Consider the following 71,784-nt stretch of genomic DNA (forward strand, 5'->3'; position numbering starts at 1 on the left):
CTATTCTATATTTGCAGAATGTTTACAATAATAATATTTATGTAATCTATATTTATGGAATATTCCACTCCACAACAGGACACACAAGCTTTTCAAGTGTCCATGAACCGTACATCTGTTACAGCATATCCAGGGCCATAAAATAAACCTTAACAAATATAAAAGAAATAAAATCATACAGAGTATTTTCCCCAACTACAATGAAATAAAAATTCAAATAGCAGAAAAATCTCTAAACCCTTGAAAATGTAACAACATCCACATAAATAATTCCTGGGATCAAAAAGGAAATCTTAATGGGGAATAAAAGAGTATGTATTTAAGAAATGAAATGCAACATATCAACATTTATGACATACAACTACAGCAGTGCCTGGAGGTATTCCCCTTGTCCTCTGAATCTCCTAGCACCTTGCTGGATCCTTCAGCAAAAAACTAACACTGTTTTAACATTCCCTTTGTATCTTTTTTCTGCATCTTTCCTCTTCCTTGGATTGTAAGTGGACAATATCTTATTTATTTTTCTATGCCAGCATCTGGTTCCTAAAAATTATTTGAATGAGGCCCATGGCTCAGCATGTTAAGCTGCCACCTAAACCCTGGTATCCCATATGAGCACCAGTTCGAGTCCCAACTGCTCCACTTCCAATCCAGCTTCCTGATAATGTGCCTGGGAAAGTTGCAGATGATGGTTCAAGTACTTGGGCCCCTGCCACTCATGTGGGAAACCCAGATGGAATTCTGGGCTCCTGGCTTCAGCCTGGCCCAGCCCAGGCCATTATAGCACATTGGGGGAGTGAACAAGTGAATAGCAGATCTCTCTCTCCCTCTCTTCTGTAACTCTGTCTTTTAGATTTAAAAGATATATTTTATGTATTTGAAAGTCAGAGGTACAGAGAGAGGGAGACAGAGGGAGAGAGAGATCTTCCATGTGCTGATTCACTCCCCAAATGGCCTCAATGGCCAGGGCAGGGCCAGGCTGAAGGCAAGAGCTTCCTTCTGGTCTCCCACATGGTTGCAGGGACCCACTGCTTTCCCAGGTGCAGTAGCAGGCAGCTGGATCAGAAGCACAGCAGCCAGGACCCAAACCTGTGCTCCTATGGGATGCTGGGGTATCAGGCGGTTTTACCTACTTAGCCGCAATGCCAGCCCTTTTTTTTTTTTTTAAATTTTTTTTAAATAATTATTTTATGTATTTGAAAGTCAGAGTTACAGAGACACTAAATCTTCATCAAAGGAAAGTTACTTGAACAAATTAATGGCTGGACAGAGCAAGTTTCTAAGCTGGCTGGACTGGAGACCAAGCCAATGCCTGGGTGAGGTTGGAAGCTTCTAGTGACCCAGAGCGAGGTAAATCTTCACCCACTGAGGGCCATGGCGCAGGCACAATTCTGTTGGACAGTGGGAACTCAGCATTCCGGAAGTTGCTCTTTGGGACTTTGGTTGGTGCCTTTAGGAAATCTAAAGGTTGCCTCCTTTTCCTTTTCTTTTCACTGATCCTCATTCTACTTCCTGGAGACAGAAAATTTAAGCTTCATTGAGTTAAGCCAACATTAAATACCTAAAATGACAAACTAAAATAAAATGACCACAGAGTAGCAACAATAACATTATCACCTCACTTTTATTTTTCTTTTGTGATAATTAAAAAGCAAGAAATGTGCAGATACAGCGATCACCTCTCCCACCAGAAACCTCACCAGAGAGTCACACGCTGGAGGTCAGAGCCTCTGGGGGCTCAGTCTCAGAGTGAGAGGCAATTACCCTCCCCCTCTGGAGTTAGCAGGGCTGAGGGCTGACAGCCTCGGCGGCCTCACTCAGGGTGCCCAAGAACCAGCCTGATCGCAGTCTACTTTACAGCAAGTGCCACCTGTTGGATTCTGCATTAAGCAAGGGACAGACCAGTGGGACCTGTTTGTCAAGATCCTAAAACTAGAATTTTCCAGTTTATACATACTGCAGTGAGTATCAGCAGCATTAAATAGTGGCAAGAGTGACAGGATCAAAAGTCTGACTCTCGGCCTGCTGTAGTTATTAGTTATGTATGATGTGGTACCACAATGACTGGGCAAAGTCACATTTCTAGCTCAGAAGTGGGCTATCTCCTCCCTTAGCTTTCAGGAGTACCTTGGGTTCAAGTGAGGCACTCCAGACTCTGTTGAAGCTGGTTTTGTTTACATTAGGGAGTATTTAAACCTTGAGAAGGTTATGGATGAATGTACAGAAAATGACGATTCCAGAGCCGAAATGTTCCCAGCAGCTGCTGGGAGAGGTGAGAGTTGAAAGCTCAACAGGTGAGTCAGTCTCTCCTGCATTTGAATCTCCACCCTCTCTCTCTCTGCTTCTAATCCTTGTTGGGATGCTGATGCTCATACTCAGCAGTGCATCTGTGAGGCTAACTGTAGGCTTGAAGCATCTATAACTGTAGCTTATAGACTGATAATCACAGACCCTAGATGATCGCCAAGTCTGGCAGCCTAAACAGCTTTGCTCTGCCCAGTGCTGTGTGCCCCAGGGGTTCTTCCACAGATGCCTGCTTCTCAGGCACCCAGGCTGAACATTTGGGACTAATTTTCTTCATCTTCCTCTTCTCCTACCATCCCATTGATTTTACTTAGAAACTTTTTTATTTTTTTGAATCTGCACTCACCACACACCTACCATCAGTACTAGTTGCCTTTCTCATGAATCATTTCAAAAGCATCTAAACTAAAAAATAATAATAAAACAATTTAACTCTGGGTGAAAGAGTAAGAAACCCTTCTACATATTTAGCTATCCAGTCTTTGACATTTTTTAATTAGCATGAGCTGCTTGTGTAATCAGAAAAAAAAGGTTAATTGAAAAAGGACATAGGAAAGGGGCGCGCTATTCAAAAAGGACACTTTGATGTGATGGGACGGGGAGGGCTAGGCACATGGGAGAGCCAACACATTTCTGTACGATTCTCACATGTGACATGACCTGGGGCCACACTTTAGTTTCTGCAGTGACTACAGTGGCGCAACTGTCATCTATAAATAGTCAGAAAAACTCAGTCTGGATTCTTAAATAATATCCCCTGACAGACGAGACGGAAAAAAGCATATTCGCAGAGGTCTGAGATAAAGAAAGGGTGTGTGTGTGTGAAGGAATGGGGAAAAGAAAAGAATGAAATCCCTCGTAACGTGAATAATTTTTATGGAGACTCCTAGCAGGGCTAGGCCCGTGTAGTGGAAGCAGTCTCTTTCTCAAAATGAACTGTGTAGACTCACGGAGTTATGTCACTGAGGAGAGCCCAGGCCTTCCTGAACGCCCTCCCCTTTCGTGCATCACAGGTGCTATTTATGGAACCGCCTGGGTGAGTGGCCTGCTTCGGGGAGCCAGCCTCAAGGAGGCCTCGTGTGCTCTGTAACACGCTGTGCTAAGCCAACAGCTGCTCCCAGTTTTTAAGAAATGCTAACAGGGTAAGCTAACAGGGAGAGACCCATACAGAGACTCCTGGGAATAAGTTTTCATCTGGTCACTCACTTTCCATTAGACCAGGCTGGTAACGAGCCATGCCCGTTTTCTTGGGGCTGGGAGAACTTGAGTAGTAGTCTTTGGGTTGCAAGTCAGTCTCAAGAGGGTTCATCTCCCCTGCAATTAGTGCCAGGGGGGACTCTGAGATTAGGCTACAGGCTTGTGTTTGCCTCCACCGTCAGATGAGTTCCTGAGGTATGGAGAAGGTTCCTGAAGCCTTTATCAAGAAAACCTTTAGGCCGGCGCCGTGGCTTAACAGGCTAATCCTCCGCCTTGCGGCGCTGGCACACTGGGGTCTAGTCCCGGTTGGGGCGCCAGATTCTATCCCGGTTGCTCCTCTTCCAGGCCAGCTCTCTGCTATGGCCCAGGAAGGCAGTGGAAGATGGCCCAAGTGCTTGGGCCCTGCACCCGCATGGGAGACCAGGAGAAGCACCTGGCTCCTGGCTTCAGATCAGCACAATGCACCAGCTGCAGCAGCCATTGGAGGGTGAACCAACGGCAAAGGAAGACCTTTCTCTCTGTCTCTCTCTCTCTCATTATCCACTCTGCCTGTCAAAAAAAGAGAAAACCTTTATTAATGAGTACCTGCCTCAGCAAGAACACGTGGTTTATATTTGTAATGAACAAGGAACTAAGAAAACATGACATGTTCAATAAATGTCCATTGAATGACTAGCAGAACATGATGGTTAATTTATTTATTTAATTTTTATTTTTTGACAGGCAGAGTGGACAGTGAAAGAGAGAGAGACAGAGAGAAAGGTCTTCCTTTGCCGTTGGTTCACCCTCCAATGGCCGCCGCGGTAGTGCGCTGCGGCCGGCGCACCGCGCTGATCCGATGGCAGGAGCCAGGTGCTTCTCCTGGTCTCCCATGGGGTGCAGGGCCCAAGCACTTGGGCCATCCTCCACTGCACTCCCTGGCCACAGCAGAGAGCTGGCCTGGAAGAGGGGCAACCGGGACAGAATCCGGTGCTCCGACCGGGACTAGAACCCGGGGTGCCGGTGCCGCTAGGCGGAGGATTAGCCTATTGAGCCGCGGCGCCGGCCTAGAACATGATGGTTAAAAGCATGGTTAAAATATTGGTTCTTGAGGTGGCCACATAGGGCTTCAAGTCCTATTTTGCTGCTTTATCTTTGTAAGGTTTAAGTTTTCCAAGTACGAACACCTGGTTTCTGCTCCAGACTGTATTTTAATAACTGAGTGTGCAAGTCATTTAATTTCTCTAAGTCTCAGTTTTCTCATCCATAAAGTAGGATAATTATACCTGCCTTGTCTACGTTACAAAGTTGTCAGTGGGATCAAATGAGATAATGTCATAAAAGCTCTTTATAAATTAGAATATACTGTACAAATGCAAGCTATTATTATGGTTAATTCCAGTGACTAGTGAATAATAAACTGGTGGAACCAACAATCCCATTGTCACTAAGCTAAATCTTTCAGAGCAATTTCCCAATTCCACCCACTCTACCTTCTAGGCACTTCCACCTACCTCCTATGACTTCAGTAAGACAAGAGAGAGAGAGTACCATAATAATTTTCCTAATTAACTTTCTCAATCAGAGCTCTATGGCGCTGGGTCCAAAAGAAAAGAGAGATGTGTAGCAGAGTGTCACTGTTTCTTTTAGGTCAGCTCTTCATTCCTCCATGTATTTCCTATTTTGCTCATTTGTTTGCTCACAGTGTCCGAGTCTGAGGTGTCGGGTGGGCACGTAACAGCAAGTGAGCAGTCTGGACTCCATTTTGCCATGGTTGGCTAAGTGATCACACATGAGTTTCTCTCCAATTCTCACTTTTCCCCATCTGTAAATTAGGGATTAAAGTATGAGAGCCATTGGTCCATTCCAGTCTTTAGGGCCTAATTGTTCGTGAACTGGGATTCCTGATCCTTTTGTCCACTCCAGACAACTTTCTTATAGCTTGCATGTGCTATTTTCCTGAGATGAGATTAATAGGAAAATAAAAAGTCTTGAACACAGTAACCACAGAGGCATCTGCCAAGCTTTTTTTCCAAATCCTCTTCCCCTCTGTGTGGTTGGTTTGCTCTAGAGTGGATCAAAAAGGCTCTTTTCGAAAAAGGTAGATGGGGCCAGTGTTTTGGCGCAGTGGGTTAAGCTGTCACCTGCGATGCTGGCCTCCCCTAGTGGAGTGCCAGTGTGAGGCTCAGTTGATCCACTTCTGATCCAGCTCCCTGTAATGAGCCTTGGAAGGCAGCAGAAGATGGCCCATGTACTTGAGTTCCTGTCACCCACATGGGAGTCTTCCTCCTGGCTTCAGCCAGATCCAACCCTAGACATTGTGGCCACTGGGGAGCGAATCAGTGGATGGAATATCTCTCTCTGTCTCTCCTCTTCTCCTTCTGTCACTCTGCCTTTCAATTAAATAAACTTTTTTTTTAAAAGATTTTATTTATTTATTTGAGAGAGTTACAGACAGTGAGAAGGAGAAACAGAGAAAGGTCCTCCTTCCTTTGGTTCACTCCCCAAATGGCTGCTATGGCCGGAGCTGCGCTGATCAGAAGCCAGGAGCTTCCTCTGGTCTCCCACGTGGGTGCAGGGGCCCAAGGACTTGGGCCATCTTCTACTGCTTTCCCAGCCATAGCAGAGAGCTAGATAGAAAGTGGAGCAGCCGGGACTAGAACTGCCGCCCATATGGGATGCCGGTGCTTCTGGCCAGGGCATTAACCCACTGCACCACAGCACTGGCCCCAATTAAATAAACTCTTAAAGAAAAAAAGAAGAAGATGAAGAAGAAGAGGTAGAGATCAGAACTGGGAGACTGGAATTGATTTGGGTTGAGAAATTTGGTTGAATCCTCAGCCTCATTTGTATTTTCTGCAATTTCAGGCAGGCTAATTAGCTCAAGTCTCAGTTTCCTCATCTTTAAAATAGGGCTAATGTCTGCCCTACTTACTTAAAAGCTGTTAGAAGTAAAAGAAGGTGCTCACTGTGAAAGTGCTTTGTCATCATCACTGACTGTGATGATCACCGACTGCACAACACAAGATGATTCTGGAATCTGAGGGCACAACAGGGCATCTGGATCCATGCAGTCCATCCACTAAAACCCAAAAATATCATCACAATTACACAGAGCATAGAATGAAAGCCTCACTAGCTGCCTGCCTACCCTTCCCTTCTCCACAGCAAATTCTTCCCAGGACCTTTGTGCTGAGCTGGTTGTTGAGCACTGTCGTTCTCAGATGATTCAGACTTGCTTCCTTTAAAATGCCTCGGATGTCTAACACATAACTACCGCTGTATTTAGAAACCTCTAAGCAGAGCCATGGAATTTGGAACTGCTTCCCGCAGCCAAGCTCCATAGGTACAAGACACAACTGCCAGCTACCTTTCACTGCAAATCAGCTGGATCCGATTGCACTGACAGCAACAGGCCAAATATAGGCCAGCAGCGGGTGTTCACCTTGGCTCAGGTAAGCCAATTCACATGCTGGATAAGGACTAGCTAGAACAAGTCATTCTACCACTTAGTGTAATTACCCTTAATGGGTTTAGGGCTGTCTACTTGGAGAAAGAGAACAACTTGCAAGACCCTGTGAAAATATTTTCCTCTTCTGACTTACACTCTCTCCCCCTGGGTGACCTTAGCCACGCCCAACCTTTTCTAGTGACTTCTAAATCTCTGTCCCCAATGTAAAAGTTTCACCTGAAGTCTAAGCCACCATCTTTTGGCTGCAAGTCTCACTTAGATATAAAAAACTGGCACCTCAAAGTCAACAGGCTAATGTCCTCATCCACAAACCAGCGGCTCACCTATTTCTGGTACCTCCCTTCAATGATGCCTATCTCAATGAATGGCACTTCCTCCACCCAACTGTCTAAACAAATCATGGTCCTTGACATCTCTCTCCCACAACCAATCTTTCATCAAGCCCTAGCAATTCCACTTCCTAAATATCTCTGGAATTCATCTCCTTCTCTCCATCCCTGCTGCCACTAGTCAACTTCAGACTGTCATTATCTTTCGCCTGAACTATTGCAAGAGCTTCCCAACTGGTTTTCTTACTTCTATTTCTGCCCACCTCCCAATCCATCTTCCATAACAGGGGTGTTCTGAAGTCTGCAAGTCTGATCATGCCACACATGTGCCCTTGTTCAAATGTTTAAATAGCTTCCCAGTGCTCAGAGAGGAAGACTCAAGTTCCTTGACGTGGTCTTTGGGGCCTGTGTGATTGTCTAGCTTATCCCTCCACTCTTAGCTCTTACCACACCCTCATTTTTATCCAGGTTCTAATGACTGTGGCTCTCAGGCTCTCCACCATGGTTGAGAAAGTCATGTGGGAAGCTTTTAAAGCATCCCCAAGCCTGGGCTCTGTCCAAAACCAATGAAATGAAGCCTTCTGGCTTTGAACCACACCAGGCTCCTCCTAACTTCCTGCCCAGCACCACACACTCTCTCGTCTTTTATCCTTTGTGCATGTTCTTGGCTTTGTCTGAAACACTTCCATTGTACTCACCTCCCCTCTTACCACATGGCTGACTCACCTATCTTTCAAGCTTCGATTGGGGACCGCATTGTCCTCCAAGAAACCCTCTCCAACCCTAGTGCTCCAGCTCTGGGTTACACGTCTTCTCCTTAATTTTTTTAATATATATATGTGTACATATATATATATATTTAAAAATCAGAGTTAAAGAGAGAGAGGGAGAGACAGAGAGAGATCTTTCATCTGTTGGTTCACTCCCCAGATGGCTGCAAAAACCCAAGGGCCAGGAACTTCTTCCAGGCCTCGCTGGTGAGTTCAGGGGTGCAAGGACCTGGGCCATTTTGCACTGCTTTCCCACGAACATTAGCAAGGAGCTGGATCAGAAGTAGAGCAGCCGGGACTTGAACCAGCGCCCATTTGGGATGCCAGTGTTGCAGGCGGTGGCTTAACCCAGAGTGCCACAACACCAGCCCCAACATACCTTCTTTTCAGTGCTTCCAGACAGATCACCCTTCCCTCCTAGGCTAGTATTTATCACACTGTGTCATTCTTACCCCTGCATTCTGCTGGGCTTGAAGCTCTACAGGAGTGGGACTGGACCTGCCCAGACCTTTCCTGTGTCCTTGAGATCCTGCACACGTCTGGCATGTAGTCCACTATGTTTGTGGCAATCACTAGCTGGTTTCCTAAAGTCACCCGAGTTACCCCAGACTCACCAATCCTTCACTATAGCTGGGTCTCCAGTCATATTTATTTCCAAGCTCCCTTATTCATTCATTAGTAAATTCTCCCAACAAATATTTGAGACTACGGTAGGTGATGGGTACTAGTCACCCTGAAGTAATCTAGGCTTTCTCATGGGACCACTTCCCCGCAGTTGGACCCTGACACATCTCTGAAGAACAAGAAGGAGGGTCTCGGGATTTCAGCTTGCCTGGGTCACAGAGCCACACCAGAGGCCTGCAGCTTCCTCTGTTTGTGCTCACCCCAGCCCTCTTCCTCACAGGGAACCAGGCCAGGAATTAGTCATGATCATTTCCAAGGACTGCCTCTCCGGATGCCTGAGGCCTTGAATGAGAAAGTCTGTAACATTCAAAGGATGATGGCAAAATCTGAGTTAATGACCCAGGAGGGCAGAAACTGGCTTGGTAAGCATCCTATAAGCAAAAACACAGGTGAGTTCACTCCAAGCCACATTGCTCAGGGAGTCTCTGCCCCCTCAACAGCATTAGAGGCCTGCTTATGGACACCAGACAGTTAGAGCCCCAGTCCCTTGAACTGGCTGGTGTACAAATTTCCAGGGAACGTGGAAAGCTTTGAGCTTTTCTCTGCACTGAACTGCTCCCATCCGTCAAGCTCTGGGTCACCACCAAGAAGACCTGGCATGATTGCTACTTCCTGTTATAAAGTGAATTGAGGAAGATAAAATGAGCCAAATGTGAATGAAAGGAAAGGATGAAAAGTAAGTTCAAAGAGCCAAGCAAAGAAGAAACTTTAGTTATAATATTGATAGTCATACGACTTGCACTTGCTAATATTTATTGAGCATTTCTAACGTACCAGGCATTGTGTTGTTCTCATTTAGTGCTCACAAACACACACACACACACACACAACCTGAAACCCTTCTCACTAGTGTGTGACTGCAACCCTATATTCTTGGCCATGATGCCAAAGATGTGTGCAGGGAATGAAGTTGAGAGAAAGCTAACAGCTTGTGGATTTGGGAAGAGTTGAACCATTGAATTGCCTAGCTTTGTGGAGATGAGGAAAAGGCTTGGAAGATATGGAGGTTCTGAAGAGAACGGGGTGATCTCAAGGTGGAGATGGTTGAGGGGGAGCCCCAGAGTTTGATGAAGGCTAGAATGTGGCTATGTCCTCTCTGGGTGGTTGGAAGGGAGATGAGAAGGAAAGTAGATGATGACGTCATCAAAGATGGCAGGAGAAGAGCTTCAGTCTTCCCATCCACAACAGGAAATTGAGCCCACCTACAGCATTAGGCAGTGCTGTAGACTCTGTGGCTACAATGAGGCAGAGTGGACAGAGCACTGTGATTCTGGGGCTTACATCCTGTAGGAGAGACAAACAATAATCAATGAACGAGTACACGAGAAACATGTCAGAAAGTGCTCTCGCCTGATGGGGTGGGGATTTTGAATCAGGTGGTACAAAAAGACGTTCCTGAGAAGGTGACATTTAGGTAGGGTAGGAAAGGCAAGGAGTCAGCCATACAAAAATTGGGGTGGAGGTGGGTACTTCAAACACAGAGCAGCTGGTGCAGCAACCCTTGTGCAGACAAACCTGGCAGGAAGAAGGCGGCTAAGGGTAGTTGGAATACAACAGCCAGCCACAAGGCTGTGTGCAGTGAATTCTGAAAAGTAGGCAAGGACTTGATCGTGTGACACCTTATTGTCCAAAAGCCTTATTGACTTTTAATCTTGGGACAATGGAGTTTTAATGAGAGAAGTGATCTGATGTACGTGTTTGTAAAAATTATCTTTTATAAAGTTAAATGGAGTGGCTATGAATTAGAGAGGGGAACAGGGCCCCCCAGCAGAAACAAACCAGCTTTCCTAAGTGGTTATTGGGTTTGGTTTGGTCTGATTTTCTCTGATCTTGAAGCAGAATGCATTTCTAAAGGTCAACTCCCAAGGTCAAGAGTAATCTGAGGAGTCTGTCGGTTCCCTGTGGTTGTTTGTGAGGAAGTTGCTGAGAGGCACAGACCAAACCTCTTATTATGGAGGAGAGGGTGTGTATTGTTTTTCATTTCCACTGAAAAACAGAGGACAGAAGAAGCAGTCCGTGTTTTTTTTTAAATCTCTCCCTGCAAAGGATATACCACCCACTGTCCCCTCCTAAGGCACGTGGAACCCCTTGCCATGTATCTTTATCCTTCTAATTGTTTTACATATTAATCCTTGCCTGATTTTCTAAACTAATTTCCCAAACCTTCTGGCTTGGGAAGCCCCCTTTCCCATCGGAGGAACCTACTGACTGGCTTTGTTTCTCTCTCCTGCCCTGACTCCTAGAGCAATGGAGGTGGTGCCACACACCCTGTTCCCAGGTTGCACATTGCCCATCTGTGGCCTCTGGTCCTCCTCTTTCTCCTTTGGTGTCCATACTTCTCATTCTCACCCGATTTCATCTGAACACCACACTGCAGTAAAGGAGGAGGTGCCTGGGCTAGGGCTGCCCATGGATGTAGCTTTTACCCAGCCCGCTGTTGCCCTGGCTTCCCAACTCACCACAACGTTACCAGCAGAAAGTGTGGAGGATTCAGAGCAGGGAGCCACCTTCCCCTGACTTCACCTTCAATTCTGACTGTCATGACACTGCAGTAAAGGCCATCATGGCAGAGTGGCTTGTGCTGAGGGGGAATCACCACGTGTTGACTCCGCACTGGGCTCTCTCCAGGGCCATTCCATAAGATGCCTGTGTTCTTCCTACAGAGAAAGAATTATTGTCTCCATTTTGAGTATTTATTTGAAAAGCAAAGAAGCAGAGGAAGAGAGACAGAGTTACCCCATCCACTGGTTCATTCCCCAAATAGCCAAGAATAGTCATGGCTGGGCCAGGCTGAAACCAGGAGCTAAGAACTCAATGTAGGTCTTCCACATGAATTGTAGGTCCCAACTGCCTGATCTGTGACGACCGCCTTCCAAGATGCACATTGACACGAAGCTGAAATCAGGAGCCGACTGAAACTTAAGCCCAGGTACTCTGATAGGGGATGTGGATGTCCCAGGTGGCATCTTAGCTGCTACACCCAAGCCCAGTCACTGTCTGACTTTTTTTTAAAGAAGGCTATGCAGGGCTGAGCAATTCATCTGCCTAAAGTGTGGAGATGGAATTCTATTCCAAGTAGCCGGGCTCTGAAGCCTCAAGGAGCTTACCCATGACCATCCTGTCATAACCTTGACCCTCACATCTCCCCTACCATGAGTTAAGTCTCAAAGCAGCCTGACAATGATTGACTTTCAGGGTCATCATTCCAAAAAATTTTCCACCATGGATCCAGCTCTCCATACTACAGTTCTTTCTTGTTATTAACTCTGGAAACATGTGAAACATCTTTTTGATAACAATTCAAGGTCCCTAGTTTTTCCAGGATTATTTTTTCAATTAATGGACTTTAAGTGCCACATATGAAAGTGTTAATGTTTGGGTTTATAACGTGGTCAATACTTAGTTGTCCTTTGCAATTATTTTGCATTAAATATGGATTTGTTTGACCATCACAAAGGAGGAATACAAGAGGAAAAGTAGAGAATCAAAGCAGGAATGAGGAAGAAAAGAAACTTTTTAGGCTGTTTCTGGTTATCCAAGCTATAAAGTTCCCCATGCAGAGGATCTTGCTCCAGTCAAAAAGATCATCCCTCAGCTTGAATTGTTGTTGTTGTTGTTTTTTTAAGATTAATTTTGTTTTACTTGAAAGACAGAGACAGAGAGAGAGAGAGAGATCTTCCTTCCGCTGGTTCGCTCCCCAAATGACTGCAGTAGTTGGGGCTGGGCCAGGCTAAGCCAGAAGCCAAGAATTCCATCCAGGTCTCCCACGTGGATGCCAGGGGCCCAAGTACTTGGGTCATCTTCCACTGTTTTCCCAGGCGCATTAACAGGGAGCTGGATGGAAAACGGAGCAGCTGGGACCCAGTACTCTGATAAACGATGCTGGTGTCCCGGGTGATGGCTTAACCTGCTGTTTCACAACACTGGGCACAGATTTGAATTCTTCCATGGCTGAAGGCCAGCCAAACTTCCTGCCTGCTGTGTGTGGTCAGCATGCCGGAACTGAGACGGAGCTCGGTAGGGACCGGTGGACTGAATCAAGGGGTTCCGGATACACGGAGAGTGCCACTATTCGCCTAGTCCGGAGACACACCACTAAGTAGCTTACAATTCCCTTCCGAGGTGTGCGATCATCTCTAGTGGGACCCAGATTTTAGAAACTTGAAAACTGATGTTATGATTCAATGCAGTTCCTGAGGAAACACATGGAATTTTTTGGCCATGTATTCGCAGCTTTTTGATTCATTTGGCATATCTCCTTGCTAAATTTAAAAGCAAATGTCAAACATAATTATTCTATGTGTAGGAATTTACCTCCCAGGGATTCTGTCCCTCACCTGGAAAATGAAGGCATAGACCAAATGCTCCCCAACGGCCTTTCTAACACTTGGCTTCTCAGGTTTATGTATTCAGGGCATCATGTTTCACTTTTTGTTTACTATAAGCTGAAAAGAGTGGGAGGGGGTAATGTATAGCCCCCAATTTCTCAACCATGTTACAATTGACCTACAAATTGCTGTCTAAAGGCTTATGCTTCCTCGGACTAAATGAAAAGGATAGGTCAGCATTCTAAGATGCCCGGACGGCAGCCTTCTAGATAAACCCCACGTCTAGGCATTTGCAACAACTGCCCATGTTGCAGAAAAGAAGATAATTCCATGCTTTTTGAGTGTGTATATGAGAAGGAATGAAAATAAGGTACCGAAAAAACCAACTGTAGTATTCAAGCAGTTCTAACATTTGTGTTTTCATCCAGAGAACATATGCATGTGTTTTGTGTGTGTGTGTGTGTGTGTTTTCGTTTCGGTGTTGTTAAAGGGAGTCATTTTTAAATGACATTCGCTTGGGCCTCTTTTGTTTTAAAAGTCATGCCACATTGCAAATAAGCTCTCGAATGCTCACGCACGTGTGAGGTGATACAGTGACAAAGCCATGCAGTGGTTAAGAATTAGATCCCTGCTCTGCCACTTACCTCACTATGTAAACTTATGCAAGTCACTTAACCTCTCTGACTCCTCACCTACAAAATGAAGATATTAGTATTTCTTTCCTTCCTTTCTCTCTCTCCCTCCATCCCTTCCTTCCTTCTGTCCTTTGACAAATACTTTTCGCGCACCTGCAACATGCAACTCAAGGCTGTAAAATAAAAACAGAAGTGAACAAAGAAAGACAAATGTCATTTCCTTAGGTACCTAACAATCTGATTGAATGAAACATAACCAATGAATACCTGTGAGTGTGAAGTGACAAACGCAGTTGTCAAAGCAGGATAAGAGACGTGAGGGATGGAGGGATGGAGGGATGGAGGGAAGCTATCGAGAAGGAGTGGTCAATGAAGGCTCCTCTAAAGAGGTCAGTTGGAGCAGAGATGGGAACTAGATTCAGGGAAGAGGAGTCTGGGAAGGGGGAAGAGCAGGTGCAAACACTCTAAGGTGGGCGTATTCTTGGAAAGAATATTGGAGGGAGAGTGGAAAGTCCAAGGTGGTGGGAATGTTTCACCTATGTAAAGCCGACAGATTTTGCTCTAAATGATCCGGGAAGCCATGGGAGGATTCGAGCAGAAGGGTAGTAACATGATCTGCTGTATGTGGAACAGGATCTGCTCTCCAGGTTGTTTTCACATGTGGTTTGGCTGTGTGTTTAAGGACTGACTTTGCAGGAGTGTGGTGAGATTGGCATGAGTCTGTGAGGCACAGTGTGTGCGGTGTTTAGGTCAGTGTCTGGCAACAGATTGCACTCCGAGGTAGTCTTACAGTTATGTTACCTGTGAAGCTGATGAGAGAGCACCAGGGGCTCAAGGAGACCAGAAGAAGAAACAAACATTTCTTGAGTATTTACTCTGTGCCAGGCCTGCACACATTTTTAAACTGTGTCTCCTTTTCTTTTTTAAATTATACTATTTTCTTTTTTAAATTTTTTTTTTATTTTTGACAGGCAGAGTGGACAGTGAGAGCGAGACAGAGAGAAAGGTCTTCCTTTGCTGTTGGTTCACCCCTCAATGGCCAGCGCGACCGGCGCATCGCACTGATCCGATGGCAGGAGCCAGGTGCTTCTCCTGGTCTCCCATGGGGTACAGGGCCCAAGCACTTGGGCCATCCTCCACTGCACTCCAGGGCCACAGCAGAGAGCTGGCCTGGAAGAGGGGCAACTGGGACAGAATGCGGCGCCCCAACCGGGACTAGAACCCGGTGTGCCGGCTCCACAAGGCAGAGGATTAGCCTGTTGAGCCACGGCACCAGCCTAAATTATACTCTTTTCTAAAAAATATTTATTTATTTTATTTGAAAGGCAGAGTTGTGGAAGAAGAGAGAGACAGAGAGGTCTTCCATCCACTGGTTCACTCCCCAAATGGCTGCAACGGTCGGGGCTGGGCCAGACCAAAGTCAGGAGCCAAGAGCTTCTTTCAGGTCTCCCACATGGATGCAGGGGCTTAGGCACTTGGGCCATCTTCCACTGCTTCCCCAGGTGCATTAGCAGGGAGCTGGATTGGAAGTGGAGTAGCAGAGACTTGAACCAATGCCCATATGGGATGCCAGCATCACAGGTGGTAGCTTACCCTGATATGCCACAATGCTGGCTCCTGTGACTTATTTTCTTAAAAAAATTAATTTACTTGCTGCCTCCCAGGGTACACATCAGCAGGAAGCTGGAATTGGAGGCTGTGCTGGGACTTGAACAAAGGCATTCTGATACAGGATGCGGGCATCCCACACGGTGGCTCAGCTGCTGTGCTAAACACTTGCCCCAGGCCTGTATACATGAATATAGAACAAGGTAGTATGCTGAGCATGAGCTAATGGGTCTGACACCTGTATCAGTCATGTTATGATGCCCAAAACATCACAGCTTTGGCCTGAGGTCATTACTGAAGTGCACATCTTAACCTGGCTTGGTAACATCAGGGCCTGTTCACCTTGATGTGATTTCATGGGTCAGATGAACCAGTCTCCCAATCACACTGCAGTCTGGTCACCTTGGGGTCAAAGTCTGGCTGAACGACGAACAAGCTTTGTATTTTTGGACAAGGTACTGAACGTCTCTGTGCCTCAATGTCCCACCACTACCTTAGTGATGACTGTCCCTTAGGGTTTATGTGAGGTAAAACAAGGTAATACGGGTAATAAGGTAATTCCTTATTAGACATAAGTATGCATTTGCACAGTTAATTACCAGAGAGCTTTGGAGAATGGAACACAGGACCTGTGAGTTTCCAGGAGAAAACAAAAGGCAGAAATGTCACAGAGAATGTCAAGTGCCAAGCAGAAACCACAAGCACCTTGGGGAAAGTCTCTCTAATCTAGGGCAAAGGGACAGAGATAGAAATGGTGTTGGAAGGGATGGATGTTGTGGTGCAGCAGGGTAAGCTACTGCTTGGGACCCTGCTACCCATGAGGAAGACCCAGATGGAGTTCTAGGATCCTGGCTTGGACCTGGCTATTGCAGACATTTGGGAAGTGAACCAGTGGGTGGAAGAGCTCTTGCTCGCTCGCTCGCTCTCTTGCTCACTCTGCCTTTCAATTAGATGAATATAATCAAGCACTAAAACAAATGAAAGAGGAGAAATGGTGTTGAAAGAGTTACAAGGATGGGCCGGCACTGTGGCGTCGTAGATTAAGCCTCTGCCTTCAGCACCAGTATCCCATATGGGCACTGGTTCAAGACCTGGTTGCTCCATTTCTGATCCAGCTCCCTGCTAATGGCCTGGGAAAGCAGTAGAAGATGGCTCAAGTCCTTGGGCCCCTGCACCCATGTGGGAGACCCAGAAGAAGCTCCTGGCTCCTGGCTTCGGGTCGGCGTAGCTCCGGCTGTTGCAGCCATCTGGGGAGTGAACCAGCGGATGGAAGACCTCTCTTTCTCTCTGCCTCTCCTTCTCTCTGTGTAACTCTGCTTCTCAAATAAATAAACAAATCTTAAAAAAAAGAAAAAAGAGTTGCAAGGACAAGTAATACTGCCTGCTTCTCGCCGTTGCCAGAAATCCTTTCTCTCAAAATAGCATTTCCATGCTCAAGCACCTGAGTGTGCTACAGGCCTTTGATCCTCTGAAGAAACCCAAGTCTCCATCTCCGGTGCCTTGCTGCACCTTGCTTTAAGCCACGCTGATGAGTTCAGGAAAGAAAGGTTAAAAATAGAAGCACTGGTGCTCAGTGGGCCCTTGGAGCTCCTGAGTTCAATCATCTCACTGAACAGGTGAGGAACTCCTTGCCCTGGAGAAGTTCAAAGACGCATTCCTGGTTGCACTAACAGTTACTGTCATGCGGGGACCAAACCCAGCCTGCCTTATTTCCTTACCCAGTGTCAATTCTGCCTTGTTTTTCTACCTCTCCCCGAAAGATAAAGGTACAGGTAGAGATTTGCTTGTCAAAAAGTCACAAGAGAGTTTCTTTTAAATGGTCAGTTACCCTGGAGTAGAGCTGTCCATTAGAAATAGAATGTGAGCCGGCGCCGCGGCTCACTAGGCTAATCCTCTGCCTAGTGGCGCCGGCACACCGGGTTCTAGTCCCGGTCAGGGCACCGGATTCTGTCCCGGTTGCCCCTCTTCCAGGCCAGCTCTCTGCTGTGGCCTGGGAGTGCAGTGGAGGATGGCCCAACTGCTTGGGCCCTGCACCCCATGGGAGACCAGGAGAAGCACCTGGCTCCTGCCATCGGATCAGTGTGGTGCGCCGGCCGCAGCGCGCCTACCGCGGCGGCCATTGGAGGGTGAACCAATGGCAAAAAGGAAGACCTTTCTCTCTGTCTCTCTCTCTCACTGTCCACTCTGCCTGTCAAAAATACAAAAAAAAAAAAAAAAAAAAAAGAAATATAATGTGGGTCACATATGTAATTTAAAGTTTTCCAGTAGCTACACTTAAGTAAAAAGAAACAAGTGAAATTAATTTTAAGAATATGTTGTAATCCAGTATACCCAAAATATCATTTCAACATAAAAGTTATTGAGATATTTTAGAATCTTTTTTTGCACAGGAAGTCTTCAAAATCTAGTGCATATTTTATACATACAAAACATGATAATTTGGACTAGCCACATTTCCAGTGTTCAGTAGGCACAGGTGGTTAGTGACTACCATTTTGGATTCTATAGGGCATTAAGGTGATTTAATCTGGTTTAGAATGGTTTAATTATGCTTTCATAGCTTAATTTTTTTCAAGATTTATTTATTTGAAAGTAAGAGTTACACAGAGAGAAGGAGAGGTAGAGGTAGAGGTAGAGGTAGAGAGAGAGAGAGAGGTCTTCCATTTGCTGGTTCACTGCCCAGTTGACCGCAATGGCTAGAGCTGCACCCATCCAAAGCCAGGAGCCAGGAGTTTCTTCCGGGTCTCCCATGTGGGTGCAGGGGCCCAAGGACTTGGGCCATTTCCCACTGCTTTCCCAGGCCATAGCAGAGAGCTGGATTGGAAGTGCAGCAGCCGGGTCTCAAACCGGTGCCCATATGGGATGCTGGTACTTCAGGCGGTGGCCTAACCCATTATGCCACAGCGCTGGCCCCATCATAGCTTAATTTTTAAAAATTGCACTGAGTTCATTTTTGAAAACATCTGTATTACAAAAATGAGGAACAGGTATCTATGATTATGTTTCATTTATCATCTAGTCACTTCCTCATTTAATCGTTTAGCAAAAGATTTATTGAGTATTTTCCATGCACCAGGCATCACAGACAAAGAAGTGAATGTGACAGGTTACATCCTTACCCTCATGGAATTTCTATTCTAGGGAGAGAAACAGACAATCAGCAAGTAGAAGAATACAGAAGCAAGAGACTTTCAGTTAAGGATAAGAGCTGGGAGGTTCATAAAGAACCAAGCCGAATAATCAGAATGAATTGGGAAGAGGACGCCTCCCATGTGAGTTTGGGTGGTCAAAACTGAGCCTTGATGACAAGAAAGAATCAGCCACAAAAATTATTCAAGAAGAGTACATTCAAGATTGGGGACAGCTGGTCAAAAGATGCTAAGAAAAAATTTTTTTAAAATTTTTGACTTAATTTTTTGCCAGTTTTCACAGTGTAGGCAGAAGATTCAACAATCCAGCAAGACGTTTTGAAAGCTATGCTGCAGAGTGATGAACGGTGAGGAGCTAAAGGTGAAATGCACCAGACAAGGAGTGCGAAGGAACGGGCAAGGAAAACAGGTCAATCTGTGAAAGGGCAAAATCAGAAAATTTGTAAAGTGGGAAACGCAACTTGGAGATACCAGTGAGGAAACTGGTAGGAAACTGCTAACTAATTAGGAAGCACTAGAAAATAATACCAACTCTCTGCAATTATGACAACAAAATTGAGCCGACTAAATCAGTAAAACCATTTGAGAAAGCAGTATGCTGGCACAGACTAAGCCCCTTTAAAATGCTTCCTTTTGATCTAAAAGACTTCCTTTTCATTTCTAGATCGTTATGTACCAGTTTATAGGTTTTTTAAAAGATTTTATTGATTTATTTGAAAAATTAATTTTATACATAGTGTTCATTGAACTTATTGTAGTAGCCCCAAACTGGAAACACTAAATATTTTCAAGTCAATGGATATTTCCATTATTGGCACACATTTTAAAATATTTTGTGGGTGGGCATCTGGCCTAGTGGTTAAGATGTTGCTTGGGTTGCTTGCATCTTGATATTAGAAGGCCTGGTTTGAGTTCTGGCTCTGCCACCAATTCCAGCTGCCTGCTACTGCACACCCCGGGAGGCACCCAGTGATGGCTTGAGTAGTTGGGATACCACCACCGGCATGGGAAACTCGAATTGAGCTCCCAGCTCCTGGCTTCAGTCTGGCCCACCTTTAGATGTGGGCATTTGGGAAGGGAACCGGCAGATGGGCAATCATCTGTTTCTCTGATTTTCAAATAAATAAAAATAGATATAAAAAAGACATTTGTACCCACATGGAAAACACTGACATTAGACTCTTTCTAGTGTCAAATGTGAAATTAATTCTGAGTGGACCATAGATCCAAATGTAAACACTGAAACTATAGACTTCTTAGAAGAAAATACAGGAGTAGATGCTTATGATCTTGGGTAGGCAGAACTTTCTTAGATATTGCACCAAAAGTATCAGCAACAGAAAAAAAAATAGACAGATTGGATTTTCTCAAAATTAAAAAAGTGATACTTCAAAGAACACCATCAAAACAGTGAAAAGACAACTTACAGAATGGGAGGAAATACTTACAAGCCACTTACTGACAAGGGACTTACATATAAAAAGTGTTTAAAAATAATTTCAACTCATCAAATGAAAAGACAAATAATCTAATTCAAACATGGGCCAGGTTCTGAATGGGCATTTCATCAAAGCAGATATGAGAAAGGCCAATAAGGAGGACCAGTGTTGTGGCACAGCAGGCTAAGCTGCTGCTTGGCCCCTGGCATCCCATATCCATGTGCAGTTCTGCTTCGGTTCAGCCTCCTGCTGATGCGTCTGTTTGGCAGAGGGAGTTCCTGGAACCTGGCTTCAGCCTGGTCTGGACCTTGCTGTTGCGACCATTTTGGGGAGTGAACCAGCAGATGAAAGAACGCTGTCTCCCCCTCTTTCTGTGTTGTTCTGCCTTTCAAATAAATAAATAAATCTTTTTTTTAAAATGGCCAATAATATAAAATTGATTGAAAATTGATCTTTGCAAAAAAGTAAGAGTAGGAAACAGAGAGGGAGGATGAAGAAGGGTAGGAGTATGGGTGGGAGGGAGGTAGGGGGAAGAATCACCAAGTTCCTACATTTGTATGTATTATATCCATGAAGTTTGCATTCCTTAAATAAAATTTTAAAAATGCAAAAAAATAGCCAATAAGTACATAAAAACATGCTCAATATCACTAGCCATTTGGAAAATGCAACTCAAAGCCACAATGAAATGTCATTTCACACCCACTAGCATGGTTACACTTAAAAAGACAGCTGATAGTAAGTGCTAAGAAGGATGTGGGGAAATTGGAACTCTCATATGCTGCTGGTAGAAATAGAAAACGCTGCAGCCACTTTGGAAAACAGTTTGGCAGATGCACAAAAGGTTAAACAGAGAGTCACCATATGACTTAGATAAATACCCAAGAGAAATGAAAACATATACTTGTACACAAATGTTCACAGCAGCATTAATCATAATAGTTTTAAAAAGTGGAAAAAACTCAAGTGTTTATCAGTATACCAATGGACAAATAAAAATGTCTGTCGATATAATAGAATATTATTCGTCTGGAAGAAGGAATGAAGCATTGGTCCATGTATGGATAAGCCTTGAAAAAGTTATGCTAAGTGAAAGAAACAAGACACAAAAGATCACACATTATGTGATTTCAATTATATGAAGTGTCCAATGTCGGCAAAATCCATGAGACAGAAAGCAGATTAGTGTCTGCTGAGGGCTGGGGAAAGGGATGGGGAGTGACTGCTAATGGGTACAAGGTTTCTTTGTGGAATAATGAAAATGTTCAAAAATTGATCACAGAGATGGCTGCACAGCCTTGAGTACAAAGATACTTCAAAATGTTCCAGGAGAGTGGGTGTTTGGGGAATGAACCTGTGGATGGAAGATCTCTGTCCGTATGTCTCTCTGACTTTTAAATAATTTTGTGTGTGGTTCAGGGAAAACGGGATGAAGAAGATAGTTTTATTTTCGTGCAAAAACAAATTGAAATCTATGCACACTTGCATCTCAATAAGACTATTAAAAATTCCATTTGTGGGGCCTGGCGCTGTGGCATAGCCCATAAAGCTGCTGCCTGCGGTGCAGAATCACATATGGGTGCCAGTTCAGGTCCCGGCTGCTCCACTTCCGATCCAGCTCTCTGCTATGGCCTGGGAAAGCGGTAGAAGATGGCTCAAGTCCTTGGGCCCCTGCACCCACGTGGGAGACCCAGAAGAAGCCCCTGTGGTTCCTGGCCTTGGATCTGCTCATCTCTGGCCATTGTGGCCAATTGGGGAGTGAACCAGCGGATGGAAGACCTCTCTCTCTTTCTGCCTCTCCTTCTCTCTCTGTGTAACTTTGACTTTCTAATAAATAAATAAGTCTTTAAAAAATTAAATTTGTGAGGGACAGCATGTGGTGCAGCCAGGTAAGCCACTGTTTGCCACACCAGTGTCCCCTGTCAGAGTCCTGATTGGAGTCCTGGTTGCCCCACTTTTGATCCTGCTCCCTGCTAACACACCTGAGAAAGCAATGGAAGATGGTCCAAGTACTTTAGTCCTGCCATTCCTGTGGAAGGCCAGGATGGAGGTCCAGGCTCCTGGCTTTGTCTTGGTGTGGGCCTGGCCAGTGCAACCATCTGGGGAGTGAACCAGCAGGTAGCACATCTCTCTCTCTTTCTGTCTCTCCCTCTCTCTGTCACTCTGCCTTTCAAATAAATAAACAAATCTTTTAAAAAGTTCATTTGTGTTAAGGACATACAAACGGAAGAAATGTTAATATTCATGAATGATTCAGAATTGTGTAGTACAGCTATATATTTATTTAGAAAAGAGGTAAAAAGCTTTGGCATAAATTCTGGCAAAACATTCACTGCAATGTTAGTGAAGATTGCTTTTGTGTGGTAGACTATGGTTGATACATATATATTTTTTTCCCTTTGATGAGCAAGTTTTCCTTTGATAGTGATGGAAACATTTTTTTTTCCTTAGGGAAAGAAATTTGGAAACCTTATTTCCAAAGTAATTCTTGGCTGTAATCCTTACTAAATATGGTCAAACAGGAGGCAGCCAAAGAGAACTTCAACTGCAGTTCTGCAGCAAACAGTGTGACGGAGACCAGAAATGACGTTTTGCACACTCCTTCCTACCTCCTGCTCCTCCACCCCTCAGACCCATAAAAGAAAATGATTCAGAAAGTCCTGAGCAAGTGCAATCTGGAAATGTGTTGCATTTACGTCTGGCAGCTGCACGGCCCAGAGGCGAGGGACAGACAGCTGCCACAGGGGTCCTAACAGTGAGAGTGGAATGACTGAGGCACGTAGCTTCCAGGGTGGCCTGAATCCTGGCCCACGCCTGATTCCAGGAGAAGTGTTACTTTCTTTCCATGACCACACACTATGTGCAGGCAGCTTTCCATGTCCATGGAATCCATTTGTGAGGATTCAACCCAACAGGGACCAAAAATATAATTCGGTCTACAATGATTGTATCTATACTGAATGAGTGCACATTTTTTCCCTTGTCATTTCCTAAACAATGCAGTATAACAAATGTTGGCACGGTGTTTACATTCTACTAAGTGTTGTAAGTAATTTAGAGGTGATTCCAAGTTTACCAGAGGATGTACGAATACTATAGCACTTTATACAAAGGACTTGAGCATCTGGATTGGAACCAATCCCCCACAGATACAGAGGAAGACTGAACTTCTCTCTTCTGGGAAGACTAACTTTTCTGTCTTGCCTGCCCAGTGGAGGAGAAGTGCTGGGCTTGTGCACCTGCTGTTTCTCTCCAGGCCAGCAGTTGTCCATCTATCTTAGAGGAACAGCTTTGATAAAGTCCTTGGCTCTGTTTGGATATCTCCTTTCCCTTGCTCTCTCAAACAAACTTGATTTGAACTGGTTGGATTCATCAGACACTTCCTTTGAGGAGCATGTGTTCCTTTGAGAGAGAGAGAGAGAGTGGGTGGCCTGGAGACAGCACTCTCTAGCACAGATGACAGGAGGGGACACAGAGAGGCCTGGGGGCCAGTGCTCAGAGGGGTGGCACCAGGGCCTGGGCGGCTGGGCTTGGAGCAGAGAAAATGTCAAGAGATTCTCAAGGTTGTTTCAGTGAGCTGCTCACACAGAAGTCAGAGGGAAAAGGGAGCCAATGTGAGGGAGTTGCAAGGAAGCAAATTGCCTTAGCATCAGAGAGAAACTGCAGCAGCTAGCGCTTTCGGACACAGCTGTCTCCATAACTGAGGTGGTGAGTCCCACCCACGGAGGGCTGCACACCAAGCTTGTTTTGGGTGTGATCAACCGAAGAGTGCGAAACACTTTTCAACAGTTGGGTGGTCCTTATCATGTAGCAGCTACAGTCCTAAGAGCTTTATATAGACTCATTCCGGGGGTAGTCACAACAACCTTCAGAAGTAACTGTTTCATTATCTCCAATTTACAGATGAGGAAAACTAAGTCCTGGAGAGGTTCAGTAACTTGCCCAAGGCCACCGTGTGACTCAAATCCAGGTAGTCTGGCCCCAAAATCCATGCTCTTAACATCTTAATAGCCCCAAAGATATGACCGTAGGCTCCTGCACATCACATCCTAGGGTTTTACCCTCTGACCCAGAGATGTGCCATCTTTTCCAGGAGTCCGGATGGAATGCACTCCTATGCCTTCAACCAGGCAGCAAAGACACAGGCCGCTGCCGTGCACTGTGGCTCCCCTCTCAGTGATGTCTCTACTGCCAGCACTATGCAAGGAGCCTTGCTGGTGCCTCTGCCAATGACACTCATTGTGAGGACTCCCACGTCTGTGCACAGGGGCCTCCTTGCCATGTGCGCCTAGCTGAGGCCTCCGGGTGCCCGTGTGTTGCTGGGGTCTGAGTGGAGCCATGTTTTGTCATCTGAGTCCGGAGATACTCTTGGGCAGAGTCTGCCATCTCTCAACATTAGGCTTTTTTTCTTAAGCTACTGGTCCTCATCTCCCTGGTGACAGAGTTGCAAAGACAATCTCCCAGCTGGAGTTGGGTCATGTGACATGTTATCCCCCTCTGCTACCTGGACAGTCAAAATAACTTAAAAAACGAAAACAAGGGTTCAGTGTTGTGGTACAGTGGGCTAAGCTGCCACCTGCGATAATGGAGCCCCATATTGGAACACCAGTTCAAGTCTCAGTTGACCCACTTCTGATCCAGCTCCCTGCTAATGAGCCTGAGAAAGCAGCAGAAGATGGCCCAAGTCCTTGTACCCCTGCCACCCACATTGGAGACACGGATGGAGTTCCTGGCTTCTGACTGACCCAGCCCCAGCCATTGTAGCCATCTGTCTCTCCCTCTCTGCTGCTTTCTCCTTCAAATAAATAAAATAAACCTTTTTTTTTTTTTAATGTAAAGGCAAAAACAGAAACCAAACTCCTCTCTTGTCCCCCAGATACAAAAACAAAGCCTCCATGTAGCAGGCAAGGAGACCCTGTGAAGAAAAGTTGCTTTGCGGGGCAAGTGGTGCAGAGAGTTAAAGCCCCAGCCTACAGTGCCGGCATCTCAAATGCGTGATGGTTCAAGTCCTGTCTGCTCCACTTCCTATCCAGCTCCCTGCTAATGTGCCTGGGAAAGCAGCGGAAGATGGCCCAAGTGCTTGGGTCCCTGAATCCGTGTGGGAGACCTAGAAGAAGCTCCTGGCTCCTAGCTTTGGATCAGCCCAGCTCTGGCTGTTGTAGCCATTTAGGGAGTGAACCAGCAGGTGGAAGATCCCCCCTCTCTCTGTCTCTCTCTCTCACTGTAACTCTTTCAATTAAATAAAATAAATCTTGGGGGTGGGGGTTAGAAAGTTTGCCTCACTTTTCTCCAGCCCTGACCTGCAGCAAAGGATCTGCACCACCTGGAAGCAGGACCAGGAGGCCTGGTGGTCAGAGACACTGGGGAGACAGGTGCTATGGCAGGCTGCAGGCCGCAGAGAAGAGTAAGGGCTCTTCAATGCCAAAATGTTAGAGTCCCATGTCCTAGATGGTTCGATAGGAGTGGGAACGGCTCAGGGGCGGTTTGCTAAAGCAGCTGGGGTTTGTTTCGGGAACAGTAGGTAAAGGTCTTAGTTTTTGTTTTTGCTTTAATCAATGTCTGGAGTCTACCTCATTTATCAAAGATAAAGAGTGAGGGAACTAGAGAGCAACTAATGACTATCCAATCAGCTCTTCCTTGAGGGAGAATTCCAGAATCATGTTTCCTGTGTTTGTACCCTAGGCTCTCATCTCCTTCTGAACAACAAAGGAAGTGTGAATTCTTTAACCCTTTAATGTCTCCAGATTAACCAAGGGGTTTTCGTCTTGTAAGATTAATGTTTGAGTGTTGTTTGGGACATTCATTCTCTGAGGGATCTACAATCATGCAGGACTAAAATAGAGGAGGGAGGGGGACAAAACTGAGGCGCACCTCCCATGCTGGTGAAGAAAAAATGGGGTAGCCGGCCTCAAAATTGCCGCCAGTCATCTTTGCCTGGCCTCTATGTATCCATGTCTTGCATTGTGTCTGTCCACACATGGAACCCATGCTTATCTGGATGACCAATATAATATGGCAAAGGTGACAGGGTGTGACTTCCTAGGCTAGGTCAGAGCTTCCACCTTTTTTTTTTTTTTTTTTTTTTTTTTTTTTTGACAGGCAGAGTGGATAGTGAGAGAGAGAGAGACAGAGAGAAAGGTCTTCCTTTTTGCCGTTGGTTCACCCTCCAATGGCCGCTGCGGCAGCGCATCTCACTGATCGGAAGCCAGGAGCCAGGTACTTCTCCTGCTCTCCCATGCGGGTGCAGGGCCCAAGGACTTGGGCCATCCTCCACTGCCTTCCCGGGCCATAGCAGAGAGCTGGCCTGGAAGAGGGGCAACCGGGATAGAATCTGGTGCCCCAACCGGGACTAGAACCCGGTGTGCCGGCGCCGCAAGGTGGAGGATAACCTGTTAAGCCACGGCGCCGGCCTCCACCTCTTTTCTTTTAGTTTAATTTTATTTATTTGAAAAGCAGAGTTACAGAGAAAGAGGGACAGAGAAAGAGAGATCTTCCACCCACTGGTTCACTCCTTAAATGACTACAATGGCTATGGCTGGTCTGGGCCAAAGCCAGGAGCCTAGAACTCCATTTGGGTCTCCCATGTGGGTGGCTGGGGTCTCGGGCCACCTTCTGCAGCTTTCCCAGGTGCATGAGCTGGAAGCTGGATCAGAAGTGGAGCAGCTGAGTCTTGAATTGGAGTGCATATGGGATGCTGGCATTGCAGGCGCAGCTTCATCCAACGCATCACAGCACCAGCCCTGGGACTTCCACCTGGATCAACTTTTCTGGGGGAAGCCAGCCAGCCAGCCACGGTATTGTGAAGGTCACTCAAGTAGCCCTGTGCAAATGCCCATGGAGGTAGGAATTGAGGCCTCCTGCCAACTGCCAGCACCAGCTTGTCAGCCACAGGAGAGAGCCACCTTGAGACTATATGCTCCAGCCCAGCTGAGTCTTTAATGACGGCAGCCTCAGCTGGTGTCCTGACTACAGCCTCGTGAGAGAGCCTGAGCTGGAACAGCACAGTCAGGTGCACCCTGAGCCAGAAGCCGGGAGACACACTTTTGATCTAAGCGTCTAAGGCTTGAGATCATGTAATGAGCAACTGATAACCAACGCAGAAGCAGGTCAGCTCACGTGAGGGGCTCCCTAGCGTGGACACCCACCCCTGTGCACTGCACCCTTGGGATACCGGAAAGGCAGCTGCCTTGTCCGCTCGGCACGTGGGGACCCCTAGGCCAAATATGGCCTTCTGTGGGCTATACCTGGCCACACCGTTGTTTGCCTATTGTCTACGGCTGATTCCCCACTACAGTGCAAGAGCTGAGGAGTTGTGAGAGGAGCGAGAGGGCACCAAGCGAAAACGTCTACCTCTTAGCCCTGTACAAAAAGAGCTTACTGACCTCTCCCTGGGAGGAATTGCAGTCTCCTGGAGAATGTCTCTCACCTCCCCCACACAAGAGCTCCCGTGCCTTCATCTGCCTTCCCTGCCCACTGCATCGGGCTAACCCCTCCGCACCCTTCAGATCTCGGTGTGGTTCAAGGTCATCCTTGCTCTCCTTCTTCGGGGTTGGCGTATCCATCACCGTTCCGCGTCCCCCTAACTAAGCAGACTCTGAGAGCGAGGTTTTCACACCTCTTCACAGCTCTAACCAATCATGCGGTGGGGTTTTCTTTAGTGCCATTCTTCCTCATTGGCCTATGAGCTATTTAGTGTCTTAATGTCTTTCTCTCTCATCGGACTGTGAGTTCTTCAAGGGTACAAACTGTATTATTCATTTTAGAAGCTCATAATAATATAGTTGGCCTTTTGTAGCTATGGGTTCCAAATTACAGATTTAACAAGCCAAGGGTAGAAGATGTGGGAAAAAATATGTCTATGTTGGACATGTGCAGACTTTTTTCCTGGTCATTGTTCCCTAAACAACACAGCATAACAACTATGAATGCAGCATCGACATTGTGTGATCATTATGCCTCTTCTAGAGCTGGCTTAAGCATATGGGAGGCTGTGGGTAGGTTATTTACAAACACTACACTATTTAATGGAAGGGATTCAAGTATCTACAGATTTTGGTATCTGCAAGAAATCCTGAAACCAATTCCCAAATGGATCCCGAGGGATAATTGCATACTTGGATTACAGATCACAAAGGATTCTTGAATGCTTCTTATTTGTCATACAATTTACCGACCCAGGGGTACACCCAGAGAAAGACTGAGTGCTGCCCTTCAGGTTGCTCTAAGATGGAAATGAAAAGCAAACTGGTCTTAGGACACAATACGATGGAGGTCGTGCATGACTCATTGTGAACATATTTGCTGAAATCACAAAACCAGCTGCAAAAAAAAAAAAAAAAAAAAGGCTTTCACCAGTTTCAGAGAATCACCTGTATGTCAGTCAGAGCCCCAAGTACCACCATGTGTTGCAAGTTACTTAATTTTTACATAGCCCTATAAGGCAGATACTGCGATTATTTTGTTTCAATAGAAGGATTTAGAGAGCCTCTGAGGTCAGGTAACTTACTGAGGGTCACAGAGCTAGAAAACGTTGTAGAAATTTCAGAGCAACCATGCAGCTGCCAGGGAAGTCCAAGGCTCAGGAAGGACACAAGTGGAGGAATTGAGGTAATGCTCTTCTTTTCTCCTGGAACACTCCGTGGATGGTCTCTGTCGAGCTGGAAATTCCTGCTCCAGAGGCTTTCTGATGCCTCGGAGTGCGCCTGGCATCTTATGTCTAGGGATTGCTTTCTGGGAGATTCTGCGGTTCTGAGGATGAGGTGAGCCTGGTTTCATCATTTGCCACTTTGAAGTCATCTTGCATTGTCAATTTTGCTTTCTTGGGGCTCTGCTAGGGGAAGAACGCATTCAACAGGGAAGTTGCTCCCCTGCCCCCAACTGCACTTCAGTGTTTTTCTTGCCAAGGTCAACGGGACTACGGGTTGTCCGCAGCTGGGACGGCAGCATGGGGCCCTGGTGCCTTCTCTCTGCCATCAGCTGTCTCCAGCTGTGACGGTGGCTGTGAAGTAGACTGTTCTAACCGTGGGTGTCATCTCATGGATTGGTTTAAAGAGATTTCGTACACAGTAGTTAAAGATGCTGGAGCAAGCTCACAAAAATCCATTGCTTCCTGCAGGGCGAATCACGTCATTCCATTCTGTGTTCCTCTCTAGGAATGATGACTTTGGGGCTCCAAAGCTTGTTCCTTTTCATAAAACATCAGTGGGTTCAGAGCCATTCATCTGCTCGGTACGGATTTCTGCCTGGGGTGGCCTTCCTCTCAAAAGACACAGGTGCTTTGTGGAAAAGACAGCGACTGGGGTGCGAGCAAGCACCTGCTGAGGGCAATGATTGATGCTGCAAGCAGGCGTGTTTCTTGCCTTAGCTTGGCAATTTCCTTCACAGGCACAGGTCGGGGTGAAGCAGGGAGGAGGGGGAGGGGGCGGTGTCCAAGTGGTCCAGAGAGGGAAAGGCCAGTGTATCCATTTGTGATTCTCAACATTTCCCACCCCTGCTAATTGAAGCAAGTGTGTGACAGGCCTTGCTTTCCATTGGGGCCTGGAGTTTCAAACAGCAAAGAAGACAGAGACTTTTTCTGCCTTCCTTGACTGAAAAACAAATAATATAATGTGATGACAAATTATAGTAAGCGCTGCTAAGAATAAAATAAAGTAAAAATTAGGCTATTATGCCTAGTAATCAATAGCAGAGGATGGGATAGGACATTTATTTGGGGGGAACTAAGCAGACAAGGCCTCTCTGAGGACGTAAAGCATTGAATCTGAAGGACATGGCCTGTAAGGCTACAGCAGCCAAGGGATGCGTGAAGCCTTGACTGCTGAACTCAGCTCGGGCAAACGAAGTCAGCCCACCTGCTCTCAGGGAGCACCCAGGTCCCCTCCTCGACAGCTTTCCTCCGCAGTGTCCTCCGTCCCGGGCACAGTGCCCACCGGCGCCTCCCTTTGTTTCATCCAAACTCCATCTTGATGAGAGCACAAGGAGCAGCCCAGCTGGGATCTAGTTTGTCTGGGGCCTCATCCATGCTTTAGCCGTAGGTGGACTCACCAAACAGTTCAGGGGAGATGAATATTATGGGAAAAAAATGCATGGATTTAAACACCTCTTTTCACCAAAATAAGTTTGGTTTTTACTTCTGTTTTCCCCACATACTTTTTGTAGTATCTTTGTATCTCTGAGACAGAGTAGCAGACAGGCATCAGAAAAGGAGGATGGGTGGTGAAGACGCTGCTTGGGATGCCCACATTGCACATCCGAGTGCTTCTGCGCTTCTGGCCCAGCTTCCCGCTAAGGCACATCCTGGGAGGTAGCAGTGATGGCTCGAGCCCACTGTGGGAGACCCACACTGAGTTCTCGGGTCCTGACTCCTGCCTGGACAAATCCCAGCTGTTGCAGGCATTTGGGGAGTGAGCCAGCAGATGGAAGATCCCTCTCCCTCTCTCTATGCCTTTCAAAAAATAAGTTGTTTTTTTCTTTTTATTTAAAAGAAGACTGGTGCTGTGATATGGTATGTTAAGCCTTCACCTGTGGTGCCAGCATCTTATATGGGTGACGATTTGAATACTGGCTGCCTCTCTTCTAATCCAGCTCCCTGCTAATGGCCTGGGAAAGCAGAGGAAGATGGCCCAAGTCTTAGTGCCCCTGTACCCATGTGGGAGACCTGTATGAAGCTCCTAGCTCCTGGCTTCAGGTTGGCCCAGCTCCGACCATTGCACCAACTGGGGAGTGAACCAGCAGATGGAAGACCTCTCTCTCTCCATCTTGCTGTCAGTAATTCTGCCTCTCAAATAAATAAATCACTTAAAAAAAAAAAAAAGAAAGAAAGAAAGGAGAACATTTTGAGACTGGAGATCTTTTTTTAAAAAAAAAGATTTTATTTATTTATTTGAAAGTCAGTGTTACACAGAGAGGAGAGGCAGAGAGAGAGAGATGAGAGAGGTCTTCCATCTGATGGTTCACTCCCCAGTTGGCCTCAATGACCAGAGCTGTGCCGATCTGAAGCCAGGAGCCAAGAACTTCTTCTGGGTCGCCTACGCAGGTGCAGGGACCCAAAGACTTGGGCCATCTTCTACTGCTTTCTCAGGCCATAGCAGAGAGCTGGATCAGAAGTGGAGCAGCCGGGTCTTGAACTGGTGCCCATATGGGATGCTGGCGCTTCAGGCCAGGCCATTAACCCACTGCGCCACAGTGCAGGCCCCATGGAGATCTTTTATTTTAGTGTGAGCAGGCATTGGCAAAGCTTACTGTTATGAATGAAGTAGGTTCTCTGGAGCCAGAGTGAATGCTCGTAAGCTGTGGCTATGTCCCCTGGGATCTGTAACTTTGGGCAGGTTAGCTGCTCTGAGCCTCACTTCCTCATCTGCAAAATGGGGCTTCTTTTTTAAACATTTATCTTACAGAACTGTTAAAGAATTTAATTAGTTAATGTTAGTTAAGTGCTTAGAGCAGTATGGCGCATACACAGTCAACAACCATGTTGTTATTCTACCTAAGCTGCTGCAGCACACCGACAGCTTGGATGGCTGTGACGGTGGTATTATGCATTCCCGAAGTAGCGTTGCTCTGCCTGGAGTTAATGATAGCCTTGATTCTATCATTCATTCTAGAAACCATTTGTACACCAGGCACTGCCTTGGATACTTACTTATATCATTTCCTTTGAACCTGCAGCAACCTTAAGAAGCAAATGTTATTGTCCCCATTTTATAGATGCAGAAACTGAGGCTTGAGGATGCTGCGTAACTTCTCCGACACCAGGAAGCTGCTTTTATTGCTACACCCTGACTCAGTAGGTCTGGCCCAGACTCAGATGATCCCTAAGGCTCCCCCTGGCTGCCAAATCTGTGACGATGAGAGAGTCCCTATGCGCCAGCTACACAGTTTAGTCAAGAAAGGCGTGAAAATAAATATAAAAGCATGGTTTTTAAAAATAGATTTATTTGGCCGGCGCCGTGGCTTAACAGGCTAATCCTCCGCCTTGTGGCGCCGGCACACCGGGTTCTAGTCCTGGTTGGGGCGCCGGATTCTATCCCGGTTGCCCCTCTTCCAGGCCAGCTCTCTGCTATGGCCCGGGAAGGCAGTGGAGGATGGCCCAAGTCCTTGGGACCCCCTCGCAAGGGAGACCAGGAGAAGCACCTGGCTCCTGCCTTCGGATCAGCTCAATGAGCCGGCCGCAGCAGCCATTGGAGGGTGAACCAACGGCAAAAAGGAAGACCTTTCTGTCTCTCTCTCTCTCACTATCCACTCTGCCTGTCAAAAAAAAAAAAAATAGATTTATTTTACTTTATTTAACAGGCAGAGTGACAGAGACAGAAAGTTCTTCCATCTGCATCTGCTGGTTCACTCCCCAGATGACCACAATGGCTAGGGCTTCTGCTGAAGCCAGGAGCCTGGAACTTCATCCAGGCCTCCCATGTAAGTGGCTGGGCCCTTGTACTTGAGCCACTGTTTGAGCCACTCCTTTCCCAGGTGCATTAGCAGGGGGCTGAATTGGAAGTGGAGCTGCTAGGGCTCAAACTATTACTCTAGTATGGGGTGCCAGTGTCACAGGCCAGCCTCTAAAAATGTGGTTTTTTTAATCAGTGAATTAATAAAGTATCCATTGTTACATAATCAATTATCCCCAAACTTTGTGGCTTCCATGCACAACCATTTTTATCTTACAGTCCCTGTGGGTCAGGAACTCAGCAGAGCTTGACTGACTGGCTTTGGCTCAGGGTGTCTCGCGGAGTCAAGCTGGTGCCAGGGCTGTGATCATCCGAAGGCTTCACCGGGGATGAGGGATTCCCCTGGAAGACGACTCATTCAGTGGCTGTGGGCAGGAGAGAGGGCAATGCCTTTGATGACCTAGTCTCCAGAGCTTCACATGTTCATTTCTGCTTTGCCTGTGTCTTAGAAAAGAGTCACTGAGTTCGGTCCACACGCAAGAAAAAGAGAAATAGGATGTCCTACTTGCAGAAACGAGTGTCAAAGAATTTGTGGGGGGGTAGGCATTATGGGGCAGTGGGTTAAGCTGCCGCTTGAGATGCCTGCAGCCTATAGTGGAGGATCTGGGTTCAGGTCCTGCCTCTGCTTCCCATCCAGCTTTCTGCAAACGCACACCCTGGGAGGCAGTGGACGATGCTCCAAGTGCTTAGTCCCTGCCACCCATGTGGGAGACCCAGACGGAGTTCCAGGCCCTTGGCTGTGACCTGGCCAGCCCTGGCTACTGTGGGCATTTAGGGAATGAACCAGCAGGTGCAGGATCTGTCTGTGTGTGTCTGTGTCCCTCTGTTGTTCTGCTGTTCAAATGAATAAATACATTTTAAAAAGATAATTTGTGGATGTAAAACAGCACAGGGGTGCTACCCATGCCTCTTGTGGTATGGAGCAGTATTACTCTCTGAAGAACTCAATCAAGATCACTCAATAGTTCCAAGTTACACTGAGCGATGAAAGTTCTCGACAAAGGGTCATGTTTCTGCTGTGTCCTGATAAACTTGCAGGGTGAGGCTGGGCACTTGGTGCATGGCCAAGGAAACTGGAATGCTGGGTATGAGTCTGAGCTCCACCCTTGATTACAGCGTCTTGCTAATGCACACTCTGGGAGGCAGCAGGTGATGGCTCAGGTATCTGAGCCCCTGACAACTACTGAGATGAAGTTTTCAGCTCCTGGCCCAGCCTTGGCTGTTGCAGGCATTTGGGAAGTAAAGCAGCAGATAGGGGGATTTCTCTCTCTCTCTCTCTCAAACCTTAAACACACACACACACACACACTAAGTAAATAAAAATTAAGAAAATAAAGACAGCTTATTTTTCAAAATTCAGCATGGTTTTTATGACTTTTAGCTCAATAAACAGTCTATATCAGAATATAGTCAAGCTGGAAAGAACCACCTGGGTTATCCAGTAATTAGATTTTAGCCTCTTCTCCTTTGCTGTAAAGATGAGCAACTTGAGAACCAAGGGAAAAAAGGAACATTTGCTAAGAACACACGCTCCATGTTCCCGACACTGTGCTAAATGCCTTGGCTGCACTGTTTTATTGGATTGCCCTAGCCTACTTCTAATCATCCTTGCTTTACTGATGAGGAAAACAAGGATCAGAGAAGCAGCTGGTGTTTTCCAGATCAGAGAGCTGCTGAGTTTTGAAGGCACTGCTGAAATCCCTATCTTTCAGGTACCAGCCAGAACCACGTTCCTTACCTCCCCAGGATGTGAGAGCAGAGTTGGCCAAGACCTTGATATCATATCCCTGGGGATCAAGGTGAAGGTGAAGGTTTTCTGTCTGCACATTCAGGCTTCTGTAGGTCTCACCCACTTTCTTCTTCCCTGGCCTATGTTCAACTTGAGATTCTCCTCTAGTAACCACACAAGAACATTTGAAGTTACAGAAGACAGCACTCCACTGCGTGTCACCTCACCCTCAAACAGGGTTTGTGCATTTTAATGTGTGCAGATGCTGCTGAGTTATGATGGGTAGGTCCCACTGCGGGATGGCTTCATGGGTATCTTGGGCCTTTTGCAGATTCCTCCCATGTCAGAGAAGTTTATGAGCAGGACCTCATTTCAGGGAATCATGATTAGAGATAGTCTTCCCTGGGGCTGTTGGCCACGTATTGTGCGAAGTCTTTCCATACAGACTCTAAATTTAAAAGTCACCTTAACAGACATTATAGTAATAAAATCAGTTAGGATTCTTGGTGACACATGCCAAAATGGCATGACCTAAAGGGGCATTCATTGCAAAGTCCAAGTGGAGTTGATTTCAGGTGTAGCCTGATGCAGAAAGTAAAATCTTCCAGAAGGATTGGAATTCTCTTTCATCGCTCAACCCAGCTTAGTCTGTACCGACTTCATCCTCAGACTGTCTGACTAGGTCCCTGGACCTGACCCTGGCACAGGAGGAATGCAGTGTTCTCACTGGCCGGGCCTGGATCACATGATCTTCCTGGACAAGGGCATGGGGGAGAGTAGAGGCTGCCATAGGAAAGTCAGAGACTCACTGGCTGCAAGAAGGAAGAGACGTTGCCAATCAATGCCAACCATAAACCCTTGGGCTCGTTCTCTGCACACAACTCTGTGCTGAGCCTGCTACATACATGATCCCAAGTAATCTTCATAAACAACCCCATGAGATGTGTATTAATATGACTCCCATACAGTGGATGAGGAAACGAGGCTCAGAGAGTTAAGTACCATGCTCAAGGTCATACAGACGGTGAGGGGCAGAGCTGGGTTTGAACTGGTTCCATCTGCTCTAACAGCTATTCTTGTTCCATTACATGATGCTGCCTGGGGCATCAGCTTCCTATAAATCATACAGAATGGAAACATCAGGCCTTTTTTTTTAAAAAAAAAAAAGTTTATTTATTTATTTGAAAGGCAGAGTTATAGAAAGGGAAAAGCAGAGGGAGGGAGGGAGGGAGAGAGAGACAGAGAGAAGGAAAGGTCTTCCTTCCATTTGTTCACCCCCCAAATGGCTACTATGGCCGGCGCTGTGCTGAATCCGAAGCCAGGAGCCAGGTGCTTCCTCCTGGTCTCCCATGCGGGTGCAAGGCCCAAGGACTTGGGCCATCCTCCACTGCCTTCCCCGGGCCACAGCAGAGAGCTGGACTGGAAGAGGAGCAACTGGGAGTAGGACCCGGTGCCTATATGGGATGCCAGCGACGCAGACGTACGATTAACCAAGTGAACTATGGCGCTGGCCCGAGATTTATTTATTTATTTATTTGAAAGAATTACTAATAAAGGGGGAGAGCCAGATAGAGGGGAAGAGAGAGAGAGAGAGAGGTCTTCCCTCCACTGGTTCACTCCCCCAGATGGCCACATCAGCCAGGACTGGGCCAGGCTAAAGCCAAGAGTTTCATCCAGGTCTCCCACACGGGTAGCAGGGACTCAACTACTTGGGTCATTTTCCACTGCTTTTCCCAGGTGTACTAGCAGGGAGCTGGATTGGAAGTAGAGCATCTGGGACACGAACTGTTGTACCTATGGAATGCCAGTGTCTCTGCCAGTGGCTTAATCCTCTACATCATGACACCAGCCCTCTTTTTAATTTTTTTCATTAAAAATTTATTTAAGAGGTGCACACACGTGTGCGTGCACACACAGAGCTCTAATCTGCTGGTTTGCTCCCCAAATGTCTGTAAGAGCCAGGGCTGACCCAGGGCTGAAGCCAAGAGCTGGACACTCAATACAGGTCTCTCACATGGGTGACAGGGACCCAACATCTTGAGCCATCACTTGCTGCCTCCCAAGGTCTGCATTAACAGGAAGCTGGAATCAGGAGCCAGAGTGGGGAATCAAGCCCAGGCTCACTAATTGGGATGTGGGGGTTTTACAAGCCAGGCCAAAGGCTCACTAGCTAGCTTACTCTTTTCTGAGACCCCAGATGGGTGGCCCGAAGGCCATTTCTACTCTCAGAATTATATTTAAAATTAGTCACCTAAAAATCTCCATCATTTGGCTTTTCCCCAAAAGATAGGGAAAACAATTGCAAAAACATGGACTTTAAAAGCTGTATTTGAAAGACTCAAGAGAAGGTAATGTAAAGGGGGAAACGGAGATGCAGCCAACAGGAAGACCACAGGAAAGACCAAAGGAAGGAGAAATATGAGAAGACGACAAGTAGGTAAGAAGCAATTTAAAGACAAAGAACCTGGTTCCCATCTTTAGAATCAGAGAATGGGAGAAACCTTAACCTCAGAGGAAGATTTTAGTCTTTGAGCAAAGTTAGTGCAGGAGGATTTAAAGAACTACATTGAAAAACTGAAACGTGGGCTGGGCATTTGGCCTAGTGGTTAAGATGCAGTTAATGATGCCTTTGTTCCACATCAGAAGACCTGAGTTCAGCATCCAGCTCCTCCTGACTTTAGCTTTCCAAAAATAAAGGTCCTGGGAGGCAGCAGCGATGCCTCAGATAGTTGTGTTCCTGCGGTCAGTGTGGGAGACGTGGATTGTGTTCTTGGCTTCTGACTTCAGCCAGCCCACCCCAGCCCTGGTGGTGGTGAGCATCTGGGGAGTGAACCAGTTAGGTGAGAGCTCTCTGTCTGTCTCTCTGCCTCTCAAATAAATTGAAAGGCATAAAGAAAAGCTGAAGTATGAAAAACACATGAAGATTTCGACAAAGAAGGTCTTGAGAGTCACAGATATAAATGTCTGCATCATGATGGACCTGTTTCTGCAACTGCAGGGTCAGGAGGATGGGGTGAGGAACGGCACAACTTTTTTTTTTTTCTTTAAGATTTATTTATTTATTTGAAAGGCAGAGTTACACAGAGGCAGAAGCAGAGAGAGAGAGAATTCTTCCATCCGCTGGTTCACTCCCCAGTTGGTGCAATGGTCGGAGCTGGGCCAACCTGAAGCCAGGAGCCAGGAGCTTCTTCCAGGTCTCCCACACAGGTGCAGGGGTCCAAGCATTTGGGCCATCTTCCTCTGCTTTCCCAGGCCATAGCAGAGAGCTGGATTGGAAGTGGAGCAACTGGACTCGAACTGGTGCCCATATGGGATGCCGGCACTGCAGACGGTGGCTTTACCCGCTTCGCCATAGTGCTGGCCCCTAAATCACATTTTTTAAAGATTTATTTGAAATGCAGAGAGATACAGAGACAGACGTACAGGAAAAGATCTTCAATTTCCTTGCGGTGCCGGCACACCGGGTTCTAGTCCCGGCCGGGGCGCCGGATTCTGTCCCGGTTGCCCCTCTTCCAGGCCAGCTCTCTGCTGTGGCCAGGGAGTGCAGTGGAGGATGGCCCAAGTGCTTGGGCCCTGCACCCCATGGGAGACCAGGAGAAGCACCTGGCTCCTGCCATAGGATCAGCGCAGTGCGCCGCCGGCCGCAGCGTGCCGGCCGCGGCGGCCATTGGAGGGTGAACCAATGGCAAAAGGAAGACCTTTCTCTCTGTCTCTCTCTCTCACTGTCCACTCTGCCTGTCAAAAAAAAAAAAAAAATATTTTCAAATTGTCGGTTCCCTCCTCAAATGCCTGCAACAGCCAGGACTGTGCCAGGCTGAAGCCAGGAGCCCAGAACTACACCCAAGTCTTCCATGAGTGGCACCAAAGTGCTTGGGCTATCAGCTCTGCCTCCCAGGGTGTGCATTAGCAGGAAGCTGGATTGGAAGCGGAGGACTCTGATACGGCATGCAGGCATCCCGAGAAGCACCTTGACCACTGTGGAAGGCAACACATCTCATTTGTGATGCTGAATGTGACATCAAATTGAAAGAGGATGGTTATTCTCTTCCTCGTGAGTTCAGAATTCCCAAAGCAGATAAATGTATATTTAGAACAAGGGAATAATACTAACCAGGTTGCCTTGTCTAAAAAAATAGTTTCAAAGGCCTAAAATGTTGAATAGAAGATAGAAAATGGCCTGAAAAAAAGACAGGAGAGGCCAGCATTGTGGTCCAGTGGGCTAAGCTGCTGCCAGCAACACCAGCATCCCATATGGACACAAGTTCAAATCCTGACTGTTCTACTTCCAATCCAGGTACCTACTAATGTGCCTGGGAAAAGCAGCAGAGGACGACTCAAGAAGTTGAGCCCCTGCCACCCATGAGGGAGACACAGATGCGGTTCCAGGCCGAAGGTTTCAGCCTGGCCCCACCCCGGCCCTGACTGACATTTGCAGAAAGAACCAGTAGATGAAAATCTCTGTGTGGGGGTGGGGGTGGGGGGGTCTCCTTCTCTCTCTGTAATTCTTTCAAATAAATAAATAAATCTTAAAGTGAAAAAGAGCCCTTTCCACTGGCTGGCATCCCGGAGCCCGCGGGATGGCTGTAGTTACCATTACACGGAAACCGGCAGGAGTTCCTCAGAGCTCTGGCAGCCTTCCTCAAAATGTCCCTGAAAGGGTGGACAGTGCCAAGCTGGCCAAGCACAGGAGCGCGCCCGCTACGATGAGAACTGGTTCCACACACGAGCTGCTTCCGCAGCGTGGCACCTGTACCTGGGGTTGGCCCCATGACCACGCTCTGCTGGGACAACAGAGGAATGGCGTCATGCCCAGCTACTTCAGCTGCGGCTCCAACAGCATGATCCGCCACATCCTGCAAGCCCTGGAGGGGCTGAAGGCGGACCAGGACCAGGAGCCACAAACTGACACCTGAGGGACAAAGAGAACTGGACAGACTCTGGACAGGTGGCTGCTGCCAACAAAAAACATTAGAAAATGGCCTCGTTCATAGAAAAAAAAAAAAAAGAGAGAGAGCAGGAATATGAATGTCAAAGAAAGGGAAATACATTGGCTGGTGCCGTGGCTTTAACAGGCTAATCATCCGCCTTGGGGCGCTGGATTCTATCCCGGTTGCCCCTCTTCCAGGCCAGCTCTCTGCTGTGGCCCGGGAAGGCAGTGGAGGATGGCCCAGGTCCTTGGGCCCTGCACCCGCATGGGAGACCAGGAGAGGCACCTGGTTCCTGGCTTCGGATCGGTGAGATGCGCCGGCCGCAGCGACCATTGGAGGGTGAACCAATGGCAAAAAGGAAGACCTTTCTCTGTCTCTCTCTCTCTCTCACTGTCCACTCTGCCTGTCGTCAAAAAAAAAAAAAAAAAAAAAGGAAATACATTGGGAAAAGTGACTTTACCTTGAAGGAAATGACTCTAGATGATAACTGTGGAGATATATATATACATACATATATATATATATATATATATATATATATGAAGAAATTTTTAAACTCAAAATCTTCTAAGGAGAAAAGGAATAATAATAAGTCATTATTAGGGGGAAACTTTAAATTTTAAGACGTTGAGGAACAGCTGAGATAGTGTCACTTCATAAATAATATCCAATAGGCCTTACTGTTAAAAGAGAAAGCAAAATTGGGAAAATCTGGTTTAATGGACCCCCCCCACCCCAGTCTACACGGCAGCCGTGCCTAAACTGAGCAGTGGTGCCCACAGTGAGGAGTTTGCGGTTCGGTGGGCCAGATACCTGCAGCTTCTTTCCTCCGGCCTTCTTCACTTGTTGAGCTCCCTGCCAGGCCTCGGTAGGCAGCTGAGCTTGCAAGCCTGACACCTAGACCCCCCTGATATTAAGGTCTCCTCCTGTGACCATTAACATTATCTTCCTGAACCAGGATCTGCTATTTCTGAGTATTTCCTATTTCATCATTCCTCATTGTCTATAGACTCACCACGGCTTGGTTCCAATCTAATTTTCCAGGCCTGCCTCCTGCCAACAAGCCCCCACACCCTCCACTTTGGCCACTCCCTGCTGGACTATGCTTGGTGCTCCCTCTCCCAGATCTCATTCTCCGGCCCTCTAAGTCCCATCTCTGTCCTCACTGTGTTTCCTCACATCTACTCTTTGCCCATGCAGCTTCTGATGTCCAGTTCAATTCCCACCTCCTCCAAGAAGTCTTGCTAAATCCCCCACGCTGTTACCTTGTTCCCACTTAATAGGCCATCAGCCCATTTTTCCTGACCTCCATTGTGAATGCCAGCGTAAATAATAGCAGACAGGAAGACTCTCTAAGGAAAGCACAAATTTGTTCAGGAAGGAGCAGGCACTTCAATGCGGATCACAGAGGCCGTAATGAACAGTGAACCATGGGTGTGGTCAGGGGGACAAGGTAAAGCATGGAGTGTTCCACAAGCTGTTCTGAAGCAATCATCCTTGGCAGCAAGGATCAACAGCAAGGGTGGTGGCCGGCCGAGACTCATCGGGCAGTCACCGGGCTGGCACGCTCACGGGAGTTTGTGTGTGCAGGGCTGTGGTTTTGGTAGTCTTCTGACAGTTCCTCTTATCAGGCAAATAAACATGAGCACCCTGCCTTTCTGGTCGTCCCTGGCTCCATTTTGCCAGGGTTTGACACAAGGGACTCCACTGTGGTGCTGACAACTTTCACATAAGGGGCTGGCGCTGAGGCGCAGCGGGTAAAGCCGCTGCCTGCAGTGCCGGCATCCCATACGGACACTGGTTCGAGCCCCGGCTGCTCCACTTCCAATCCAGCTCTCTGCTATGGCCTGGGAAAGCAGAGGAAGATGGCCCAAGTCCCTGGGCCCCTGCACCTGCATGGGAGACCTGGAGGAAGCTCCTGGCTCCTGGCTTTGGATCGGTGCAGCCTGGCCATTGCAGCCATCTGGGGAGTGAACCAGCGGATGAAGACCTCGCCCTCTCTCTGGCTCTACTTCTCTCTGTAACTCTGTCTTTCAAATAAATAAAATAAATATTAAAAAAAAATCTTCACATGGATGACATCATAACAGAATATCATTGTTTTTCATAATCAAGTCAGTATTTAATAAGCACTATTGTGTGCTGGGCACCTTTGAATGTCTTTTCCTCACAACAGCCTTTTGCAACTTTAGTTATTTGAAAGGCAGAGAGACAGAGAGATTTTCCAAGTACTGGTTCACTTCCTAGATAAATAAAAGTTTTATTTATTTATTTGAAAGACAGTGACACAGAAAGATGGAGAGAAATATTTTGCTGGTTTACTCCACCCAGTGCCTACATGAGCTGAGATTGAGCCAGGCAGAAACCAGGAGCCAAGTACCCCATCCAGGTCTCCCATGTGGGTGTTAGGAACCCAAGAGGGCAGAAGAGGGCCCAAGTATTTAGGCCCCTGCACCCAAATGGGAGACCTGAATGAAGCTCCTGGTTCCTGGCTTCAGTCTGGCCCAGCTCTGGCCATTGTGGCCATTTGGAGAGTGAATCGGTGGATGGAAGACCTCTATCTTTCTGTCTCTCCCTCTCTGTAACTTTGTCTTTCAAATAAATAAACCAATCCTTCAACAACAGAAGTCAGACACCTCCTTCAATGACTGGAAGTGGGTTTCCATCCTGTGCTGATGCAGGCCACACAGTATGAGCAACGCAGGCACGGCTCTGACCCTCCTGGAGCAGAGGGTCTGGCCGGGAAGGCAGACAAGCAGCCCAGGGACACGAGGGATGAGAGACAATTGTACAAGGACAAGGCCCAGATACCAGCTCTCGCTGCAACAAGCATACTGCCATGCAGTGGGCCAGCCTGAGGTTCAGAGCCTGGTTCCTCCACCCGTTAGGTGGGAGGCCCTGAGCACATCACTCAGGCTCTTCCAGCATCAGCTGCCCCATGTGAGAATGTGGACAGCACCAGTCCCCACCCATGGCGGCTGCGGAGGGGCTCAAGTGAACGCTGTAGATGGAAGCGCCTCCCACGCCTTGCAGGTAGCAGCAGTTCAAGAGGGGTTCTTTGTCTCTTCCAATGGGGGCCACAATCAGTCCTGGTCGAGTAAAACTGTGTCGTGGACCTCGACCACATCGGCATCTGGCAACACGACCAGACCCCGGGAGATGCTGATGTGCAGCACACGAAGTGTTTATTGTTGAGATTAGCAGGCCTCCCCAGGCATAGTGAAAGCCACTGCCTTCCCTCTTCCCCCCTTCCCACTCCTCACCCCTACAAGAACTCCTTTTAGGTATGTAGCAAACAGCTGTGGATTTTGGTGTCTCCCAGTGGTTCACCCTGCAAGGCAATATTACAAAATACCAGGATATTACAATATACCCATTGTTGAGCTTTGGAGGCCAATGTGTCCATATTCTTTGTAACTCCAACAGAATTTGTACCCACCAGGATCTTTATCTTACAAGGTTTAGGCCTAGTAATAGAGTCCCTTACACACTAATGCCATGGATTGAATGTTTACATGGGCCAGTCACTGCCTTGGGTGTCTAAGATCCATCCCGGCCCCCAGGGCATCCTGACCTTGGGAGGAGTTGGAGATAAGTGAGTTAGTGTCATCTGTGTTTCAGGGACTAGAGTGAGAGTTGTACAGGCCACAGCGTGGGTGCGCAGAAGCGAACTGAAGTGCTGGGAAGAACTGGAAGTGCATTTCCGGCTGGGTCAGGCTAAGGCCAGGCTTTGGTGTCTAGCCCTCGACCTACTGCCTGGTGACAGTGATTGTCACTTACTGAGCGCAAGGCATGAGATACTTAAGTTACTTCCTTTCCTCCTTGTGACAATTCCATGAGGAGCGTGTTACATGAGTGGGCACACACACAGTATGTAGAAGAGTGCCGACCTGGAGTGACAGCCGCATGCCTGTTATCGTTGGGATGTCATCCCCACTCTACAGTGGATGGAGCTGAAGTCAGAGGGTGCAAGCTCAGAGGTCCAGATGTCGAAGGCAAATCCCCTGGGAGGTCCACAAAGCAGTTTGGGTTTCCAGTGCTGTTGCAGTGACTGGGGGACAAGTGGTGACCCGCACAATGGCATATGACATAGCAGTCACAGCGACAGATTAGCGCGCACTTCGCCAGCGTGAGTAGGTGCACTTGGTCTGAGTATCAGCAGACAGCCACTCTGTGGGAATGTAGATCATGGCAAACAGAGTAGAAAGGCTAGCTTGGGGGGCTGGCACTGTGGCACAGTGGGTTAACGCCCTGGCCTGAAATGCCGGCATCCCATATGGGCACAGGTTTGAGACCCGGTGGCTCCACTTCTGATCTAGCTCTCTGCTATGGCCTGGGAAGGCAGTGGAGGATGGCCCAAGTCCTTGAGCCCCTGGACCTGTGTGGGAGACCTGGAAGAAGCTCCTGGGTCCTGGCTTCGGATCAGTGCAGCTCCAGCCATTGCGGCCATCTGGGGAGTGAACCAGCGGTTGGAAGACCTCTCTCTGTCTCTGCCTCTCTCTGTAACTCTGTCTTTCAAATAAATAAAATAAATCTTAAAAAAAAAAAAAAAAAGAACGAAAGCTCTTAAAAAAAAAAAAAAAGAAAGAAAGACAGACTAGCTTGGCATCTGTCTCTCCTCCCTCACACCTTCCTAAATTGCTGAGACTGGAGAGGTAAAATCTACCTTTCTTAGCTTCCTTTACTGGATCTGAGGGGTCTTCAGAGCCCACCATTCAGATGGACCCAGAGGAGACACTTGGCTTAGAACTGACTTAAGTGAGGATGAAGGTGGGGCCACCCGGGGTCACTGTGCTGGTGCTATAGGTCCGGCCACAGCAGAGCCAACACTGAAAATGGCTATTCCCTACCCCAGGATCTTGGTGGCGGTGGTGGGGGCTGGAGTCAGCAGGTGGAAGGCGAGCCTAGCCAGCTGGTCTGGGAGGTGTTCTCGATGCTACGGCTGGGGCCCAGCCTAGACTGCTCCCCCAGCCACTCCACCACTGTGGTTAACACCCAACTTCCTGTCCTGCTTTGCTGCTTCACACAGCTAGAGCTCTCTTTCTCATTTTTTTCAATATTATTTTTTAAAAGATTTATGTATTTATTTGAAAGGCTAGGTTACAGAGAGGCAGAGAGAGAGAGGGAGGTCTTCCATCCACTGGTTCACTCCCCAGATGGCCGCAACGGCTGGAGCTGTGCCGATCCGAAGCCAGGAGCCAGGAGCTTCTTCCAGGTCTCCCACGTGGGTGCAGGGACCCAAGGACTTGGGCCATCCTCCACTGCCTTCCCAGGCCATAGCAGAGAGCTGGATTGGAAGTGGAGCAACTACGACTCAAACCGGTTCTCATATGGGATGCTGGCACTGCAGGCTGTGGCTTTACCCGCTTTACCATGGTGCCAGCCCATCAATATTCTAATATGAAATCTTCTGATTTGTAAATATAGACTTGGCCAAGGTGCCTCTTCTTTCTTAGCCTTGGTTTCCTCACCTATAAAATGACAATATGGGGGCTGGTGCTGTGGTGTAGTGGGTTAAGCCTCCGCCTGCAGCTCTGGCATCCCATATAGGCACCAGTTTGAGTCCTGGCTGCTGTACATCTGATCCAGCTCCCTGCTAATGCACCTGGGAAAGCAGTGGAAGATGGCCCAAGTGCTTGGAGCCCTGCACCCATGTGGGAGACATGCATGAAGCTCCTGGCTCCTAGCTTTGACCTGGCCCAGCCCTGGCCATTATGGTCATTTGGAGAGTGAACCAGCAGATGGAAGATCTCTTTCTCTGTTTCTCCCTCTCTCTCTGTAATTCTGACTTTCAAATAAAAAAATCTTTTAAAAACTAAAATAAAATGACACGATGAAAGCACTTCCCACAGCACAGTGAGGAAGATGTTGTGACATTTCACTTGCAAGGTGCCTGTCCTAGACTGGCTGCTCAGCAACAGAACACTGTGTTGTGCTTTGTAGGAACTGGGTTCAAGTCATGGCAAGTTGCTTCTTAGCTGTGTGATCACTTAAAATGTGCTAAGGCCCTGGGAGAAATAGCTGATAAAATACCTACTACTGCGTGGTCATTTGGTTTGAGTATGTTTAGATGAGGATTATTCATGGAAAAAATAAAATTAAAGAAAAGTTTATGGGGGCTGACGCTGTGGCACAGCTAGTAAAGCTGCCGCCTGCAGTACCGACATCCCATATGGGCACTGGTTTGAGTCCTGGCTGCTCCACTTCCCATCCAGCTCTCTGCTGTGGCCCGGGAGGGCAGAGGAGGATGGCCCAAGTGCTTGGGCCCCTGTACCTGCATGGGAAACCCGGAAGAAGCTTCTGGCTCCTGGCTTCAGATCAGCACATTTCCAGCCATTGCAGCACCTACCAGCGAATGGAAGACCTCTCTGTCTCTCTCTCTCTGCCTCTGCCTCAAATCTGCCTTTCAAATGAGCAAATAAAATCTTAAAAAAACAAAAAGATAAATTTATGGAGCAAATGTCATATAGCAAGTGAAGCTATATATATATTGCAGGGAACTAGATCAGAAATGGAGCAGCCAGGACTCTAACTGGCTCTCCGATTTGGGATGCCAGTGTCCCAAGTAGTGGCTTCATCCACTTCACCACAACACTGGCCCTCCAAAATTAATTAATTAGTTAATTAATTATTTTATTTATTTACCTGAAAAGCAGAGGGTAAGAAAGAGAGAGAGAAAGAGAGAGAGAGAGAGAGAGGAAAAGAGAACGCACAAGGTTTTGGAAGGCCCCTCAAATAAAGATGCCCAAGCCAGTGCTTGTGTGGCTCACAGCAGTCTCTTACATGTTAATTCCCCTTCTGTCCTTTTCTCTCCAATTCTAGGTAGATGCTTAATGCATGCTTACAAAGAGGCCGATCAATCAGGATGCAGGTGCACTGTCAGGCATGCACTCCCTCACAGGAGATGGTCGGATTTGTCCCCATAATCCAGGAAATGAAGCTGTGGCTGCCGTTTCGCTGGGTGTGTCCGAGTGCTCTGGAAGCCATTCTGCTAACGCGTCTTTCCTGCCACTAACAGTTCTCTTCTGCCCTCGGAGCCATGGCCTTGCTCTGTTTCAGAAGATAGGCCCAGAGCTCCCAGCCTCTGAGGGCTGCTCAGTGAGATAGGAGACCTCAGACGCCCTCTGAGATCCCGGAGAGAGGGCCATTGAGGTGGAAAAGAGAGGAGGAGGGGAGACGCTGGCCACGTGGTGGGCTGGCTGGTTTGTGGAGAGAGCTGTGGGAGCCGGGTGTTGTCCATGGCAGGGTACAGTGAGGTGCAGAGCTGGAGGGTGGAGAGAGATGGGGAGAAGCAGTGATAAGGTGGGGAGGCCGTGCCCTCTCTCGCTGTGAGATAAACTTCCTGGCAAGAAGAGGAACCGGTGGGTTCCCCTGAGAAGCATTCGTAGAAGCCATCCATGAACGCTTTGTTGGGTGCTGCCCACTGTGAGCTCCCAAAAGCATCAGGGGGAAGAACGGCGTGTTGAGCTGTGCTGTTTTGATTCTCAGTCCCTCTCCCAGCCTAGCACATGTGACCGACATACACTCTGTAATTTATTGTTAGTGTTGGCAGGGCAGCCTGTAGAGAGGCCAGGCCATTTGGCAAACATCTGCTGAGTGCCCCTGTGTCCCTGCCAGGCACGCTGCTGGAGAGTCTGAGGATACAAAGACAAACAAAGCAGTCCTGATCCCAAGGAGCTTCTATTCCAAAGGCAGAGGGAGAGGCAGAGGCAGCCATTCAGCTAAAAGGAATTGGGTACCTACTAGGTACAGGGTAACTGTGGTGCTCAGGTACCTGCTAGGCTTTGGGGATTTAACAGGGAGTAAGACCTAGTTCCTGCCCTAAAAGATCTGATTGGCTGGTGTGGGTGGGGTAGGACAGGCTATTACAATAGGGTAGGCTTCAGGCTAGGGTGGGCAGAAGCTCAAGGTGCTATGGGAGATCTGGTGGGCCCCTTTAAACCAGAATGCAAGGGCAGAGCTGTCCTGGATGAAGTGTTAGGTTGTAAAGGGGCAAGTTGGAACTATTTGGGTAACAAGCAGAGGGTAGTAAGTGTGTGTGTGTGTGTGTGTTTCTGCCACTGAGGGTGAGGAGAGGCCCTTCTAGGCAAAGAAAGCTGAACTAGCACAAGAAAGGGGCCGGGGGCTGAGAGAGCAGGTCAAGTTCAGAACTGCACAAGGCCAGGAAGGAGTGGTGGGAAGTGAGGTTTGCAGCAAGTTAGGACAAGATCTTGCAAAAACTTGTTCATCATGCTAAGCAAAGGCTTGAACTTCACTCTGAAAGCAATGGGAAACCAGAGAGGTGTTTCAAGTTAGATTTGATTCATTAATTCCACAATTATTTATTGAGTGTTAACTATGTAGGTATTCACTATCAGAGGAGAATCTGGGAATTTGATGGTGAGAAACAGCTCTTAGCCAGCTGGAGTTCATGATGCAATACGAGAGAGATTAAACAAACTGATTTCTCTTAACAAGGAGAATGTATTAGTGTAATATTTACATAATTAAAAATTAATTTAAAAAGATCGTCGCATGCCAAACCATCACCCAAAATAAATACATAGTTATGAAGTGTGACAAGTGCTGTGAAGGGGACTTTAAGTCAGCTGGTGGCAAAGAGCCATCCCATTGGCTAATAAAAATAGTCACAGACATTTGGCAAGTGATCACGGATTCTCCCATCTCACCCTTCAAGGCCATCCGCTCCACACGGGAAAGCACGGTAGACTGCAAAGCCTGCACAACTCGGGGAGGCTGCATCCTGATTTCCATCTTGCAACATGGGGGACGTCTGGATCAGAGGTCTTCTTCCCACAAGAAGAGTCCAGACGTGAGACCCGGAGTAGCCATGGGCATGCCAGTGAAGTCTCGTGAAGCGAACACACAGTCTAGGCGGACATCTCGGCAAAGAGCTGAGAGCCTGGTCTACCTTCACACTGGAGTTTGGCAGCCAAAGGACCATGGTCTCTCCTCCTGCCTCCCTCTTCTTCTGGGATATTTGTGGGTGGGGAACTTTCTTGGTGTGGAATTCATGAAATTCCTCTGGGGGCTTTATCAGCACAGTATGATTGGACTCAATGGCCCCCTGGGGCAAGGTGGGGAAGATTGCTGTAAGCTATCCCCTGAGGGGGGCTGGGACCCAACTAACTTTTTTTTTTTTTTAAGATTCATTTACTTATTATTTGTAATGCAGAGTTACAGAGAGGCAGAGGCAGAGAGAGAAAGGTCTTCCATCCCTTGGTTCACTCCCCACATGGCCTCAAAGGCCAGATCTGGGCCAATCTGAAGCCAAGAGTCAGGAAGTTCTTCTTGATCTCCCATGCAGGTGCAGGGTCTGAAGCACTTGGGCCATCTCCCACCACTTGCCCAGGCCATAGCAATGAGCTGGATTGGAAGTGGAACAGCTGGGACTTGAACTGGCATCCACAGAGAATGCTGGCCATGCAGGCAGTGGCTTTACCCACTAAGCCACAGCCCTGGCCTCCCTAACTTTTGATATGCAAACTCAGGTCCCTTCCAAGCTGGCTTCTATCATTCTTCCCTCATCGGACCACACCAACTCCCATCTTTGTCCTTCAGTCCTTTTCAGACACATAGGCTAAGGTCTCGCTTCCTACCCACCATTAGCAAAGGTGACAGGTTGAAGAATGGCTCCCCCAGTTGCATGTGTCCTAATCCAGAGAATCTGTGGCTATGATGCCATCACATGTCAAAAAGGACTTCAAGGACAGGATGAAGGCGGGAACACTGGGACGGGGAGATTTCCCTGGGTTAGCGGAGGATGCCAGTGTCGCCACAGGCGAGCAGGTGAAGTCGGAAAGAGGGCTGTGAGAATGGAAGGAAGCAGAGGTCGGAGTGATGCTCTTTGGAGCTGGAAGAAGGGCCCAGAAGCGAGTGGCCCTAGAAGCTGGAAAAGGCAATGCAATGCTTCATGAGGGTCGGGACAGGGGCAAAGACATCAGCCTGTGCTTATAGCTCGAGTCTGAACCAGGCTGGTGACAGCAAGAAGCAAGAGTGGAGTCTGCCACCAGAAACACTCAGGTACGCCTTCTTGTTCACCAGCGATTCTCAACGTGTGACCCCAGGACCTTTGCAGTGTCCTCAGGACACTGTCACTAGACCCTCAAGATTAAAACTGTTTTTATTCTACTTTTCTCACAGTGCAGGGCAGAGTTTCTCAGAGACTACATGACATAAGAGATAGATAATGTGAAAGGAAAATTCAGGTCTCTTCTAGTAAGATAGACATAAAAGAGATTTAGAAAAAAAACGCTTTTTTTTTTTTTTTTTTTGCTTTGGGTTTCTTTTTCTCGCAAAAATGCCGTTTATGAAAATATATGACTTATTGTTGCTATTTTAAAATGAGTATATATTTTAAACACTTCTAACACTTAAAAAAACTTTTTTTTTAAAAAAAAATATTTATTTGAAAAGCAGAGTGGTAGAGAAAAAGGGAGTGACAGAGAGAGATCTTCTATCCATTGGTTCACTCCCCAAATGGTTGCAACAGCCAGGGCTGGGCAAGGCTAAAGCCAGGAGCCAGGAGCTCCATCCTGGTCTCTCTCATGAGTGGCAGGGGCGCTAGTACTTGGGCCATCCCAGGCCCAGTTAGCTTGAAGCTGGAACAGAAGCAGAAGGGTGAGGACTGGAACGGGTACTTGGCCGATATGGGATGCTGACGTTACAGTGGCTTAAGCCACTGCACCACAATGCCAGCCCTAATATGGCAAGTATTTATCGATCCAAGCAAAGGTTCTTTGAGATCCTCAATTTTATTTATTTATTTATTTTAGGAGTAGAAAGCAGTTGTGGGGCCAAAAGATGTGGTATCTGCGGTTGCACACAAATTTCTAGGCTTGTCTCTGGTTTCTTATTTGAGCTAAATCATTAGACCTTTTTCAAAGGGCCAGTCGCTTTCTAATAAGTGGAATGAGTGGGGCAAATGGAACCTTTCCAATTTCACAGGGGGAGCGCTGCAGGGTTAAGGGACACAAGTGCCCTCAGCCGATCAGAATCGAAATGGGCTGAAGGCCTTGTGTTTGCCCCCAGGCCCTGAGCTTCTCCCAGAGTGTCTCAGAAAGGGGTGGGTCTGTTGGACCCCAGCCTGGGGAGGCTCACTGCTCAGGCTGCTGCAGGGAAGGGCTGAGCCGGCCTTCTCCAGGCTGGTGCTTCCCCGCCTGTGCTTAGAGCTCCCTCTACAGGCAGAGAGTAGATTCTGCACCATTCCTGCTCGATTCCTACTGCTCCAGCTAAACTTTAGCTAGCCAGGAGCGGCTTGAAGTTCACGCTCTCTTGGAACAGGCAGTGGGCAGCAGCAAGAAGCTCCATTGTCACAGGAAGAAGGAAAAAAAGGGAAAAAAAAAGCAGAAAAGAAAAGTAACCTGTAGCAGTGGTGAAAGACCGACCTGAGTCTCGACGCAGGCTCAGTTCACAACAGAGGGTGAGATCATTGAACCTCTCTGGGTCTCCACGGTTTGGGAGGAAACAGGAAACAGTGATCTAGCCACAAAGACCCTTCCCTGTCTAGCAGCCTGTGATGCAAGCGCTAACTGTCCGCATGTCCCGTACCAGAAAGGGGCTTGGTTCAGGGATCTCCTCGCATTCACTGACTTGGCTCATTTGAATTAGATTTCAGGATGGCTCTCTCCAATTAGGGAACACACTGATTCTGCCCATGAGCAAAAGCATTTCTGAAGACCTTTATAGTTCATCCATTTGTTTATTTTTTTAAAAAAAGGATTTATTTATTTACTTGAGAGGCAGAGTTACAGACAGAGGAAGAGACACAGAGAGAGGTCTTCCAACTGCTGGTTCACTCCCCAAATGGCTGCAATGGCAGGAGTTAGATTGATCCAAAACCAGGAGCCAGGAGCTTCTTCTGGGTCTCCCACGTGGGTTCAGGGGCCCAAGCACTTGGGCCATCTTCTACTGCTTTCCCAGGCCATCAGCAGGGAGCTGGATTGGGAGTGGAGAAGCTGGAACTCGAACTGGCACCCCTGTGGGATGCCGGCACTACAGGCAGATGCTTAACCCACTATGCCCCAGCCCCGACCCCACTTCATTCATTTATTAAGAAAACATGTGGGGGCCGGCGCTGTGACATAGCGGGTAATATCTGCTACCTGCAGCGCTGGTTCAAGTTCCAGCTGCTCCACTTCCTGGGAAAGCAGTAGAAGATGGCCCAAGTCCTTGGGCCCCTGCACTCACATGGGAAGACTGGGAGGAAGCTGCTGGCTCCTGGCTTTGGATCAGCACAGCTTCAGCCGTTGTGGCCAGTTGGGGAGTAAACCAGCAAATGGAAGACCTCTCTCTCTCTCTCTCTCTCTCTCTCTCTCTCTCTCTCTGCCTCTCCTTCTCTTTCTGTGTAACTTTGACTTTCAAATAAATAAATAAATCTTTAAAAAAAAAAAAAAAGGAAAACATGTGGCCAGTGTTATGGCACAGCACGTTAAGCTGACACCTGCCATGCTGGCAAACTATATGAGCATCAGTTGGAGTTCAGCTGCTCTACTTCCAATGCAGCTCCCTGCTAATGTGCCTGAGAAAGCAGCAGAAGATGGTCCATGTGTTTGGGCCCCTGCTCCCACATGGGAAATCTAGATGGAGTTCCAGGCTCCTGCCTTTGTCCTGGCCCAGCCCTGGCTGCTGTGGCCATTTGGAGAGGAAACCAGTGGGTAGAAAAATCTCTTTCTCCTCCTCCCTTCACCCCTCTCTTCTTGTCTCCCCCTACTCTGAAATTTTGCCTTCCAAATCAATCAATCAATCTTTTGTAAAGAGAGTCACAGTAATGAGCTGGCATTGATTGAGTTATGCATTGAGCATTGACCGAGGACAGAATGTATGTCTTCTCGTTTGACTCCCACCACAATGCAGTGAGGAGGTACGACCATTTCTCGCACATTATAGAGGAGAAAACTGAGGCCCGGAGAGCCTAAGGGAATTGTCAGGATCACAGAGAAACCGTGTGGCAGAACTTGAACTCAAGACCCGGCCGTGGGGCTGCAGCAGTGGGCGTGGCCCCGACAACCAGAGTTTGCCTCTTTGAAGGGTTGCTGTGTCCTTGGACCTTGACCTGCAGGATCTCTGTTAATACACAGTGATCCCATAAAGCAGCTCCTAGTGTTTCACTCGTATGAGAAGAGGCTGATTCTCGGCTCACACAGCTGCCGAGTGGCGGAGCCGAGTTTTGATCTCCGAGACTTTGGAGCCTGGGCCCTCCAGAATGACTCACGCTGTTGGCGGGCCAGGCGATGAGACTGACCAACTGCGTCTTCACGGAGCTTACACGATAGTAGCTTCGTGGGCTAATAACGGCTGCTGATACTTACTGAGCTGTGTTCTAAGCCCTTACACGTATGAACTCCTTTAATTCTCACAACACACAATGAGAAAGATCTGATTAGTAGCCTATTTTGCAAATGAAGATATCAAGGTGGGGGAAGGGGAAGAGGAGCCATGTAAATTGCCCAAAGTTCCACATTTGGGATTCAAATGCAGTGAGCTCGCTCTAGTACCCATGTCTTCAACTACTACATCATCCAAAGAGCAGAAGGCTCCTATAGCAAGGGGTCACCGACCCAGGCTGGAGACAGCAGAGGGCATCGAGTCCCGCCTGCAGAGAGACCCCCAAGATGGGGAGGGAGTGGTCACGCTGACACCTGTTTCTCTCCAGGCCTGATGGTGCAGCTGCCTATGAGCCTATAGATGCTCTTCAAAGGTGTGACTTCTTAAACCTAAGGGTTAAATGTGGAATCAGCACATCTCCGCAGAGACTTTGCTCATTGCCTCTTCGTTGACAGTAATACCATCGTTCTCACGCTATCAGAACCCAGCCCCAACTGATAATTTGCTGGTGCCCTAGGACTGTGCTAAGAAAGATCCAGAAATGTTGCCCTGTGCAGCATCAGCAGGAAGAGTGACATGGTGGATGAAAACGCTGCATCATGGTAATCGGGGGCAATGACACCACGCACTACGGGTCTGCCCTCTCTTATGTGGGCGCCCTCCCGCGGGCCAGCAAGGTCTGGGGTCCTGAGAACATGTGCACTAGAGTTGAATGAGTAGCTCAGGAGGGGTCATGGATAAGAACCTGGCTGTTCTCGGGAACAGAAGGTAGGTGCTAAGTCAAACTGGCCAGGCTTAGAGAAAAGGAGACATTTGAATAAGAGCCATCTTCCTGGGGGCACTAAAGAGAAATTTCCTAGCTGGGGGGAGATGGCAGGGCCCCAAAAGAAAGCCAGGAAGCAGGTGATTTCTCAGTCACAAAGTTGTGGCAGAAAAAGCATAAGTGCCAGGATGGAACAGGGCAAGGACTGACCAGGTCCATCAGCCAGGATTTCTCCTGAGCTCTCTTCTCAAGAAATACAATATTTATTCATCTGTGAGGAAGGGGAGAGAGATGATAGAGATACAGGGAGTTATGGGAAGGAAGTGAGAGGGCTCTTGTCTGCTGGTTCATGTCCAAGTGCCCACTGTGTCCTTGAACCCTGGAAAAGCCAGGAGCCAAGAAATCAATCCAGGTCTCCCATGCAGGAGGAAGTAACCCAATCACTTAAGCCACCATCGTTGTATCACAAGGTCTGCTTTAAGTAGTAAGATTGAATCAGGAGCCAGAGCTGGATCCAAACCCCAGGTACTTTGTTATGCAACATGAGTATTTTTTTTAAGATTTATTTATTTACTTGAAAGGCAGAGAGGCAGAGGCAAAGAGGCAGAGAGAAAGAGAGAACTTCCATCTGCTGGTTCACTCTCTGAATGGCTGCAGTGGCTGGAGCTGGGCCAATCCCAAGCTAGGAGCCAGGAGCCAGGTCTCCCACGTGGGTGCAGGGCCCCAAGGACTTGGGCCATCTTCTACTGCTTTCCCAGGCCATAGCAAAGAGCTGGATTGGAAGTAGCAGAGAGCTGGATTGGAAATGGAGCATCCAGATCTTGAACTAGCGCCCCATGGGATGCCACAGTGCTGGCCATGTGACATGGGTATCTTAACCTGAGTCTTAACTGCTAGGCTAAATGCAAGCACTGCAAGTGTGTCTTTTAACTGGGTAAGATAGAATTTGGGGATACACTCCAGTATGAATGAGATCATCCAAGGACCGTGGATAAAAGAGAAGTCATTTGGGACTTAAGTTGAGAGTAGGAGTGACCATGTTGAGTTGAGTCTGAACACAACAGGGGAAGTGGAAGCAAAGACGGAGCTTGACTGTCTCATGGAAGCCACAGAGGGAAATGTCATGGGCTCTTAAAGGGGACTGAACATCACGTCAGGGATTCTTACAATCTCTTGCGTCTCTGCACATGTGGCCTTTGTTCTGCTTTCTCCCCAGCAGCTCTGTTGTTAGTCCATGTGTTGCAATGAGGCTGTCGCTGGCTCCCAGGCATTCATGCCACAGTTCCAGCCAGAGAAGTAAACTGGACTCTAAACCTCAGCTCCCAGTTTGCAGGGATACAGATTTGATTGGCCTGTCTTTGGGCAGCTGTCCACTCTGGTCAACCTGCTAAGGCCAAGAAGGAGAACACGCACACCTGTTGAAAGCTCACCCCACAAAGGTGAGAGGGAGCGAGTTCTGTTCCCAGGAAGACAGATTGAGAACTGATTTGTAGGGGCTGGTGTTGTGGCCTTGGGGGCTAAGCTGGCACCTGCCATGCCAGCATCCCATATTGAAATGTCAGATGGAGTCCTGACTATTCTGCTTCCTATCCAGCTGGCTGCCAGTGTACCTGGAGAAGGAGCGGAAGATGGCTCAAGCATGTGGGCCCCTGCCACTCTTGTGGGAGACCAGGATGGAGATTTTGGATCCTGGCTTTGGCCTGGACCAGATCTAGCTGTTGTAGCCATTTGGGGACTGAACCAGTGGATGGTCTCTCTCTCTCCTGCCACCACCTGCCACCGGTCACTCTGCTGTTCAAATAGAAATCAACCTATTTTTATTATAAAAATGGGTTTGTGGGTTTGTGAAAATATCTGGAATGATGTCCACCATAGTCTGAAAACAGAACACTGGGAACCCTGGCACTGATTAGATGTCAGAGCACTGGGGTCATGGAAGGAGATGGAGTGGAAATCGCCAAGCTGTTAGGCAGCAAGCGGAGGAGGGAATCTGGAGTCCTGGGAGAAGCAAACTTGTTTAAATTAGCCAGGGGGCGTAAAGGGGCAAATGTTACAGAGCAGTCAGGAAGGATGAACAGAGCCCGGGCTGTGACGTAGTAGGATAACCCACTGCCTGCAGCTCTGGCCTCCCATACGGGCACTGGTTTGAGTCCCAGCCATTCCACGTCTGATCCAGCTCTCTGCTGTGGCCTGGGAAAAGCAGCAGGAAGATGGTCCAAGTGCTTGGACTCTTGCACCTACGTGGGAGACCTGGAAGAAGCTCCTGGCTCTTGACTTTGGATCGGCCCAGCTCCAGCCATTGTGTCCATTTGAGGAGTGAACCAGCGAATGGAATCTCTCTCTCTTTCTCTGTCTCTCCCTCTCTCTGCCCAAAACTCTACATCTCAAATAAATAAAATAAAACCTTTAACAACAACAACAACAAAAATGAGCAGTGTCAGAGACCATTTAGTTACCGAAAGTCCCTGAAAACCTTTCAAAAATACTTTGCAGAATAAATTGGTGAAGAAATCAGATTTCTGTGGGTTGGAGAATATGGTTGGTTGCATTTATATAAGTAAATATAAGAATTTTAGTTTTTGTGGTACTGTCAACTTTGGAGAAACACTTCACCTGCATTGTATGGAGCTGGTATTATTCAGGATTTAGTTATTTAGCCCTGGAAACAGTAAACATTTCCTCCCACTCTTTACAGGGTGGCACTGTGAATTAAATAGACCTTATCTTCCCATCTAGATTATAGAAACAAACTCATATCCTCAAAATAATATTTTTAAAGGGGGAGGGAGAAGAAATCCAAAAGTCCAATAAACAAATGAAGATGTGCTCAACCTTCTTTGTAGCAACAGATATGCAATAGAAAACAGCAATGCATACTCATCATATTCACAAAAATTAAAGAGTCTGAAAATTCTAGGAATTGATGAAGTGTGGAACAATGAGAATAATTCTGAAAAACTGCTTGTAGGAGAACAAATTTGCAGTCAAAAAGTTACCAACTTATCTTTTTTTAAAAAAAAATTATTTATTTGAAGCCGGTGCCGCGGCTCACTAGGCTAATCCTCCGCCTTGCGGCGCCGGCACACCGGGTTCTAGTCCCGGTCGGGGCACCGATCCTGTCCCGGTTGCCCCTCTTCCAGGCCAGCTCTCTGCTGTGGCCAGGGAGTGCAGTGGAGGATGGCCCAAGTCCTTGGGTCCTGCACCCCATGGGAGACCAGGATAAGTACCTGGCTCCTGCCATCGGATCAGCGCGCTGCGCTGGCTGCAGCGCACCTACCGCGGCAGCCATTGGAGGGTGAACCAACGGCAAAAGGAAGACCTTTCTCTCTGTCTATCTCTCACTGTCCACTCTGCCTGTCAAAAAAAAAAAAATTTAAAAAAAATTATTTATTTGAAAGACAGAGTTACAGAGAGAAGTAGAGAAAGAGAGAGAAAGAGGTCTTCCATTTGCTGGTTCACTCTCCAAATGACCACAATGGACAGAGCTGAGCTGATCCGAAGCCAGGAGCCAGGAACTTCTTCCACATTTCCCACATGGGTGCTGCAGCCCAAGGACGTGGGCCATCCTCTGTTGCTTTCCCAGATGCATTAGCAGGGAGCTGGGACCTGAAGTGGAGCAGCTGCGACCTAAACCGGTAGCCATATGGGTTACTGGTACTGCAGGCTAGAGCTTAAACTTGCTGCACCACAGCACTAGCCCCCAACTTATCTTTTTTTTTTTTTAAATGATTTTTTTATTTGAAAGGCAGACTTACAGAGAGAGAAGGAGAGACAGAGAGAAGGAGAGAGATCATCCAACTGGTGATTCACTCCCTAAATGGTCACAACAACCTGCCCTGGGCCAGGCTGAAGCCAGGAGCTAGGAGCTTCTTCTGGGTCTCCCATGTGGGTACAGGGGCCCAGGGACTTGGACTATCCTCTGCTGATTTCCCAGGCACATTTGCAGGGAGCTATTTCAGAAATGGAGCAGCCAGGACTCAAACTGGTGCCTATATGGGATGCTGGTGCTGCAGGTAGTAGCTTAACCCACTGTGCCATAGCACTTACCCCAACCGATTTATTCAACAGGGTGCCGAATAGAACACATGGGGTCACTGTGCCCTGTTCAATAGTTTAATGAAATGACCTGTTTAGAAAACAGCTTGGAAAGTTTTAGTTATGTTGAAGACTCACATTATCTCATCATACAGTAGTTTCTCTCTTAGGGATGTAGATGGAGAGATTTGTGTATATGTGCATGGGACGTAAGTTCAACAATGTCCACAGCATGATTGTGCATAATGGACTGATTATGATGTGACTATTTCTGTTCCTTCTACCACCAGATTCATACATTGAAGCCCTCACCGTCAATGTGATGGTGGGACCTTTGGAGTTACCTTGGGTTAGATGAGGCCATGAGGATAGAGCACCATGATGGAATGAGTGCCTCGGTAAGAAGAGGGAGAGGCCTCTATTTAAGGACACATCTAGAAGACAGCATTGGAGCCAGCGTTGTGGCACGGCCAGTGACACGGGCATCCCATATCAGTGTGCAGATTTGAGTCCCAGCTGCTCTGCTTCCAATCCAGCGCCAACCACTGGGGTCATGTGTGGCATCAACTAGCAAATGGAATATCCCTTTCTCTGCCTTTCAAATAAAATTTTTTAGTCTTAATCTTAAATAAAAAGAAAAGGCAGTCATTTGCAAAACAGGACCAGGTCTCACCAGACACTGAAGCAGGCTGCCAGCACCTTGCTCTAGGGCCATCCCCATTACCGGATACAGGTGTCTCCAGCTGCAATTTAACCCACTGCACCACAGCAACTACCCAGGAAATACATTTCTGTTTCTTAAGCCATCTAGTCTGTAACCCAAGACCATCCAAAATAAAATGGCAAAACATAACTGCTGTGTATTCACAATGGGATACCAGATGGTGAAGAAAAAGGACACATCTACCATGGAAACATCTCACACATGTGATACCGAAGCAAAGAGGGAAGGCACGTAAGGATACAAGAGGATGTGTTCCGTCAAATGCAGTTCAAAAACAGGCAGAGCTAGAAGAAATGTTATACAAAGACTAGTGGAGAGCCGAGGGGGAGGATGAATAAAGGCAAGGGAAGGATCTTCAGAAAGTCAGGAATGGTGGCTGCTGCTGTTGGCGATGAGGCTGGGATTGGAGTGAAGCTTGCTGAGACCCCTCAGGGCTGGCAGCGTTCAGTTTCTTGACCTAGGACCGGTCACATGGACCTTTGCTGTATAGTTTGTCATTGAGATTGTACCTGAATATGTTGTTATGTGCTTTTCTGCATTTATGTTTTATTTTTAAAGGAAAGAATCAAAAGGGGAGTCCTGGATGAAGAGGGGATTTTTGAGTAAAGATGGTGTCTTGAGCATATATATGTTCTACTTCTTGCTTTTTCCTAGAACTTTCCTAAAAATGTTGTGCTTGTGTGTGCACAGTCATGAGTGTGTGTGCACGTTTCATAGACTAAAACAAGGCTAGAGGTGCAAGAGAGAACAAAACAGAGGAACGAGTGGTGAATGGCTCAACAGGGAAGCAGAACCCTAAATTGGCAATGCAGAATGCTGAGAACTAATTTTAATTTCACCACATAATCTTGAAATGCTCAGGGATTTGAGGTATCTGGCTGTTGGGAAATAGTGTTAAGTAGGTGCTAATGTAGGGAGGATTTGTTGACAGTTATTTAACACCCCAGGTTCCCTCCCTCCCCCGACATTGCAGGATGGCTGCTGCTTCCTTCTCCAAGTAGAAGGTTGGAGGCTGATTTTCTAGAAAAGGCAAAGCACAGGGTTTCGGGTCAGGGGACCCCAGGAGCAGGTGAGGATGGGGGCACCCACACAAGCACACACAGAAGCCCAGACCCCACGCTTTGCACCAGCTCCTGGAAAGCTGGTCACCAAGCCTTTACCATACATGTCTGGGCAATGGCAAGAATCTGTTCTGGGAAACATGACCAGCCCAAAGGACAAGCACCAAACGTGCTCTGATACCAGGAGCCTCCTCTCAGATGGCTGACAGATCACTTTATAGTGAAATCCAACATCGATGAAAGCCTCCCCCAGAACTTCCAATGCACTTTTTGTTCCTTTAATCTCTCAATCTCTCTCTCTTTTCCAAAGAGAGTGTGCACGCACACTAAGAAATGCCTTATTATGCAAGATTGCAAGCTAAGCACCAGTAGACACTGATGAACCCCACATGCCCATTGTCCAGCTCCAACAGTGGCCAGCTCTTGGCTGAGCAACCTTCTCTATACCATCATCTACTCTACAACCCTCACCACCAGCTACTTCAAACCCAATCCCAGCCTGCCTATGATTTCACCTGTAAGTGTTTCCCTGTGAATCTCTAGAAGACAAAGACTATCTAAATAAGTATAACTGCAGTAACAGTATCAACTTAAAAACAGTTTGGTGGGAGTTGCCAAATGATATTCTAATTCTGTCCTGCATCTTCCTTTAGTAGCTGAATTACTTAGTAGTCCTTACGGAGCTGTATCTTTCATAGATTCCTCAGACAAGGCTCCTGGAGATAATGCTTCCCAGGTTCTTGCTGGTTCACCGCTGCGTGTTTGCGGCTTGTATACTTGAAGATCAGTTCGGCTGGATCTCAAGTCTTGGCTCACACATTCTTTGAGTATCCTAAACACGTTACTCCGTTAGCTTGGAAGTTGAATATTACAATTTTCTTTCTTTCACAAAATATTTTTTGCCTGTTTGCATAAAATATTTTCTCCTTTCTCTCTAAAATCCAATAATTTCAGAATAGAAGTGTTGTGGGCTGATCTTTCCAATATGTGTAATGAGTTCAATGTGTAATTTTTCAAGGCAGCTGGACTGGCATATAATTCAATACGTATTTAATACAATTCATACAATTCATCCTTGTAGAATGTACAATCCAATGATTTTGATATATTCCCAGAGTTATGTAGCCATCACCACAATCAATTCTGGAGCATTTTCATCACCCAAGAAACTCCAGAACCAAAAGCAATCATTCCCAGCTTTTTTCCTGCCTCCTCCCTACCTTCTCCTCCTACCTTCTGGCCCCAGGTAATCACTTGCTTTCTCTACATATGCACCCACTCTGGGCTTTCCTCTCTGTCTATCTGCAACCATACATCTCATGACCCTTTGACCAACATCTCCCATCACCTTCCTCCCAATATCCCAAGCTTTCGGTAACAACCATGCTACTTGGTCCTTCTATGAGATCAGCTTTGTTGTATGTAGTTTTAAGGTCTTTTTAAAAATTCAAGAATGTTTTCTTGAGTTTTGCATTTAGTAGCTTTTTTGCTTCCATGCTTTGGTTTTCTACTTTGACATGCCTTACTATGTGTATACTGGAAAGTCTTTGCTATTTTATGTATTTATCAGTTTCTCCCAAATCCTTTTCATCTTTTTTTTTTCTTTTCTGGTTTTTAAAACATGTCCTATTTTTCATTTTCTATTTGTCTTAAGGAATTTTCCACTTGATTTATTAGTTTTGTGTTTCTTCTAGTTTGCTTTCATTTCTGAAATGATTTTTTAAATTTATGCTTGTTTTCATATTTTTGTCTTGTTTGAAGTATTAGTTTTCATCTGTTCTGTGGCTAATTTGCTGGTATGCATTGTCTGAAGTGGTATTATTTGCTGCTCATTCTCTCTCCTTTTTTTTTCTTCTGGTAACAGTGTTGTTGGTGTTTGATCACAATCCTATCCTGTTGCTCACTTTTCATTGAAACGAGTTTTCCTGTACTTTCAGGAGGAAATAGTGACAAAGGAGAGTTTTCTGGCTTCACAGATCTTGAGCTTCCTCTTCTGTTGATTTCATGAAGGAATGTTTAACCATGACCTCATGCTTCCCGAGCGCTTCCTCCTGGCTCCCTCCCTTACTCTTTGTTTTCACCTCTTCTGCCTCTTTTCCCCCCCTCTTGTTCCTATCTTGCTCAGTTTGCATTTTCCTCCTAGAAGTTTGTCCTCAAATAGGACTTTGTGGCAGAAGGCTGCTTTGGCCTGTTTGTTCTGAGAGTTCCTAGGGCCTAGATCCCCGACCCGACCGCTGTAGCAAGATCAGATTTTCTTGCAGGCTCTTTGTTCTCACCAAGCTTGAGAAGCCTTCCTTGGAACTCCAGCTTTGCTCTGGTCCCCCATGTGGCCCACAGCCTGTACTTTCCCTTTGGGTTCTTTGGTGACCAGCAGGCCTCTAGTTCTCGGGGGTGTCACTAGGCCCTGTACCTCCTCTCCTCTCCCTTCTCTAGTATTGGTAGCTCGTCCACTCCTATATTGGTAGCTCTCCTGCACTCCTATATTGGAGCTCCAGGAGAGGTGAGCGGCCAGGCTTTGCCATGGGTGTTGTCAGTGCCCTTTGGGTTTTGCTAACCTAGCTACTGTGAATGTTTAAGGTAGGATTCAGGGAAAACCGCACACTTGGTGAATTATTGAATTGCATACTGTATGTGGATGAATTTTATGACATATAATTTATAACTCAAAATGGTTAAAGCATTAACCAAGCTTTTGCCATTACCATTGGCATCTTCCCCAAATCCTCCTTGCACCTAGTCATGTCCATAGTTGAAGGTCACCAGGTGTCAAAGGGAAGTCTCCACCAGAGATCACCAGCCTTCCTCCACATCCCATCCTCCTGCCTGCCTGGGCACAGGGAAAGAGTCCCTGGCACTAAGGCTGAGCTGTAGCCAAAGTGACATGTGACCCGTCTGGGCTGAGGCATTTAAAAGTGGGCGTGCTTTCTGGACACTCCCTCGTCCTCTGCCACTGGAAACCTGCAACCTCGCCTGTTGTCACCTGACCAACAGGAAAGATAGAAATCAAAGCAAACAAAGAAAGGGCAACTTAGAGAAACCCAAACTTCCAGAGAGAAGAAAAATAAAACCATCAGGAGTCTCTTGCAAACTTTTCCATCTTTTCCCATTTGTTTTGTCTGAAACTTTGAATAGCCGTTTGCTTTGTAAAAGTTCATTAATGTAGGCCCTGCATAGACAATTTTTCTATCTTTTTTATTTTATTTATTTTATTTGAAAGATAGAGTTACAGACAATGAGAGAGACAGAGAGAAAGGTCTTCCATCCGTTGGTTCATTCCCCAAATGGCCGCAATGGCCAGAGCTGTGCCAGTCCGAAACCGGGAGCTTCTTCTGGTCTCCCACATGGGTGCAGGGGCCCAAGGACTTGGGCCATCTTCCACTGCTCTCCCAGGCCACAGCAGAGATCTGAACCAGAAGAGGAGCAGCTGGGACTAGAACCGGTGCCCATATGGGATGCCAGTGCTGCAGGTGGAGGATTAACCTACTGTGCCACCGCACCGGTCTCCTATTTTTTTTTAAGATTTATTTATTTATTTGAAAGGTAGAATAACAGACAGAGAGAAGGAGAAACAGAGAGAAAGGTCTTCCATTCACTCGTTCACTCCCTAAATGGCCACAACAACCAGAGCTGGGCCGATCCAAAGCTAGGAGCCAGAAGCTTCTTCTGGGTTTTACATGCAGGTGCAAGGGCCCAAAAACTTTGGGCCATGTTCTGCTTTCCCTGGCCATAGCAGAGAGCTGGGTTGTAAGAGGAGCAGCCAGGATACAAACTGGCACCAATATGGGATGCTGGCACTGCAGGTGGAGGCTTAGCCCTTTATGCCACAGTGCTGGCTCCAGTTTTTCTATCTTAAGAGCACTGCTCTGTGTGTGAGCCAGCATGACATGACTGGTCACCTCTTTCTACCCCACTGAGTAGTTCTGGACAGCAGGTAGATCCAATGACAACTCTACTGAGTTGCTTCACAGCCAAGACTTTAACTTTTATTAACCCTGGGTGGATGGTTGGAAGCAACACACATCCCTTTAGGTAAAACGGAGCCCACAGGTAAAGCAAAACAAGTTCCCAGGAGAGCAAACCGAGCCAGAGGACCAGGAATTACACAACAATGTGGACTGTGGTCCTAACAGTGGGGAAGGGCAGCCTAGATGCTGGTGAGGAGCAGTTACCTGGTGGGTAAGCCCTGGGGACTGGGGTATGACAGGGTAGGTTAGAATTCCCATTTTCATCAGTTAAAATGGTGTGGTTTAAGCAAGCTGCTTATCCTCCAACCCACATCTTAGTTTTGTTCTAAGGATTACATGAGATTATCCATGTGGAGGATGTAGTGCCGTGACAAATTTTAGCAAGCACTGGTCAAATTCTAGGCGTGTCTCCAAGATTGTGGGCTCACCTCTTGAAGCTCACGGCCGACAAAGAAAATGACCCATCCTTGCATTTGGCCTCTCCTTGGCTGAGGTCAGGGTTCTAGGGGGTGGGGTGGATTTGCTTCAGGTCCTTTGTAGTTTTAGGAGACTGGAGGGGCTCAGTTAGTACAAAATTCAGTTCCAAGGAAAGAACTGTAGGGGGCAGAATTGCAATGGAGAAAGGACTGGTTAGCCAGCTGTTCACCTCACTTTCAGTAGCTGTTTTCACTGAAAACGTGGATAAAAGCAAAAAATCTTGCACACTGTGACTGAGTGTTTGATAGAGACCCCTGCTGCCCGGTGGACACAGCTGTCCCGTGCTGTTGATACACGCCTTTTGTCTCCTGCCTGGGGAGCTGCTCTGGGGTGAGGCCGTCTGAGCTGCCAGTTTGGAAAGCAAACCAGAAAGGGCAGGGAAAACGACCTGAGGGCTTCTGTGGGCTGTGTACGTTTGCAAGCTGCTGGCTCTGCAGGTGGTTTTGATCTTCCAGGCTCAGGATTTTTGGGTGCTCTTTGCAAAGCCTTTTTCAGGACTTGTATAGATGATGAAACACCACAGCACAGAGGTGCAGAACAAAGGAACTTGGCTGAACACCCAGATGTCCATATTCCAGGTGCCCCCACCCCCACCCCAACGTATCCTTAACCATACTGGTCACTTGCCTGCCAAACCAGTTCCTCCTCCTGCTTCTCCAGCTCAGTGCATTGTCACCATTACCAGGGTGTCGCCCAGTCTCCTCCCTCTCCCTCTCTCACCCCAGACCAATCCTAAGATCTGGGTGACTCTATCCCAGAAGCATCCTGCTGCTCCACCACCAAGGGCGTGCTCAGTGTTCCTCCCACACTGACCTTGGCAAAGACCTTGGTAGGCAGACACCTGCCTCCAGTTACCTGCAACTCACCATCTCTCCACAGTATGTCAAAGCATCTTTCTTTCTTTCTTTTTTTTTAAATGCTTATTGATGAGGTTTATTCTTTTTTTTTTTTTTTGACAGGCAGAGTGGATAGTGAGAGAGAGAGTGCGGCTGGCGCATCGTGCTGATCCGAAGCCAGGAGCCAGGTGCTTCTCCTGGTCTCCCATGCGGGTGCAGGGCCCAAGGACTTGGGCCATCCTCCACTGCCTTCCCGGGCCATAGCAGAGAGCTGGCCTGGAAGAGGGGCAACCAGGATAGAATCCAGTGCCCCAACCAGGACTAGAACCCGATGTGCCGGCGCCACAAGGCGGAGGATTAGCCTGTTAAGCCACGGCGCCCGCCAAAGCATCTTTCTAAAACTAGCCACATACCCCAGCAAATTTTTGATGGCATTATTACTAAAGAAGGGAAGTATAGGTATTAGAAAATGTAGCTGTCTCTTTTTCTGCACGCAATATGAGCTGAAAAGATGACATCAAGCTCCCACTTCATCATCAAGTTTGCATGAAAAAATGCATGCAAAATGCCACTTCAATGCCATTTTCTTTCCCTTCTCCCTGGTAGGTCTTGTCTCAAGTGCAACTTCCCCCATTGGGCAACTGCCAGAGATCTTTGTTGAGTGACTGAAGGAGTTCCCTGCTGGAAATCCTTAGTACTTCCTATTTTGTTCAAAGATTTATTTATTTGAAATGCAGTGTCACAGACAGAGAGAGAGAGAGAGAGGAAAGAGAGAGAGAAAGAGAGAGAGAGAGATCTCCCATGCACTGGTTCATTCCCCCAAATGGCTGCAACAGCCAGGTTTTGTGCCAAGGTGAAATCAGAAGCCTGGAACTCCACTTGGGTCTCCCACATGGGTGGCAGGGACCCAAGTCCTTGGGTCATCATCTGCCACCTTCATGGGTACATTAGTAGGGAGCTGGATTGCCCTCTGATATGGGATGCTGGCATAGCAAGTGGGGGCTTAACCTGCTGGACCGTATTACTTCCTGTTTAGCAAATAAGAAATCAGAGGTTCAGAGAGTTTAAGTAACTTGCCCATTATGTCACACAGTAAGTGATGGAGTCAGTGTTAGCTCAGGCAATCCGACTCCCCAGGCCTCATGTTTAACCACTTGACCAAAGTAAGGATGAGTCACAAGGTCCTTGCATCTCAGGAACACTTGTGCTAGTAGGAGAGATGGAAGTAAACAGAGAACTCCCGTATAACATGCTGTTTACATTGATTAGGTGTGGCAGGTATTCTGGAACCCAGAAGAAGTAGGCCAGTTGTTTTCCTTACCTTCCCGTCACACCTCGCAGTCTGGCTTTTGCGCTGCATCAGCATAATCTTGACAATCGTCAGCACCAAATGCTTCCTTAAAAATAGAAAATTGGGCCAGTGCTGTGGCATATCAGATAAAGCCGCCACCTGCAGTGCCGGCATCCCATATGGGCACCAGTTTGGGTCCCGGCAGCTCCACTTCCTATCTAGCTTTTTGCTATGGCCTGGGACAGCAGCAGAAGATGCCCAAGTCCTTGGGCCCCTGCACCCACATGGGAAACCCAGAAGAAGCTCTTGGCTCCTGGATCTTGGTTTCAGATCAGCGCAGCTCCAGCCATTGTGGCCATTTGGGGAGTGAACCAGCAGATGGAAGACATCTCTCTCTAGCTCCCTCTGCCTCTCTGTAACTCTGCCTTTCAAATAAATAAATCTTTAAAAAAATTAGAAAAGACTGTATACTTGGAGTGTGGACCCAGTGGACTAGCCGTTGCCCATCTAACTCTGCTGTGTCCCCAGATCACACCTGCACACCGTGTAGGGGATTTGGATCCTGCCATTGGAATCCTAAAGACTGCGATGAGCCTTGCTCAGGTGCCATTGGTGAAGTCACAACGTGTTCTGCTCCTGTGGGCTTTCAGCAGAAAGTCCAGCAGCCCATGAACTACACGTGCATCAGCTCTTCTGCTCATAAGGCAGGGGTCTGTTACCCAGTGGGCCTGGCCTCATTTCCGTGCGGGTGTGCCTCTGCAACTGCTCCCTCCTTCCTCTCGTCCTCCTCCCTTCCATTCTTTTCTCTCCCTCTCTCTCTCTCTCTCTCTCTCACCTTCTCCTCTCCTTCCTCAAATAGCTAATCAGCATCTGAGTACTGAGATACAGGGGTCAATAAGGCATGGCCCCTGTCTCTAGAAGTCAAACATTCCTGCTGCAGCAAGGAAGAACTTGGACTTCAGGGCCTGAGAGTGTCAATCATAATTCCGGCTTGACTGCCTGCTCTCCATGTGACCTTGACCAGGTCCTTAGCCTCCATGGCTCTAGGGTTCTCCATCTGTAAGACAGCACAACACAGAGCTCTACCTCATTGGGTTGCTGTGCGGGCAGCCATGAGAGGATTACATATGGAAGGCACTCAGAAGGTGTGTGGCACATGAAAAGATGACGTATGTGTTGTTATTAGCATGTCGCAGAGGATAGTCATGAAATGCGAATTCTTGTCACTCACATTCTCCCAAAATAAGTTACGCAGCCTGTAAGGAGATGCTTGGCACAGAAACCTCTCAATCAAGAGAAGTAGTGATTACCATAACTGTTGTTTCGATTTGAATGGAAAATTCTGGGTTATTTATGGTAAGCTGTTGTTTCTTTTCTCATTGATGAAGTGTGAGAAAAATACAAAACTTATCTGTTATGGGAATTCTCTGAGTATGACATTTTTTAAAAATTTAATTTATTTATTAGAGAGGAAGAGAGAGACAGGGAGAGACTCTGTCCTCTGGTTCGCTACCCAAAGCCCACAGCAGCTGGGACAAGGCTGGGGCTGAAGCTGGGGGCCAGGGTCCCACCCCAGGGCGTCCACATGAGCGGCAGGGCCTCAATGACTTGAGCCAGCACCGCTGCCTCCCAGGGCCTGCATGAGCAGGGAACGGGAGGCAGGAGTCAGGGCCAGGAATTGAACCCAGTGTGAGACAGTGTGAGGTAGGGACACGGAAACCACTCAGCTGAACCTCTAGTCTGTAGGACTTCTTTTGTGTCAAGAGACAAAACAGTGATAAGCAAACAAACAAACAAACAAAACCCTAGTGGTGAAATAAGCTGAAAGGCTTGACTGGGGAAGGAAGACCCATCTGTGTTGGCCTGCAGTGAAGCAATGTGTTAAACCTGGTAAGGCGGAGGCCTTGGCCTGCTGGATATGACAGGGGTTAGCAACGTGAGCAGAGTTCAGCAGTCCAGCTCTTAGCAAAGGGGAAAGAAAGGCCAAATTTCTACCAACCAACCACACAATGAACACTGTGTGTGTGTGTGTGTGTGTGTATGTGAGAGAGAGAGAGAGGGAGAGAGAAAGAGAGAGATGGGGCACGTAGGGTGTGTGTGTTCAGGGTGGGTAGGCAGGGAATCTAATCCAGCCTTATCAATTAGAAAGTACATATTTGGGGCCAGCACCGCAGCGTAGCGGGTAAAGCCGTTGCCTGCAGTTCCGGCATCCCATATGGGTGCCAGTTCGATATCCAGCTGCTCCACTTCTGCTCCAGCTCTGCTGTGGCCTGGGAAAGCAGTAGAAGATGGCCCAAGTCCTTGGGCCCCTGCACCCACGTGGGAGACTCAGAGGAATCTCCTGGATCTTGCTTTCAGATCAGCGCAGCTCCAGCCATTGTGGCCAATTGGGGAGTGAACCATCAGATGAAAGACCTCTCTCTCTCTCTCTCTCTCTCCTTCTCCCTCTGTGTCACTCTTTCAAATAAATGATAAAAAGAAGTAAATATTTAAAATTATTCTTAGATTGCATCTTTTCTTTTTCTTTCTTACTTTCTTTCTTTTTTTTTTTTTTTTTTTTGAGAGTCAGAGTTAGAGAGAGGGAGACACAGAGAGGGAGGTCTTCCACCCACTTTTCACTCCCCAAATGGCTGCAATGACCAGAGCTGGGCTGATACCAAGCTCGGATCCAGGAGCTTCTTCCTGGTCTCCCATGTGCATGCAGGGTGCCAAGCACCTGAGCAGCTTCAGCTGTTTTCCCAGACCATCAGCAGGGAGCTGGATGGGTAGAGGAGCAGCTGGGACTCGAACTGGTGCAGATGTGGGATGCCGGGGCCACAGACAGGGGCTTAACCTACAGTAGCAGCTCTGCATATTTTCATTTCTATTAGATGATTTTAAAGATGCTATTAGGAATATGTATTCCTCCCTGGGGACTTTATTTCCTTTTGGCATGCGTTTGAAGTAGATCAACAAAGAGGCACTGTTTCTTTTTTGCTGTGTAGGCAACTCTGCCGGCATTGTCATAAGCATGACTTTCTCATTAAAATCCCACCCGCATTCACCAGCAGGCACTGCACCCCTCCTGCTTATGAACTATTCAGACTTCCGGACAAACACAGAAAAGCAGAAAGACCGCACCTGCTCATGGGGCTTCAGGCTTGGACTCCGGTGATGGGCACCTGGACGAGTGCCAGCAGCAGCCCGTGTTATTTTCAAAACCTTGCTACTGCACCTGGCTTGGTCAGGCTCTGGGGACTTAACCAAATACAACACTGAAATGATGCTGTGGGTAAGCCACGCCCACAGATGCAGGTTCTCATTCCAGCCGCTCCCCTGCTTACAGTGTATCCTGGGCAGGTTTCTTAACTCTTCTGAGCCACAGCATTTGTTTGTTTTGTTTTATTTTATTTTGAAGATTTATTAATTTATTTGAAAGTCAGAGTTATAGAGAAAGAGAGAGGGAGAGAGAGAGAGAAAAAGCTCTTCCATCCGTTGGTTCACTCCCCACGAGGCTGCAATGGCCAGGGCTGGACCAGTCTGAAGTCAGGAGCCAGCAGCTTCATTCAGTTCTCCTATGTAGGTAGCAGAGGCCCAAGCACTTGGACCATCCCTTCACTGCTTTTCCCGGGTCATTAGCAGGGAGCTGGATCGGAGGTGGGGTAGCCAGGACTCGAACCTGCTCCCTTCTGAGATACTGGCGTTGCAGGTGGTGGCTTTACTCCCTACGCCACAGCGCCAGCCCCAAGCCTCAGCCCCTTTATCTACAAACTGGAGCAAAAAACTACAGCCCTAGAGTCTCTTATCCCAACCTTCAAATCCAAAAACTATGAAAACGAGCATTCTTTTCTTCACCCATATGGCAGTGAGATCCAACGGTCTGGAGTTATTTAGGACAGGATACACTCCTCTCTGCAGTGCCAGGCTGCGTGACGGGGCTTTTCGTGCCTGTGTTATGTTTCGTGCGCATGTGTTGCTGCGGAGGAATCCCAGCAGTAGTTACGCGAAGCCAGAGCCCGTCCGCAGTGGTGCGCGATATACGGTACTCGCAACATCTTATTTCTCTAAAATCCAGGGATTTCTGAGTTCCAACACCGATCTGGCCTCTAGGATTTCTGATAGCGGCCTGTGGGCCCATGCATACCTTCCTCATAGAACTGTGACGGCCGCGTGATGGAACGCTGTCAGAACTCGGGGCTCGCCTTGCACCAGTGCCGTCTCCTTTCCCCTGGCCCTCACTGAGCCTCTCCTTACGTACTACTTCCTCCTTCGGGCAGCAGGCGGGGACATTTGCTCTGCAGGTGGGACGTTTCCTGCACGTTGGCACCTGTGGCTGTCGGTCCAGCTTGCTTGGCAGTCTGCCAACTCCTTCCAGGAAGGGGTTGTGTCCTGGTGATGCCTGGCGCAGGTCGTGGTTAACTAGCATTTTATAAAAACGACCCCGGAAATCAGGGATCAGGTCTGTCTGCTGGGCCTCCTGGTGTGCTGCTCTCCGCTCAGGTCGGAGTGTATTATGGAATGCAGGAGCAAAAACTCCGAGGAGTGGAAGCCAGTGGGGGAGGGGCAGAGGGCATAGCGAGGTGGTGAGGGGGACTCCCTGAAGGCAGGTTTGCCCTGCGCTGCCGTGGCTTATGCCGATTGTCACAACGTAGCTAACCATCATCTCCCACTTTTATTCTTTCATATTGCAGTGCGTCCTCATTTGGAAAATAAATTGCATGGACACCCTAAGCACAGACATCAGGGGAAAGTCTCGGGGTGCAAGGGTTTTTCTTTTTTCTTTTTCTTTGCAGGGGATCAAACTTCACTGGAAGGAGAAATGAAGGTGCCTACAATGGTCAGTTAGGGGCGGGTATTTGGCCCATTGGTTAAGACACCATGTGGGACGCCTGATCCAAGGCATGGCTCTACCTTCTGCTCCAGGGTCCTGCCAATGTGCACCCTGGGAGGCAGCAGGAGATGGCACAAGTACTTGGGTCCCTGCCACCTATGTGGGAGAACAGGACTGAGTTACCCATTCCTGGATTCAGTCTGTCCCAGCCACAACTATTGTGGCCATCTGGAGAGTGACCTTGCAGATGGAAGCTCCCTCCTCTGGTTTGAATCTCTCTCAGCAGCTCCATTGCTAATCCAGCCCCCTGCTGATGCACCAGGGGAAGTTGCAGAAGATGGCCTAAGTGCTTAGGCCCCTGCCATCCACATGGGAGACATGGATAGAGTTCCAGGCATTGGCTGGGCCCAGCCCAGCCATTGCAGCCATTTGGGGAGTGAACCACTGGACAGAAGATCTCCCCCCCACACACACACACTCTTTTTTTTTTTTTTTTTTTACATGTAGCAAGCTTTATTCACACACACACTCCTACCAGTCACTCTGCCTATCAAATAACTTTTTAAAATGGTAGGCTTGAGAGGTAGAGGTGAGCGTTGCTAGTGACAAACTTTACGCCCCTAGCAATGACTAAAGCATAGGTCTTGGAGTCAGGTAGACTTGGGGTGCAGTCGCAGCTCTGTAATTTATCAACTGTGTAACACAAGGTAGTGGTTTGAATGGCTACATGTTAGGAGTGGCCTCCATTCCTAACCCCGGAAACATACGAATGTGAGCTTATTTGGGAAAAAAATCTCTCTGTAGATGTTAAGGGTCGTGAGATAGATCACTGGCGATTATCCTTGTGGTCCCCACATGGATGACAAACAGAAGAAAAGGAGAAGGCCATGTGAAGATGGCCAGAGGCCAGAATGAGGCAGCCACCAGAGGTGGAAGAGGCAGGGAATGATTGTCCGCTAGGGACATGAGAGGAGGGTGTGAGCCTGCCGGCACCTTGATTTTGAACTTCTGGACTGGGGGACTGTGAGGGAATAGCTCTACCCAGTTTGCGGCAGTTCGGGAAACCCCTGCACAGAGGGTGAGTTATCTAGTCCCTGTGTGCCTCCGCTGGCTCATCTGAAAATGGGAAGAGGATCTGCACCTTCCTGACCAGGGCTGTTATAGAGAGCCACAGACATGAACCGGGTAAATTGCATCAGGCTGGTGCTTCCTAGATGGAAACCGTTACCATGGCTGATGGAGAACAGCCCTGAAATGCTGGATTCATCCAGCAGGTGGCGGAAGATGGATTCACAAACAGGATACCTGTAAGGTTTACTGCCTGACATTGCAGGGCAGACCTAAAGCAGCCGCTCAGCTCACAGCTCAAAGTGGAGGAGAAAGTAACTCGCTCCCGTTTGCCTTGGAGCACGGAACACAACAGAGGGTGGCATTGGAGAATACGGAGTGGGGTGCAACAGAAACTCTGGGCTTCCAGACTGGCGCTGGCACCTCAGATGCAG

At 47.6% G+C, this 71,784-nt stretch overlaps 1 pseudogene; it reads left to right on the forward strand.

Moving 5' to 3' along the window:
• The first annotated feature begins 12,728 nt into the window (after positions 1-12,728).
• LOC133759108 (small ribosomal subunit protein eS19-like) lies at positions 12,729-39,038 on the forward strand (annotated as a pseudogene).
• Positions 39,039-71,784: the final 32,746 nt, after the last annotated feature.

Source organism: Lepus europaeus, chromosome 5, assembly GCF_033115175.1.
Source record: "Lepus europaeus isolate LE1 chromosome 5, mLepTim1.pri, whole genome shotgun sequence".
Taxonomy (NCBI): domain Eukaryota; kingdom Metazoa; phylum Chordata; class Mammalia; order Lagomorpha; family Leporidae; genus Lepus; species Lepus europaeus.